Source organism: Zingiber officinale, chromosome 7A (assembly GCF_018446385.1).
Source record: "Zingiber officinale cultivar Zhangliang chromosome 7A, Zo_v1.1, whole genome shotgun sequence".
Taxonomy (NCBI): domain Eukaryota; kingdom Viridiplantae; phylum Streptophyta; class Magnoliopsida; order Zingiberales; family Zingiberaceae; genus Zingiber; species Zingiber officinale.
This window is the reverse complement of record NC_055998.1, coordinates 12,238,918-12,311,006: the sequence shown is the minus strand read 5'-3', so window position 1 is coordinate 12,311,006 and position 72,089 is coordinate 12,238,918. Positions and strand designations below refer to the sequence as shown.

At 38.6% G+C, this 72,089-nt stretch overlaps 1 protein-coding gene, 1 long non-coding RNA gene and 1 pseudogene across 2 annotated transcripts; all 3 read left to right on the top strand.

Moving 5' to 3' along the window:
- The first annotated feature begins 39,476 nt into the window (after positions 1 to 39,476).
- Positions 39,477 to 39,911, top strand: LOC121999213 (tropinone reductase homolog At2g29170-like). Its single transcript, XM_042553919.1, has one exon. The coding sequence runs from the start codon at positions 39,477 to 39,479 to the stop codon at positions 39,909 to 39,911; it is 435 nt and encodes a 144-aa protein (XP_042409853.1).
- Positions 39,912 to 40,997: 1,086 nt separating this feature from the next.
- LOC122003339 lies at positions 40,998 to 41,144 on the top strand (annotated as a pseudogene).
- A 16,829-nt stretch (positions 41,145 to 57,973) lies between these two features.
- LOC122000980 lies at positions 57,974 to 61,346 on the top strand. Its single transcript, XR_006117250.1, has 3 exons — positions 57,974 to 59,016; positions 59,887 to 59,947; positions 61,118 to 61,346. It is a non-coding gene; the product is annotated as an uncharacterized LOC122000980 (long non-coding RNA).
- Positions 61,347 to 72,089: the final 10,743 nt, after the last annotated feature.

Here is a 72,089-nt window from a genome sequence, read left to right as displayed (position 1 = left end):
TAAGTCGAGATCGTGACTAGATTCCGGTCTCGGAAAGACGGAATCTAAGTCATATTTTTACTGTTAATTCTATTGTCATAAACTGTGCTAACAATCTATGTTGCAGAATATATATTTGCCTCGGACTAACTCTGTTTGCAGGAAAGGAAGTTTCTGGAAACAGGAGGTCCGGGCGCCCGGAGGTCCAGGCGCCTGGAAGGGATCCGGGCGCCCGGAGGTGAATTTTATCCAGGCCGAGTCGTCGCCACATGGAGTTCGTTGATTAGACCTGCCACGTCGCACCAGGGCGCCCGGAAGGGATCCAGGCGCCCGAAGCAGCATATAAAAGAAGCCCCAGAGATGGAGCTTCATCAATCATCAATCTGAGAACTCTTCTACTGCTGGTCCTGCTGCTCTACGTTCCTGCGACGCCAACAAAGCTCCGACAAAGTGCTCCTTCGGTTTTTTAGTTAATTTCTTTGTTGGTATTACTTTGTTTCACTAGCATTTCCTGTATTCATTTTGTAATTATATTCGAATTGCTAGTAATTGCCCAACGAAAGTGGTCAAGGACCACGGGCCTTCGAGTAGGAGTCGTCACAGGCTCCGAACGAAGTAAAAACAACTGTGTTCATTTACTTTTCTGCTGCGTATTTTACTCGACTTTTCGAATCGATATTCCCCCCCCCTCTATCGAATGATCACGGTCCTACAAGTGGTATCAGAGCAGGTACCGCTCTGATTTGGTGCAACCACCAATCAGACTGGGGGTGAAATTTTTTTTGGTTTTTCAGTTCCACGCTTAATTCTAAAACTAGTGTATTAGTACTTTTCTTCAATTAATCTAAATTGGTGCAACACGAATCTAGATTTTTTTTCTACTAATTTTTTCTCTCTTCCCGCACTACTAATCAAAGACCAAGTCTTGGGATTTTTTTGTTTCTTCTCTTTCGTCTGTGCGCAGGACTAAAATGTCTCAGACAGAAGGATTCAGCGCAGTACGACCTCCACTCTTCAACGGGGACGATTTTCCGTACTGGAAAAAGCGGATGGAGGTTTACCTCAAAACAGACTTCGACCAGTGGATGAGCATTACGAGACCCTACAAAATTCCAGTGGACAACTCCGGGAATCTACTGGATCCTGAAGACTGGATAGCTGATTTGAAGAAAAAGGCGTCAACAGAGAATAAAGCAATCAACACTCTACAGTGTGGATTAACAAGAGAAGAACTAAACAGAGTCGGTCCACACAAAAACGCTAAAGAACTATGGGACAAATTGATCGAGCTGCACGAGGGAACGAGCGACGCCAAGGTAACAAAACGAGACCTGCTTTTAAATAAAATTTTTAATATAAAAATGCAGGAAGGTGAAACGGCGAATCAACTCCACGCGAGGATCAAGGACATCCTCAACGGGCTTCATGCGATAGGCCACCAGATGGAAAATAGAGACTTAATAAGGTACGCATTAAATGCTTTTCCACGTAATAGTTTGTGGGCATCAATAGTGGATGCCTATAAAATTTCTAAAAATCTTTCTAAGTTAAAGTTAGATGAGCTTTTACGAATTAGAATTACATGAACAAACTAACGGAGCCGAGAAAGGTATAGCTTTATTTGCGGGTTCCACCAAAGAAAAGAAAAGTAAGCTGAATTTGAAGAAGACTCACCAAGACTCAAGGCGAAGAACACCGGTGAACTTAGTAAGAAAATGTTCACCAGGAGAAAAAGGAGCTTCAGCAAAAAGGACCTTCAAAGATCAGTTCTCCCTCGAACAAAAGAACGTGACTTGCTACGGCTGCAACAAAAGGGACAACGAATGCCCAAAACTGAAGTTCGACAAATCTAAGCCAACTAAAGAAGGCCCTCAAAGCAACGTGGGACGACTCCTCGGATGAATCGGAGGAAGAAGAGCGAAACATCGAGCCACCTGATGGCCCTGGTGAAAGCAGAAGGCAGTCGGAAGATGAAGGCAGTGCAGACCCGAAACAAGCCACGTCAGTACTCGTTTCGAAGGCCCGAATGAGGTATATTTTAATTTAAACAAAAAATTTTTTAGAATTATTTCCTGTTTAAATAGTAAATTAATTAAAATAGAAAATGAAAACAAATCACTTCTTGAGGAAAATCAAAACCTCAAGGAACAAATCAAAAATTCAAATCCAACTCAAGATCTAACACTTGAGGAGGAGAATTTATCATTAAAAAATGAGATTAACAATTTAAAAGAAATGTTAGAAAAATTCACAACAAGATCAAAAAATCTAGACTTAATCCTAAATAATCAAAAAGCATGCTATAATAAAACCGGACTAGGATATAAGTCGAATTCAAATAAAACCTTCAAATCATTAATAACTCAATACAAATCAACCAATCTAGCTTGGGTTTCAAAAGCGTGCTTAACCACGCAAATAGGACTTAATCAATATTATATACCTAAAGAAAAATTACATTATATAAAATCGAATAAACCAAACCAAAATCCAAAATACAAACCTAAATCAAAATCAAAATCTAAACACTTTAAAAATCAACAAAATTATCACCAAGTTAACCATAACTATGAAAAGAATCGACACAAACCTAAAACCAAAATTTAAATTAATAGCCAATAATTCAGGGGGAGGCTCCAGAATAGCTGGCACCTCCAAAACTAACTTACCCGACAGGGTAACCCAAAACAAACTAACCCGGCAGGGTAATTAGGATTAGAGACCATGTTTAACTTGAATCATGGTACTGGTGAAGTTTTTGGATGATAGTACGTTAGGGAAACTTGGGCATCACATGTCTAGAAAGATATGACTTCGATCTGGTGCATTTGGCCAAGTGGAACTGACCGAAGCTACCCTTAAATGAATCCTAACCAGTTAGACCAAGATTTAGTACTGAGCTCAATGGATAGGACTATTCGGAAAACCTCGAAAGGTTGGTTACTACTAATGACGTCCATGTGACTCACCAAGCTTAGAAGTTTATCCGAAGAATGCCTATTTGTGGAGACCAAAGATAAATCTGAATCTAACACAAGTTAAACCAAAACTCCATAATTAATCCAATTTCATCTCGCAAAATCATAGGATTCCCTGATTGATAATATAGATCGGGTGAGATGAATAAGGCTTACAAAATTAATTTCAAAATTTTAATTTTAAACTTAAAAATTAATTTCAAAATTTTAATTTTAAACTTAAAAATTAATTTCACAATTAATTTCAAAATTTTAATTTTAAACTTAAAAATAAATTTCAAAATTTTAATTTTTTTCTTAACTTAAAAATTATTTTCAAAATTTTAATTTTAAAATTAATTTCAAAACATTAATTTTAAACTTCAAAATTAATTTCAAAACTTTAATTTTAAACTTAAAAATTAATTTCAAAACTTTAATTTTAAACTTCAAAATTAATTTCAAAACTTTAATTTTAAACTTAAAAATTAATTTCAAAACTTTAATTTTAAACTTAAAAATTAATTTCAAAATTTTAATTATAAACATAAAAATAAATTTGAAAATTTTAATTTTTTTTAAACTTAAAAACTATTTTCAAAATTTTAATTTTAAACTTAATTTCAAAATTTTAATTTTTTTAAACTTAAAAATTATTTTCAAAATTTTAATTTTAAACTTAATTTCAAAATTTTAATTTTAAACTTAAAATTAATTTCAAAATTTAATTTTAAACTTAAAAATTATTTTCAAAAATTTAATCTTAAACTTAATTTCAAAATTTTAATTTTAAACTTAAAAATTAATTTCAAAATTTTAATTTTAAACTTAAAATTTTTTTTCAAAATTTAATTTCAAAAAATATTTAATTTCAAATTTTTTTTAAAACTTAACTCTAAACCTAATCTCAAAAAAAAAAAAAAAAAAAAAAAAGGTCAAAAACCAGGGGTGGGCGCCCCTGGTATTCCCCTCCGGGGCGCCCGGAAGGGGATCCGGGCGCCCTGCCCTAAATCAACCCCGGGCGCCCGGAAGGGATCCGGGCGCCCGGAGTCCCCTATAAATAAGGGGCAGCAGGCGCCCCCAACCCTTGCCCCACAAACTTTACTTTTGCCAAAGGTTCACTCCAAACCTTAGTGCGAGAGTATTTTAAATCAAATTTTTCTTGCGGTGAAGACGCTGTTGCGATTCAACCGAGGTCGCCAGATCTATATTTGTCGATGGTTTCTCGGTAAAAATTCTTCCCCTCTCTAAAACTTTATTAGAATTTGTCCTCTCATTTTTTTAGAATATTTTCTTATATATACAGTAGGAAATGAACAAATACTGGTGCTGGACCCTCTAATGCTAGCTCTGACCCTAGGTTTCCCACAGATGAACTAAGGATTAAGTTTGAGTCAACCATTTATAAGGCCATTAGAACTACCTGCATAGATAGATCGTTCTTTCTAGGGTCTTGTCCCTCCGTTTTAGAGGTTATAGACCACTATAACTTAAGGAACCTTGTCGAATGTACCAGTCCAATAAACATAAGTCTGTGTGCCGAATTTTGCAATAACCTAGTGAAAGTAGACGATCTCACCTATGCCACTAGGGCAACGGGCACTGATATCACATTTTCCCCTACGACTATCCGAGAGTTTTTAGAGTTGCGTCCATCTACTTGTTCCTTTTTGTGCTATCCTCCCAGGGATCTACCATTCGGAGATCCCTACTCACATATTACTCTCAATACAATTTATTCGTATTTTTTTTGGAGGAGAGCGAGATCCCACTGTGACACAGTTTAGGTCGGTAGAACTTTGGGTCCAGGACTACGCTCTTTATAGGGTTTTAGTCCTTTGCATTTTACTACTGACTACTCGGGACATCGCTGTGATGCGCCCATTCCATTCGTTCTTACTCTATGCCCTGAGTCATAGATTAGATATTGACATCAGCCTACATATCTTCTCCACCATTATCTACTCGGCTGGATTCGTGACTGATAGACGAGTCCACATGCCATTTTGTCACATTCTGACAGCCTATATGTCCTCGTTGCACATTGATGTCACTAGAGGAGACATTGCCCATATGACCGAGTTCGATGTTATAACAGCTCGGAACTTCTCCCTAGCTGGTGTCCAGATAGATAGGGATGACGGGACTATGTCTTGGCGGAGGGGGGCACAACACCAGCCCGATCCAGACGCACAGGTGGACGAGTTCATGCTCGCACTATTTCCAAAGGAAGCCGCACCGGCTCCACCACCGCCCCCAGCTCGAGCACTACGTTACGCTCCCCGCACTCTAGCCGACCGTATGGCCGGACTAGAGAGAGCTATGGCGAGTCTCCAGCAGGAGAACTCTGATTTTCATCGGGACATACGGCGAGAGGTTGCCGAGTTACGAGCTGCCGGGGACACCCGACACACTGAGCTGATGGCACTTCTCCGATCCTTGGGATCTGGACCACCCCCTTCATCATCTCAGTAGCTCTAGTTATGACTCACTTCTGTAGCTACACTACCTGTAAAATACTTTGGATTTATCTAGTGATATTTCAGACCTGCATTGATTATGTTCTATCTTGGTAGCCTAGGAATTTTAAATTTCAAATTTTTTCAAATTTTTTTTTTTCAAATTAGAAGTTAAAATTGTGTGTTTTTCAAAACTTTCCATTTTTAGATTTTCAAAAACAGTTTTGGCGTTAGACTAGTTTTGAATCCTTAGAAACATGTACCCATAGGACTAGTTTTTGAGCATCTCACCAACACCTTAGGTTTACCTTGCTTGTGTTTGACAAACATAGAAAGGGGTGAGATGCATAGGCCAACTGTCTGGACTTAAGATGCTTATTTCAGTGCATCAGCATAAGTCTGGACGTTAAATACAAATCAGACAGTAATCAGATTAAGATCATCAGTCAAGTCAAACACTGACTGTTTATAATCACCTTAATCTGACTAACCAAGTGAAAGCTACTATCTTCTGATAGTTAGTTAGTACCTAATTGGTTAGACAGCTGTTTAAATTTAAGTATCAAGTTCAGGGGGTGAAATTAATTAAAATTCTGTGTGTTTGAAAAACGCTTTTTAAAACTAACTTATGTTTGAACATTAGCTTACAAAAAGTTAAATTTAACTAAGTGCTTGAAAAACTTGGAAGTTTAATCCCACCTAATTTTTAAACCTGATTTAAAAAGTTGATTATTGCAAATTTAAACTTATTTAGCTTTGTAACATATGCTTGAAAATTAAACTTTCCAAATTTAGCTTTTATCAAATTAGCATTAAAAATTTATTTTGGCAAATTTAATCTTACTTGTTTAATTTTTGCTTTGTTTTGAAAAATTGAAGTTGAAAATTTGTTTTTTTTAAGTAAATGTTACTTAAACTTGAAAAGAAGATTTGAAAAACCTGATTTACAAATTTTACACGCTTGAAAAGTTAAACTTGATTAACTTTAAATTTATACTTTTCAAAATTCAACTTGTCTCCCCCAAGTCAACTTGATTTTCTTTACTTGGATTTAAAAATTGTACTTTTATCTTTGAATTTTGAACCAAACTCAGATATTTTTTCAAGATTAGCTGTGCTTATTTTTACAGTAACTCTACACTATGATTGCTTACCCTCGTTTTTTTTGTGATGAATGCCAAAGGGGGAGGGTTAGGTGGTTAAGTTAGATAAACCAAAATTGAAAACACTAAAACTAACTTTAAAACCGATGTACCTGTTTTTGCGTTCTTTCACTAACTTAACCAAGTTGTCATTCCATCAAAAAGGGGGAGATTGTTGGTGCGGGTAGCACTAACAGTCTAACCTAGGTTTTGATGAATGAAAAATAGGTTAAGTTAGTTTTGTTGTTGTCTGACACTTTGATCGAGTGTGCAGGGGAAGTCCAGACAGGTCGACGGGCTGACCGGATGTCCGGCTAGGTCGACGGGCTGACCGGATAGCTGGCGAGAAGTCCAAGTGGCTCGACGGGCTGACCGGACGCTTGGCGAGAAGTCCAGCTAAGTCGACGGGCTGACCGGATAGCTGGCGAGAAGTCCAGACGGGTCGAAGGGCTGACCGGACGTCTGGCAGGTGAGTAAAGGTAAGTCACTGGAAGGGAGTGACTGTGAGGACGCGTTCCCGGGAAGGGAACATTAGGCGTCGATCCGTCTTAGATCCATTTCGGATATCTAAGTCGAGATCGTGACTAGATTCCGGTCTCGGAAAGACGGAATCTAAGTCATATTCTTTATATTGATTATAAACTGTGCTAACAATCTATGTTGCGTATATATTTGCCTCGGACTAACTTGTTTTGCAGGAAAGAAGTTTCCGGAGAAAGGAGGTCCAGGCGCCCGGAGGTGAATTTTATACAGGCCGAGTCGTCGCCATGTGGAGTTCGCTGATTAGACCTGCCACATCGCACCAGGGCGCCCGGAAGGGATCCAGGCGCCCGGAGCAGCATATAAAAGAAGCCCCAGAGATGGAGCTTCATCAATCATCAATCTGAGAACTCTTCTACTGCTGGTCCTGCTGCTCTACATTCCTGCGACGCCAACAAAGCTCTGACAAAGTGCTCCTTCGGTTTTTTAGTTAATTTCTTTGTCGGTATTACTTTGTTTCACTAGCATTTCCTGTATTCATTTTGTAATTATATTCGAATTGCTAGTAATTGCCCAACGAAAGTGGTCAAGGACCACGGGCCTTCGAGTAGGAGTCGTCACAGGCTCCGAACGAAGTAAAAACAACTGTGTTCATTTACTTTTCCGCTGCGTATTTTTACTCGACTTTTCGAATCGATATTCACCCCCCCTCTATCGAACGATCACGGTCCTACAGGGTTAACCTAACTTGATTATGGTTTTTGTCAAACATCAAAAAGGAGGAGATTGTTGGTGCAACCTTAGGTCAAGGTTGACCTAGGTGACCCGACTCGAGTTGACCTGACTCGAGGTATATTTTGATGTTTGACAAGAATAGAGAAGTTGTATTTTGATGTTTGACAAGAATAGGAACTTGTGGGATTGTGGGTGCAACCTTTGGTCAAGGTTGACCTGGTTGACCCAACTTGTGTTGACCTGATTTGGGAAAAGTCCAAGTATGGAGACTTGGCATGGAAAGGTCCAAGTAGGGAGCTTGGCACGGGAAAAGTCCAAGCAGGGTGCTTGGCACGGGGAAAAGTCCAAGTATGGAAGCTTGGCATGGGAAGTCGGAGAGGGCTCGGTAGCTCGTTCTCCGGACTAGGTCAGAGAAGGCTCGGTAGCTCGTTCTCTGGACCGGACGAAGTCGGAGAGGGCTCGGTAGCTCGTTCTCCGGACTAGGTTAGAGAGGGCTCGGTAGCTCGTTCTTTGGACCAGACGTGGAAGTTGGAGAGGGCTCGGTAGCTCGTTCTCCGGACTAGGTCAGAGAGGGCTCGGTAGCTCGTTCTCTAGATTATGAAAGCTTTAGGTTTAAGGCTGGGAAATTGGATCGGTCTGCTGACCGATCCAGTGATACACTGAGTCATCTGATCGATCTGGTGACCGATCAGAAACCAAACAGATTGGGAGAAGGAATGGCCTGATCGGTCCACACACCGATCAGGGCTCTGGCAACCAACTCTCTGTGAGAGTTGGGATTAGTCTGGGGACCGTTCAGCCTAGGGCCTGATCGGTCCACAGACCGATCAGGGATCGCAACCAACTCTCTGTGAGAGTTGGGATCAGTCTGGGGACCGATCAGCCTAGGGCCTGATTGGTCCCCTGACCGATCAGAGCCATCCTGGACTGATCAGGGTGGAGCCTGATCGGTCCAGGTCCAGCCGTTGAGTCACAACGGCTAGATTTCTGTCTGTGTCTTCTTCTTCGCTGGTTCATATAAGAGGGCCACTACAGGGAAGAGCAGATTTCTTCTTCCTCTTTGCGATCTGAGCTTTGTTGAGCTCTCCACTGCTGAAGCTTCGTGTGAGCTTCCCTCGGCTGGACTCCAACTGATCAGTTGCTGCTGTTGTTGGCGTGAAGTGGTTGCTTCATCACCAATCGACGAGAAGGCAAGCAAACTAGTGTTTTTACATTTATATTGTTCTTGGCTTCTTGCTTTATCTTTGTACTCCGATCTTGCTGTTGCAAGAGAGACTGTGGCGAGGTTTCTCCACCCAGAAGGAGTTTTTATTAGCCGGTTCTCCGGGGTCTCATCCACCGACGGATTGATAGGATTCGTCCACCTTACGGACACGCCGAGGAGTAGGAGTATCATCTCCGATCCTCGTTATATCGTCGCGTTTGAGGTTTGATCTTCTCCATTTTCGTTTCTATCTTTTATTTCCGCTGCGCTAACTAAAATTGTAGGAAGAAACGTGAATTTGGGGTCGGCTATTCACACCCTCCCCTCTCTAGCCGCGTCCGAAGGTCCTAACAATTTTACCTTCCAAACAAGATTCACAGGTTGGAAAGTTTTCCAACTCTAATGAACCCAAGAGTCCATTGGCTACAAGCCTTTGAATCCTGCTTAAGTTAATATGACCAAGCCTTAGATGCCAAAGATATATTTGGTTCATTTCTGAATGTTCTTTTCTCTTATTAGAGTTAGAATATGTGTTATTAATTTTCATTTGTTGTTTTTTGGGAGAAATTGGATTTAAAGTATATAAATTGCCAACCAATGCACCAGAACAGATAATAACCCTATTTCTCTTTATAACCACATTGTTATTAAAAGAAACAGAATATCCATCCAAATACAGTTTAAAACTGAAATTAAATTCTTTCTAAAACTAGGTACATAAAGACAATTTCTTAAAACCAAACTCCTATTCCTATCAAAAGATAAGTAGACATCTCCCACTGCAACATCCGCCACCTTAGTAGCTTTGCCCATATAGACAGTTATCTCTCCTTCAAATAGTCGTCGGGTTTCTTGGAAACCCAGCAAAGAGTTGCAGACATGATCAGTGGCTCCCGTATCTACACACTAGGTGCTGGTAGATAACACCGCTAAATATGTTTCAACTACTAGAGAATGAGATATACCTATATATTTTTCTTTCCTACGAGGACAGTCAGCCTTCCAATGTCCAGCCTGCTTGCAGATAAAGCACTTGCCCCTCGGCTTCTTCATTCCAGCTTTTGGTCTTGTACCCAGAGGTTTATTCACCTTCTTTGCTGAAACAACCCGTTTCTTCTTCTTCTTGCCTTTTAACTTAGATGAAGAACCATTTTCAGCATAGTGAATCTGAAAATTTTGACGAAATAGCCCTTCTTCCGCTTGAAGTTCTGTCAGTAGTTCCGCCAATGAATACATCCTTTTATTCATATTATAATTCAGGTGGAAATGCTCAAAATTTCTGGGTAGCGTTTGGAGAATAATATCAGTCTGGGTTTCCCCATCAATTTCACCTCCAAGGATTTGTATTTCATTCAAATAAGCCATCATCTTTAGGATATGATCCCTTACGGGAGTACCTTCTGACATGGTGACTGTCATTAACTTTCTCATAGCTTCTTGCCTAGCGGCCCGATCCTGGTGACCAAAGAGATCCTTGAGATTGTTCATTATATCATAAGCTATTGGTAAATCCTGATGCTGATGTTGCAGCACATTTGACATTGAAGCCAAAATGTAATACCGCGCCATCTCATCTACTTTTACCCATTTCCTATGATTCTCAATCTCGTCTTGAGTAGATTCATCATTAGGCACATTAGGGCACTCCTCTGATAGTACAAACTTATAACCCTCCACAGTTAGGACAATGCCTAAGTTTCTTTTCCAATCAATATAGTTTGGACCAGTAAGTTTATTCTCTTTTAGTATAATGGCCAGTGGGTTGAAAGTCATCCTAAGAATCACAAAATAAACTTTGGTCAGGACTCTAAATTTAAAATAATATTGATTCCTCAAACAATACTATTTAAATTTACCAACACCTCAAAACACCGTGAATTTTGCATGCCACGTTAGTGTTGACATATACAAATTCAACATTTGTAAGAGGAGGGTATTACCCATTAATTTTATTCTCTTGTCATCCTAACTTTATGACAAATAAAATTAATAGTTGGTTTTCCTTTGGTCACACAAAACAATAGCAGTGACTCCGTTGGGGAGAATACTATTGAATGCGTCTAAGTGTATACCATTACTTGATACTTAGTCCATTAAATAGGATTGTGCCCCTTCAGTTGGAGAAGATCACATGCTCCTAAATAATTTCCTATAACCATCCATAAAGGAAGTTTGATCTAGTGATCCACAACAAACCCATCCGTTGTGGAGGGAGACACTCAGAGCCAACACGCAAGCTTGTTGCATCACTTATAAACCAGTAATGGAGACCGTGGAATTTATTTAAAAATTCCTCTCCCACTTAATTATTTAAGGTGAGGAATTTTAACCTAGTTTGCACACATCACACACATTACAGTAAATAAAAGCAATAAATATGGAAATTAATTTTCCAACTATTACGACCTTTTTCCATCACTGTTCTTCGTGTGCTGCCAGCCCTAGGGTTCATGCCGTCGGGTTCATCAAGTTTCCTTTTTCGCTGCGCTTCTGGTCCTCCAATAGTACCACGCCTTGCAAGGATACGATCTGCAACAAAAATAGAATTTTACATATATCAATCCTATATTCCACAAAGAAATGTACATGTAATCTAGATCGAAACAAAAATGTAAAATCCTAATAACTAATATAGCTCCTGTTGTATTTAATATTACAATCATGCATACACAATAAAATGCCCTTGACATGTCCAAGGGTCCAATCACACACAATATTTGTAAGTCATAATAGTTGGAGCCTGCAACTACAGAGTTAGCACATCCTACTATTATCCTGCCTAAATTATGTATGACATGTGCATAATTAATTTTGAAAACCAAACACACAGAGGCAAACCCTAGCTCTGATACCAATTGTTGGTTGGTCCTAGGAAGATCATACCGGTTCCACTGTACAAAAATTTTGTACAAGTGTCGAACTTTTCCTAAACAACCTATTGTGTTATTTAGAAATTAAATTAGGAATCGCAAACGGAACTTAACATTATTGACTCCAAATTTAACTTATCTATTCTTAATGGTTTAGATTAGGATCGCAAACGATGCTTAATATTATTGATCCAAATTCACCTATGTTATAAATTCAATTAAATATTAATTTTTAAAATTGGCATCCAGGTTAAACATGGTGAGGCATTAGGCCTTCTTGGATATGAGAGCAACCACCACTTACTAGACAAAGTCTTTTAAAGAAATTTAATATTTAATTTCCTTATATAACTCTAGGTTTAACCAAAAGAAACAATCAAATCACAAATTCGAAAAATAAAAATAAAAAACACAAACTCGAATCACAAATTCGAAACTCTAGAATCATATGCCTCTTGTGTTTGGAATTCATACAAAGAAAAACTAGTATGATGCGGAATACAATTACTAGTTATACCTTCCTTTGTAAGCAAATAACCTCTTCATCTTCTACCGTATTTCTCTTTTAATCTCGGACGTTGTGTGGGCAACAATCTTCCGAGACGAGAACCACCAAGCTCCTTCTTCTCTAAGCTAGATTATGCCACCACCAATTCTCCAAGAGAAGTAGAGGTCTGACCACCACCACCAAGCTCCAAGGGATGCAAGAGCAAAGCCTCCTTTCTCTCCTTCTTCTCCTAGCTAGAACCGGCCACCAACAAGTGCTCCAAGGGAAGGATAATCCGACCACTAAAGAAGAAGAGCAAAGGAAGGAATAGGGCCAGCCACACACCAAAGAAAAGAAGAGGAACTATAGAATAGATGCTCTTTTTGAAGGCACCTCCACCCCCTCTTTTATATTCCTTGGTCTTGGCAAATAAGAAAATTTAATTGTTATTAAAATTCCCTTATATTCCTTGCCTTTGGTTATTAAGGAAAAATTAATTAAATTTTCCTTTTAACCATGCTATGGCCGACCACATCCCCATGCTCCAAATAAGGGAAGTTTTAAACACAAAACTAAAACTTCCTTATTTGTTTCTAGAAATTTTAAAATTAAAATTTCTCTAATAATTTATCCCTTCATGGTTGGTTATAAAAGGAAATTTTAAAAATTAAAATATTTCTTTTAAATATGTGGTTGATTTCCAAAAAGGAAAGTTATCTCTAAAATTAAAATCTCCTTTCAATCTACAAATAAGGAAAGATATCTAATCTTTCTCTTAATCTTGTGTAGAAGACTATAAAAAGAAATATTTAATTTTTTAAACTCTCTTTTTAAATCATGAAGATTGTTACAAAAAGGAAAGTTTTATCAAAACTAAAATCTTCCTCTCAATCTACAAATAAGGAAAGATATCAAATCTTTTCTTAATCTTTTGTAGAAGGAAAGATTTAAATTTTAAACTCTCTTTTAAAACCATGGAATCCACATAAGAAAAATTTTAAAATAAAAATCCTTTTATTTTTCTTAGGGCCGGCCACACCATGCTTGGGCTCTAAGCATTGGCCGACCCCTACTTGGCTCAATCTTTGGGTCTTGGCCGACCCTAGCTTGGGCTCCAAGCTAGCTTGGCCGGCCACCAAAGAGTGGGTAAGAAGGTGAGTATAGGTGGGTATAATTATCTATATACAAGAGGCTACGATAGGGACCGAGAGGAGGAATTGGTTTTGGTCTCCCGATGAAATTAAGCTTCCCATGTTCGCCCCAAACACCCAACTTAATTTCATCAATAACAATTCATACCACTAAAGAATTATTATTGAATTACCGCACCAATCCCAAATTACATTTTGGGCTCCTTCTTATTATGAGTGTGCTAATCTCCCTGTGTTTAAGATGTCGAATGTCCACTAATTAATTAAGTTACTGACAACTCATTTTAATTAATATCTTAGTCTAAGAGTAGTACCACTCAACCTTATCGTCACGTCGGACTAAGTCTACCTACAGGGTTTAACATGACAATCCTTATGAGCTCCACTTGGGGACATTATCAACCTAGATTTCTAGGACACAGTTTCCTTCTATAATCAACAACACACACTATAAGTAATATCATTTCCCAACTTATCAGGCATTTTGATTTATCGAGCTAAATCTCACCCTTTGATAAGTCAAAGAAATAAATTCTAAATATATGTGCTTGTTATTATATTAGGATTAAGAGCACACACTTCCATAATAACTAAGGTCTTGTTCTTTTATTAAGTCAATATAAAAAGAACTTACCTTAAATAGTCATACTCAATACACTCAGAGTGTACTAGTGTAATTTATTAGTCAAGATAAACTAATACCTAATTACACTACGACTATTCCAATAGTTTGTTCCTTTCATCTTAGTCGTGAGCAACTGTTTATAATTTATAAAGAACTGATAACATGATCTTCTGTGTGTGACACCACACACCATGTTATTTACAATATAAATTAATTGAATAACTACATTTAACAAATAAATGTAGACATTTGACCAATGTGATTCGATTATTTCAAAAATAGATGTTTATAAAAAGCTAGACTTTTAGTATACATTCTAATACACACGACCGTGGCCTTCTTCGCCTCTAGAAAGTTGTCACGGTCATGCCATTTGGCATGGTTGTGTGCTGCTTGGCGACGGGGATAATGGCATAGCTGTGTGTCTCACACGGTCGTGACCCTCTTCACATCTGGATTGCAGGCACGGTCGTGCCATTTGGCACGACCGGAACATGCTAATGGTCACACGACCATATGGCCTACATGGCCCAAGGTCTTGTGTGTGTTTTACTCCATTTTCGCTCTAAATAGCGTCTTGTCAATAAAAATAAGCAAAGAGCATATCCTCGAACAAAATATAATGGAAGTATGATATTATAAAGAAATATGGTGCAATAAATATAGATTATGCTCATGAAATATAAGTAGATGTGCATCCAAACATGTATAAAAGTGTATATAATTTACGCACATTATCATCGAAGTTGCTTTTGGGCATAGTAGAGGTTTTTTTGGAATAACACGCAGAAGTAGAAGTTGTTTGTGTTGATGCCTTGAAGTTTCTTGGTCGAAGCCTCCTTTAATAGCCTGTTTCAGGCACCCAGATCCCCTCCCGGGCGCTTGAACTGTGTTGACATAGTGAGCTCTTGCCAACTTTTTGTCAGTCTCTTCTTCCTACAAAATTAAGTTAGTCCAAGCAATAACATATGAAGCATAATCAGTTTTGACAACCTTCAGACTGTCCGGTCCTGGCTTTGAGTTTCGTTGAAACTCTAGGTCGGACCGACACCTACTGTTCTCTCTTCAAAGAACACGTCCTCACCTATTCTTCTCAAGAGAGATTATCTTTTGCTAGACTAGTCCTCCAGACTATCTGGACTTTTGCTCAGCGTCTGAGACATCAGGACTTCATGCTGAACATCCGATCCCCGATCCATCCAGTTTTCCACTTAGTGCTTGCGACCCCTAGGATTTTCACCTAGCATCCTCGACTCTAGAATTTTACCCAACATCCTCAACTCACCAAGACTTTGCCCAGTCACCTAGACTAGGACTTCGTTGCCTAACTGTTTCCACCTGCCTAGCCTGAACTAAGACTTTCCTTTGCCTAAGATCACTTAGGACTTTTTTGTACACTTATTTCAACTTATTAGACAATAAGAAACTTTAAATTTGAACCCTTTGCCATAATCAAAACTTAAGTTCAATCATCAGGTGCTTCCTACACCAATATCTTAGAGTAAGAGTCACTAAAAGCTCCGAACCAAATAAAACCGCTTGCGTTCTTGTGCTTTCTTATTTCTATTTTTTCCACTGCGCGAACTTTGTTTTTAAAAGAAGAAAAAGGTAAGTTTTTTAAAACTACGTGATTCATCGCCCTCTCACGTGCGTAACGATCCAACAATTCATTCTCTACTCCTGCGAGAGTAGCCTTCGCCTTGTTGCGACCAGATTCCAACTCACACAGCAAAATTTTGTTGGATCTAGCCTCCTCCTAATGGTCACTAACTCCACCTTCTAAAGGTTAAGTCTCTTTTTGCAGGTGATCCTATCTGAAACTAAAGAGATGATGCGTTGGTGATGGTGGCTTGATTGTTGATCAAAGCAATACTTTTTTTACTCTATAGGGGATTTTTCTTTTTGATCCTGCGCACACCTAGACAAGAAAACAGGATGTCAATGCCAAAAAACTAGGGTGGGGGTCCTTGATAAAGGCCCTCTGACGCTCAAGTCAGTACATATCTTGATGAGTGAATGAAGAACAATAGAGAAAATGCTCGTGTGAGAATAAGGCTCAGATGTTGTGTAAATCCTACCTTTCCAACAAAAATGGCCCTTTTATATACCACCTCTCGTAACCTTCATAATCATTAGGTGGCCTAGAATGTCAGGATGTAAAGGCGTATCACCTAGGCAATATGTAATGATTATCCAAGGAATCTTCCATTTACCTATATATACCTCTTTTGTTGTTTATAACTTATGCCCCTGTCAAGATCAATGAAGGAATATACTGTCATAAATGGTCGGTTGATGAGAGACACACTATCCTTCAAAGAAGGTTCCAGAAGAATATTCTCTGACATGTGGTTGTTATTCTGACAAGTTGTTAGCATGCTATTTGTTGAGTATATCTCATCGAGACTATAAGGCCGGTCATTTTTCTGCTTGTCCTTGCATTAAGCTGCTTAGTTGTGCACTGCATGCAAGAAGTCTGTTCAGAGATTGTGAGTACATCCAGGTTGACCAATAAGGTCGGTCATCTTTGTGCCTGTTTTGCATTAAGTTGCAATGGTATACGTTGAATAGTAGAAGTTCATCAGGGGAATAATAAATACATCGGGCGTATTGGAAATCCGTTCGGGAAGTAATATGAGACCAAGTGTCTTAAACACGTCTGCCCTTTTTATCTAGATGGGTATGTATAAAGAGGCGTGTGAGGCTAAGTGCTTTAGGCCCGACCAGCCCTTTATCTGACCAAGCATGTATAAAGAGATTTATGAACATTTGAGAGTTGGTCCTTATTCTGCCCCTCATATAGCTGGTCTGCTATGAGGTAGGTCTAACCTTCCGGCCAAACCTATAAGGCCGACCACTTTTAAACCCAGTTCGTCGGACCCCTCTTGCCCGAACCATAACCCGACTGGGTTGGAGCTGAGAGCCTTAGTGCGGGGAGAGAGTCAAAGCCAGGTGGGGAATGTTCTCTTCGCTTGACTTTAACCTCCGTATCACATGACCTTGACTGCCATGTCATCTTGACTTTGACTATTATGTCACCTTGACCTCGACTGTTATGTCATCTCTTGGATCCGCTCATTATAACCCGTATCACTAACCCATCCAACCTTTTTATGTGGATGTGTCACGCCCTAGAGGAGTCCCTGTCCGAGAAAAAATTCGGCAGCATCTCCCCTGTACGGTGGACAATCTGAAACTTTTCTACATCCTCACATACCTCAGCCACAGGCGGCTGGAATAATAACAATAAATAAAAACAATCACCACGCAGTTTATATAGATATTCAGCCTCTGGCTGTCACAACCACGCAGTTAATAATAGTAATCCCAAACTATAGTGCTCTGACTCGAAATCCACCCTACTCAACTACACTCGTAAAGCTTAAATCCGACGAAACTCACCTCTTCTGCCGTCCAGGCAGGCATGTAGTAAAAACATATCGGATAGAACATCCATCAATATCAAAAGAAAAACATACGATGTCCAAGTATCCAAATAACCAAGTACACACCTAAGCAAATAAAAACCAAACCAAATGGTAAATAAATCCTCGAGGTCTGCAGGGATCTAGCACTACATGCAGTGAGGACTAGCGACTGGAACTCCCTCCGGACAGCATCAACCTGAAAATAACAACAATGGAGGCGGGGTGAGTCCAACACTCAGCAGGTACAATTGATATGCAAAGTAAAGAAATAACACCTAGCACTAATCATGCGTACAGTCTCCTGATAAAAGAAAGATAAAAATATGCATCTGAAGTAAACAGGAGAGGAACTGTACTAACCAGGACCTGAATATAAGGACAAACAGTCCGAGTGGTATAGGAATCCTGTATGCATGTCAAACATAGGTATCCAAATAATATGCAGCATATAAATGCAGCAACCACAAACACAAGCAATAAATGCATCATGCATATGATGCCAATGATCCGTCCTGGTACGCCAGTCGATCATCTCACACACATAGTGAGGCCGAGTGGGTAGGGCACCGTGCACTCTGTCGTCACTACTCACGATGAGTGACCGAGTGGACGGGATGCTTTGTCGAGTACACCTATCCTCCTACCCCAAATCATAAATGGGGAGCGCAATGCTCTCATCTCCGGACTCAAAGACGGGAGGAATCCTGCCGGATAACACGTTGTGTCACACTACCCATGAGCGGACCAACGGTGCCTAACAGAGTCCCTGCTGCAACACACTCAGCCTGAATCGACCACTAACCCATGAGTGGTGGTGTGTGCAGATCCATGTAACTGGCGATGTGCTCAACAATAATGGAGCGGACTATCGCACAGCATGCAATCATGCAAATGGTGCATGGCACTAACCACAAGAATATCCTGACCTAATCCACATATATATAAAAATGCATCATAGGTCAACGAATCCAAAACAATCCAAAGGTATACAGAAGGTATAAAACCTAGGTCCTGAACATGGTCAAGCATGGCATATCACTACCCCTATATGCATGTATAGACAGGTAAAGTATACATGGGATGCAAAACAAATCAATCAATCAAACATGTACCAAGATTTGGGTAGTGATTAACCGGAATAGATAAGAAACATAATTAATGAAACATGTTAATTCCATTACTAAGCATATCAAAGACAATAAGTCAAAAGTACCCACCTCCAAAAATAGAAAGGTCCAATCTGACTCCAAGATACCCGTCTCGCGTCAAAGTCCTGTATTCAATAGATATACAATTATTTAGCTAAAAATATAAATAGCTAAATAAATTCTTTAACCCTAAATTAGGGCAAAACCCTAATTTCAAAAACACATAAACCTAATCAACATACACATGATCGTCCAACTACAAAACATATCAAATTCCTATGTACGCTACTACAACTGGAAAAATCCTCTATTCCTTACCTCAACACATTACCTTTAAAATTCCAATTTCCTCATAATACTCATAACCAGCTAATGATACCATTCAAAACCATCATTAAACTACATGTTGATCTCTAGCTTACCTTAAATCTCAATTTTGTTCTAGAATAAGAAGCTGCTGGAATTAGTGATTGAAAATCACCACTGTTGTCGGATCCAAGAACAACCCACAGCACACTATACCCACTGGAAAACTTCACTACTAAACATTAGATTAAAATTACTAATGTATAATCCTCTAAACCAACTACTTACCCTCCAAATCGATACTCTTCTTCTAGCCGGATCAAGCTTGTTTGGCCGGTACAACTTGTTTGGAAACTCTTGGCCGAAACAAAGGAAAAGATCTAACACCAGGTGGCAGCACTGCTCCCTGTGGCGGCTGCGACAGAAGGAAGGTCGGCGGTATCTCGTCGGACCAAAGGAAGGAAGGGAAAGTCGTCGGTCGGCCGGGCTAAGACAAAGGAAACCGCGGCACTGGGACCTCCACGGCGAGACAGGGAAGAATAAGAAGAAGGGACCTCGGCTGTGATGTCGGCAGTATGGTGCAGAAGCCGATCTAGGGCAAGGTGAGGAGTGTCTGGCGACCGACGCCTTCGCTAGGTGAGGAGGAAGAGAAAGGGGGTCACAGAGGGCGTCGGCGGCGTCGGCACCTAGGGCTCGGCGCTGCTCGGCGTCGGGAGAAGGAGAAGATGTAAGAGGAGAGGAGGAAACCGAGAAGAGGAAGTGGAGGAAACCGCCGTGAGCGCCGGTTAGGGCTCGGCGTCGGGAATGGCTCGGGCGTGCAGGGGTTTTCGGCGAGGAGAGGAAGTAAAGAAAATAATGAAAAAGCAAAATAAATAAAGAAAAGGAATTTAGAAATTCAACTTTTCCTCATTTAAATGGGGTAGCCTAAACAGGCTTTCCCGGAACCCAAATTTTATCCCCCGTTAACTCGCCCATACAAGCTCCGAAAAATTCCCGAAAAATTTCCTAAAATTCTGTAAAATTCCCTTATTAATATTTGCCTATTTTTGGTATTTTACATTCTCCCCCACTAATAAAAATTTGGTCCCCAAATTTCGTTATCTACCATCAGCAAATACTAACAACAGGTAAAGAGTATAAATGCTGAACGGTAAACTAAATCACATACCTTAAGTGAAAAGATGGGGATATCGAGCTCGGATAGTATCCTCGAGCTCCCAAGTAGCCTCCTCGTCCGAAAGATACTACCATCCGACCTTAACAAGCCGGATAGTCTTGTTCCGCAACTGACGCTTCTTCCGGTCGAGAATCCGTACCGGAACCTCCTCATAAGTAATGTCAGGCTGAACTGGAACTGGAATATCTGTCAGCACATGTGTCGGTTCGGGTACGTATCTCCTCAGCATAGATACGTGGAATACATCGTGCACTCCTGCCAAGGACGGTGGTAGTGCCAATCGGTAAGCTACCGCTCCAATCCTTTCCGAGATCTAGAAAGGTCCAATGTATCGTGGAGCTAGCTTACATCTGAAGCCAAATCTCTTCACCCCTTTCGCGGGTGAAACTCGCAGAAATACATGGTCGCAAATAGAGAACTCTAAGAGTCTCTGACTCCGGTCAGCATAACTCTTCTGACAGTCTTATCCCTCTGACATCCTCTGTCTGATAGTACAGACCAACTCTGCCTCATGCTGAGCTCTATGAGGTCCCAACAACTGGGCCTCCCCAACCTCATCCCAGAGGATGGGTGTCCGACAAGGCCTACCATATAACACTTCAAACAGTGTCATCTGGATAGCCAAATGCAAATCGTTGTTGTAGGCGAACACTACCAATGGCAAATGGTCCTCCCAACTGCCTCTAACATGACCTCAACAAATCCTCTAGAATCTGTATGGTCCGCACTGACTGTCCATCTGTCTGCGGATGGAAAGTTGTACTGAAACAGAGCTGCGTTCGCAAGGCCTGCTGCAGACTCTGCCAGACACGAAACGTGAACCGGGGTCTCTATCTGAAATACTAGTCAAAGGGACACATGTAATCTGATAATCTCCCGGCAATACAGATCTGTCAATTGATCCAGGAAATCAGTCTTCCGGATCGCGAACGAGTGCGTGGATTTGATTAATCGATCAATGATTACCCAAATCGCGTCATGGCCTTGTCGTGTCCTCGGCAAACCCACCACCAAGTCCATAGTAATATGTTCCCATTTCCACTCGGAAATAGGAATCCGCTAAAGTAATCCAGTAGGTCTTTGGTGTTCAGCCTTCACCTGCTGACAGATAAGACATCTAGCTACGAACTCCGCGACGTCTTTCCTCATGCCGTTCCACCAGTAGGAACGCCTCAAGTCTCGATATATATGGGTCCCGCCTGTATGGATCGCAAATCGAGAGCGATGAGCCTCTTGAAGTAGCTCCTGTAAGACCGGATGAGACTGAAGTACGCATAATCTGCCTCGGAAGTGAATAACACCCTCCTCGTCTCGTGTAAATTCGGTCTGCTGCCCGGAAGCTATCTGGCTGCAAATAAATTGCAAATACTGATCAACAGCCTAGGGCTATCGTATCCTCGTCCTGATCAACGACTGAGCAACCATGATAACCAGAGTACCCTGCTCTATCTGTCCTTACCCCTCAAGGACTAAATCGGAGGAACCTTAAATCAAGTCTGTGACCACAACTCGGTGGCAAGCTAAAGTCCCTCCAGACTTCCTGCTAAGCGCATCGGCAACCACATTAGCTCTCCCCGGGTGATAGCTAATGGTACAATCATAATCCTTCAGGAACTCCATCCATCTCCTCCGTCGGAGATTAAGTTCCTTCTAAGTAAACAGATATTTGAGACTCTTATGGTCAGTGAGAATCTCAAATGTAACGCCATATAAATAATATCGTCAAATCTTCATGGCAAAAATAATGACGACTTGCTCCAGATCATGTACAGGGTAGTTCTTCTCATGTTCCTTCAATCGACGAGAAGCATAGGAGACTACCATACCGTGCTGCATCAGAACAGCGCTCAAACCTGAATAGATGCGTCAGTATAGAGCTCGAATCCGTCCTCTTCATAAGGTAAAACCAAAATCGGAATCGACACTAATCTCCGCTTCAGCTCCTGGAAGTTGATCTCATAATCCTCAGTCCAAGTGAATTTCATGCCTTTCCTGGTCAAGCGTGTCAGTGACATAGCTATCCGAGAGAAACCCTCAACGTATCTCCGGAAATATCGAGCTAAACAAAGAAAGTTGCGAGCCTCTTCTATAGACTCCGTCTACTCCCAACGGTAACAACCTCGATCTCCTGTGGAACCACGGTATACTCCTACTGGTGACCGTGTGTCTCAAACATCCCACAGAAGACAACCAAAATACGCACTACTGATCTTCACATATAGATGTTTCAGTCGAAACATCTCTAGAACTATGCGAAGATAGTGTACGTGATACACCTCAGATCAGGAATAAAACACCACGTCGTCAATAACAATAACGAATTCTGATCCAATATCCTAGGGATACCCAAATCATCGAGTCCATGAAAACATCTAAGGCTCCGCAAGCCCAAATGGTAAAATCATGACACATAATGTCCATATCACAGACATTTCTAACCATAAGATCCCTGACAACAAGTCTGAAATATGATCATCAACGATATAAATCATCTAAGCATAGATCCTCCAGTGTGAGAGCAACGCTCCATCACAGAAAATACCACATATGTGGGAGCAACGCTCTACCACAAGAAATCCTCAATATGTAGGGTAACACTCCACTACAAATAATCTATAACATGTATCTGCAATAGATATGAGAGCAATGCTCCGCTACAAGCAATCCAAAATATGTATATGTGGGAACTCCGCTCCACCACAAACGATCCATAAGTGTCCAAGGCACCTAACTATCCAACTAGAGGCTGCACGAGATCACTCAACCACATATCACTGTGGGCAGCCAAAGGTATAAACAACCTAGTAAACAAATCAAATTCATAGTCAACTCTATCATCATCCTAGTGGGTTGGTCACCCACTAATAGGAGAATTAGTTGACAGGGTTATACAACCAATAACATAATGTAGACACTCAGCATTCTACATTCAACATAGGTAGAATCATCATGATGCTACCCACCATACACTTGGTACACATGCACACACAACATATGTATGATAGACATAATCCTCCAATTTGTACACACCAAACACACTCATAGCACAGGTATAAATCAGTGTGATACCTCCAACAATACCTATCAAACCCGTGTGCATATATCAACATAGGTATAATCAACAATACACCTCAACAACACTCACATGACATATGTACACCTATGCCAAGAGTATAATCAATGTAGTACTTCCAACAAATCATACTCGACACGAGTATACTCTCAAAACAATCATATAATAAACAAGATTCCTCAAATATTACACCCAACACATCTGCACATATCACAACTCAGATTAGATCGATAAGATACATCCAATAAAACACTCAAACATATGTGCACATTCCACAACATAGTTTTTAATTGACAAATACCTCCAATAAACAATCAGACATGTATGTCTAACCACTCGGTATAATCTACTAGAAACCCATAATAATCATATGTATAAATGTGTATGACCCAAAAGATAAAGTCAGAAATCAAGAACATCAAGACACTCTCATTTTTTTTTAATCCTCAAAAAGATCAGCCCACATAATATCAGATGAATAAGTCTCTACTCCCCATGAGAGCAAATTAATATTCCAAACATCAAATCATTATTTATCCACATAGTCCAATATCAGAGGAAGCAAATATCAATTTTATCATTCTGTTAACTAACCACAACTAACCAGATTTATTAAAATTCATAGGCACACTCAACCGTAAACTCTCTAGCACCCGATCTATATCTGATCACCAACTATAATCATCAAACCTGTGAATACCATACATGACACTCACTATGTCACTATCAACGTCAACCAAATAATAGATCATCAAAACAAATATCTAATAATAGATCATCAGACAACCACATAACATTTACTCTCATAAATCATTAGAAATCAACACCTCACAATATCTGATCTCCCAATATCCCTCAACCTCAAATCATTCTCAACAATGATCATACATGATAACTCTCCAATGACTAATTTTCATCGTATCGGATACCCTAATATCCAAAAGGTACGAGTATAAAAACTCTACTGGCTAAGTCAACAGGAATATGTAGGTATCATCCATTAGCCAGCTAACAATAGCAAAGGCTGGTATGTGCCTCCATCTCCTATTAGTAGTAACAGAAGTTAAAACTACTGATGGTATAATATGAAAAATCACCAGAGACTATAACCCTTGATCTCTATTAGGGTCGACCAAGATCAGTGGCTAACCCATCACATGTAATATAGCTACAACAACCAGACAGTTAATAAAGATAAAGTGCTAATAGATGTCCTAACTATCATAAAATAAACATCATACCTATTTGCCGTCTGGAGATGTTCCATCGCTGTCCAGTCCCCAACTTCTGACCTCAAAATTCCGAACGAGAAAATCACCGGAAATCCATATAATCCGAAACGGAAATCCGAAACATAACCATATCGAAAATCCAAAAATGCCCAGTTTGACTCGCAAACCTGGCTAACCAAATACCCAGAATACCAACAACAGGTATCCGATAAATCTCCAGAACACCAAAAGCAGGTATCATAACGCGCTCTGATACCAATAAATTGGTATCAGATAAATCTCGAAAATCCATAATACAAAAATCCAACAAGTATCGCCAAACTTGACGCTCTGATACCAAATAAATAAATTGGTATCAGGTTATCCCAAACATCCAAAATACGAAAACAAAAGATCGTATAACCTATGCTCTGATACCACTAAATTCTCACGCCCCAGAGGAGTCCCTGTCCGAGAAAAAATTCGGCAGCATCTCCCCTGTACGGTGGACAATCTGAAACTTTTCTACATCCTCACATACCTCAGCCACAGGCGGCTGGAATAATAACAATAAATAAAAACAATCACCACGCAGTTTATATAGATATTCAGCCTCTGGCTGTCACAACCACGCAGTTAATAATAGTAATCCCAAACTATAGTGCTCTGACTCAAAATCCACCCTACTCAACTACACTCGTAAAGCTCAAATCCGACGAAACTCACCTCTTCTGCCGTCCAGGCAGGCATGTAGTAAAAACATAGAACATCCATCAATATCAAAAGAAAAACATACGATGTCCAAGTATCCAAATAACCAAGTACACACCTAAGCAAATAAAAACCAAACCAAATGGTAAATAAATCCTCGAGGTCTGCAGGGATCTAGCACTACGTGCAGTGAGGACTAGCGACTGGAACTCCCTCCGGACAGCATCAACCTGAAAATAACAACAATGGAGGCGGGGTGAGTCCAACACTCAGCAGGTACAATTGATATGCAAAGTAAAGAAATAACACCTAGCACTAATCATGCGTACAGTCTCCTGATAAAAGAAAGATACAAATATACATCTGAAGTAAACAGAAGAGGAACTGTACTAACCAGGACCTGAGTATAAGGACAAACAGTCCGAGTGGTATAGGAATCCTGTATGCATGTCAAACATAGGTATCCAAACAATATGCAGCATATAAATGCAGCAACCACAAACACAAGCAATAAATGCATCATGCATATGATGCCAATGATGCGTCCTGGTCACCCCTGACGCCAGTCGATCATCTCACACACATAGTGAGGCCGAGTGGGTAGGGCTGTGACAACCGTGCACTCTGTCGTCACTACTCCTGATGAGTGACCGAGTGGACGGGATGCTGTCGGAGTACACCTATCCTCCTACCCCAAATCATAAATGGGGGAGCGCAATGCTCTCATCTCCCGGTACTCAAAGACGGGGAGGAATCCCTGCCGGATAACACGTTGTGTCACACTACCCATGAGCGGACCAACGGTGCCTAACAGAGTCCCTGCTGCAACACACTCAGCCTGAATCGACCACTAACCCATGAGTGGTGGTGTGTGCAGATCCATGTAACTGGCGATGTGCTCAACAATAATGGAGCGGACTATCACTCAACATGCAATCATGCAAATGGTGCATGGCACTAACCACAAGAATATCCTGACCTATTCCACATATATATAAAAATGCATCATAGGTCAACGAATCCAAAACAATCCAAAGGTATACAGAAGGTATAAACCTAAGTCCTGAACATGGTCAAGCATGACATATCACTACCCCTATATGCATGTATAGACAGGTAAAGTATACATGGGATGCAAAACAAATCAATCAATCAAACATGTACCAAGATTTGGGTAGTGATTAACCGGAATAGATAAGAAACATAATTAATGAAATATGTTAATTCCATTACTAAGCATATCAAAGACAATAAGTCAAAAGTACCCGCCTCCAAAAATAGAAAGGTCCAATCTGACTCCGAGATACCCGTCTCGCGTCAAAGTCCTGTATTCAATAGATATACAATTATTTAGCTAAAAATATAAATAGCTAAATAAATTCTTTAACCCTAAATTAGGGCAAAACCCTAATTTCAAAAACACATAAACCTAATCAACATACACATGATCGTCCAACTACAAAACATATCAAATTCCTGTGTACGCTACTACAACTGGAAAAATCCTCTATTCCTTACCTCAACACATTACCTTTAAAATTCCAATTTCCTCATAATACTCATAACCAGCTAATGATACCATTCAAAACCATCATTAAACTACATGTTGATCTCTAGCTTACCTTAAATCACAATTTTGTTCTAGAATAAGAAGCTGCTGGAATTAGTGATTGAAAATCACCACTGTTGTCGGATCCAAGAACAACCCACAGCACACTATACCCACTGGAAAACTTCACTACGAAACATTAGATTAAAATTACTAATGTATAATCCTCTAAACCAACTACTTACCCTCCAAATCGATAGTCTTCTTCTAGCCGGATCAAGCTTGTTTGGCCGGTACAACTTGTCTGGAAACTCTTGGCCGAAACAAAGGAAAAGATCTAACACCAGGTGGCAGCACTGCTCCCTGTGGTGGCTGCGGCAGAAGGAAGGTCGGCGGTATCTCGTCGGACCAAAGGAAGGAAGGGAAAGTCGTCGGTCGGCCGGGCTAAGACAATGGAAACCGCGGCACTGGGACCTCCACGGCGAGACAGGGAAGAAGAAGAAGAAGAAGGGACCTTGGTTGTGATGTCGGCAGTATGGTGCAGAAGCCGATCTAGGGCAAGGTGAGGAGTGTCTGGCGACCGACGCCTTCGCTAGGTGAGGAGGAAGAGAAAGGGGGTCACAGAGGGCGTTGGCGGCGTCGGCACCTAGGGCTCGGCGCTGCTCGACGTCGGGAGAAGGAGAAGATGTAAGAGGAGAGGAGGAAACCGAGAAGAGGAAGTGGAGGAAACCGCCGTGAGCGCCGGTTAGGGCTCAGCGTCGAGAATGGCTCGGGCGTGCAGGGGTTTTCGGCGAGGAGAGGAAGTAAAGAAAATAAAGAAAAAGCAAAATAAATAAAGAAAAGGAATTTAGAAATTCAACTTTTCCTCATTTAAATGGGGTAGCCTAAACAGGCTTTCCCGGAACCCAAATTTTATCCCCCGTTAACTCGCCCATACAAGCTCCGAAAAATTCCCGAAAATTTTCCTAAAATTTCGTAAAATTCCCTTATTAATATTTGCCTATTTTCGATATTTTATAGGATGGGTATGTATAAAGAGGTGTGTGAGGCTAAGTGCTTTACACCCGACCAACCCTTTATCTGGCGGAGCATGTAAAAAGAAATTTATGAACATTCAGGAGCTGACCCTTATTCTGCCCCCTCATATGGTTGGTCTACATGAGGTAGGTCTAACCTTTCGACCGACCTATATGGTCAATCGTTTTTAAACTATCAAGACATGGTCGGCCAGAATCCTATAAGTGGACTTTATTCAATCTAACGAAGCATTACTAAACATAGATTCTACAAACCAGTACCAAGAAGTAAATGATGACCCCACTGCCATCGCAAGATCAACATTGGGATGCAGGCGATGGCAAGGAAAAGGGAAGGTAAAAGAATGGTTTGTAAACCTTCAACAGTGTGAATGCAAGGAACTTACTCAAGGAATGAAATGCAGAGGACGTGAAGTGACGACGGAGAAGATTAGCGTGCACATGAACAAGGGTTTCACAAAGTGAAAACAGTCATCATAATCTTATTTATATAGTTGGGTGTTTGATCAGAACTCTTGGATTTGGACCATCTTGAAAAGTGAGAGAGATCGTCAACCTCTCGATCAAACACATACTACGACATTTCCTAATAATCATTACATTGAGATAGGCGAGCAGTCTTCCCTGCTAAAAGGTCACCTCACATTAATGTGATGTAACCTCAAAGGTAATGTCATCTTCTATGCTTAACATTGTGGTAAAAGGCAAATACGCTCGCCCCTAGCGCCCCGCCAACCCGTCCCAGGGCCAACACGGAGGAGGTAAATCACGAGCGGCTACTAGCCTTTGAAATACTGACTATCACATAAGGGAGGTATTTACCTCGGCTTTGCCACATTTAATGGGCGTGGTGGCAATTAAAACATAGATCTTGTTAAAAATGTGCCCCAGATTTGCTCTTAGCCACATGACAAAAGAATCAAAAATGAAAGATGTCCTGCCACATCAACGAAGGTAACGTGACTAAAAAGGTCAAAAGTCTGGCCATGAGGGTAGTCAAAGTTAAGGAAGTTAAGCTACTAACTCCCGACTCTAGACTACCAACTCTCAGGTCTTGACTTCCGACTCTAGGCTACTGACTCTTGGCTCCAAGCTATTGACTCCTGGCTTTAGGCTATTGACTCCTAGCTCTAGGCTATTGACTCCTTGCTCCATGCTACTGACTCCCGACTTCAGGCTATCGGCTATCGATTCTCGGCTCCAGGCTACCGACTCTCAACTCCTGGCTCCTGGCTCCAAACTTCCGACTCCAAGCTACTAGCTCCAGGAAATCGACTACCGACTTCCGACTCTCGACTCCTGTTGGTTGGTCCTAGGAAGATTGTGTTGGTGCAACCTTAGGTCAAGGTTGACCTGGTTGACCAGACTCGAGTTGACTTGACTCGAGTTGTGTTTTGATGTTTGACGAGTTATGTTTGACAATGTTTGACGTGAACAGAAAAGTTGTATCTTGATGTTTTACAAGGATACAAGCTTGGGAGATTGGGGGTGCAACCCGTGGTCAAGGTTGACCTGGTTGACCCGAGGTGAGTTGACCTGACTCGGAAAAGTCCAAGCAGGGAGCTTGGCACGGGAAAAGTCCAAGCAGGGAGCTTGGCATGGGAAAAGTCCAAGCAGGGAGTTTGGCATGGTGAAAAGTCCAAGCAGGGAGCTTGGCACGGGAAAAGTCCAAGTGTGGAGACTTGGCACGGAGAAGTCCAAGTATGGAAGCTTGGCACATGGGAAGTCGGAGAGGGCTCGGTAGCTCGTTCCCCAAACTGTGGTCAGAGAAGGGCTCGGTAGCTCGTTCTTTGGACCGGATGTGGAAAGTCCTGGTGAGTGAAGCCAGGTAGTTGTGAAAACCCTAGTGAGTGAAGCTAGGTGAAAGTCCTGGTGAGTGAAGCCAGGCAGTGAGAAAGTCCTGGTGAGTGAAGCCAGGCAGTGAGAAAGTCCTGGTGAGTGAAGCCAGGCAGTTGGAAAGTCCTGGTGAGTGAAGCCGGGCAGATTGGAAATCCTGGTGAGTGAAGCCAGGTGAAAATCCTAGTGAGTGAAGCTAGGTGAAAGTCCTGGTGAGTGAAGCCAGGTGAAAATCCTAGTGAGTGAAGCTAGGTGAAAGTCCTGGTGAGTGAAGCCGGGCAAGGGAAAGTCCAAGTGGGTCAAAGGGATTGACCGGACACTTGGTGGGGAGTCTTAGCAGGTCAAGGGAGTGACCGGATGTTAAGCATGATGTACCAAGAGGTCAAGGTTGACCGGATGTTGGTTTGGAAGGCTTGGGACTTGGTTTGGCCAAAAAGCAAGCTCTGGATCGATCAGTGGATCGATCCAGTGATACATTGGGTATCTGGATCGGTCTGGTGACCGATCAGTAACCAAACAGTAGCCTACTGAGTGTTATCTGATCGGTCTGCAGACCGATCAGGAAACAACGATCAGAAGGCAAGAAGTTTGGGAGAAAAAGGAAGGGACATGCATGCTGATCGGTCCCTGGACCGATCAGAGGAAGCTCTGATCGGTCTCCAGGACCGATCAGGGTTCGCACCGAGAGTGGACATAGCCGATCGGTCAGGTTCAACAGCTGTTCGGCAAGCCCGTTGGCATGGGCGATCCGATCCTCTGGATCGACCACCAGCCGTTGCGACACAACGGTTAGTTTATGTGTCTTCTTCTTCGCAGGTTATATATCGAGATCAAGGGCCTCTACAAAAACGCTTCTTGCTCTTCCTCCTTACTGCGATTTGAGCTTTGCTGAGCTCTCTGTTTGCTGAAGCTTCGCGTGAGCTTCGTGCTGGTTTTCTAGCTGCTGGAGCCGTGAAGCTGCTGCTTCATCAACGGACTCCGACGAGAAGGCAAGCAAGTGTGTTTACAATTTCTATTGTTCTTGTTTGTTTCCTCTATTGTTGTACTCCTCTGTTTTGCTGTTGCAAAGACTTTGTGGTGAGGTTTCTCCACCCAGAAGGAGTTCATATTAGCCGGTTATCCGGGGTTTCATCCACCGACGGATTGATAGGCTTCGTCCACCTTACGGACACGCCGAGGAGTAGGAGTTTCATCTCCGAACCTCGTTACATCGCTGCGTCTAAGGTTTGATCTTCTCGTTCTCGTTTCTATTATTGTATTTCCGCTGCGCTAACATGATTTGTAGAAAGAAACGCGAAGAATTTGGGGCGGCTATTCACACCCCCCCTCTCTAGCCGCAACCGTCGATCCTAACAAGTGGTATCAGAGCGAGGTCGCATCCTCGCCGGATTAACACCCGAGGGAGCACAAGCTAGAGATGGATCAACTCGGAGAAGACATCACCATTCCACCTTTCTATGACCGAGATGACTTCGCGTATTGGAAGGTAAGAATGAGGTATTTTCTTATGACTAACCTTGAAAATTGGAGTTGTGTTCAATTAGGTTTCAAGCCTCCAATGGATTAGGAAGGAAAACCACTCGAGAAGAAGAAGTGGACAAGGGAACAAATCCACCATTCCACAATCAACGATGAGGTAATGAAAGTATTTGAATTCTCATTACCTAATGACATTCTATGTAAGATAGGTGGATACAACAATGCCAAGGAGTTGTGGAACAACTTGGCTAAGTTCCATGAGGGGAACTCCACTTCAAGCCATGAAGAGGAGTCAAGTGAGCCAAGGAGTTCACATCATGGAGGGATGGATTTAGAAGTTGAGGGCTACTCAACATCTAAAGAAGAAGAGGAGGAGAGTTCTTCTTCAAGTTCGGAGCAAGAAGAAGAAGCTTCTACCTCCGGAAGGGATGAAGGAGAGAGCGTTCATCCATCCTCAACTCTAGGTAACTCAAGCCATTTAGTTTCTAGCAAATTACACATAATGTGCTTTGAGTGTAGGGAATTTGGACATTACAAGAGTAAATGTCCAAAGAGGGTTAGAAAGACTCCACCGGCGCCAAAGGTCAAGGAAGTTAGAGTCCCAACACGCAAGGGCAAGGAGCACGTGGTGTGCTTCCAATGCAAGCGAAGGGGACACTATAGGAGTCAATGTCCGAGGGGGAGGCAACCTCACAAGGACAAGAGACCGAGCACATCGATAGGGGGAGCTAAGGCAAACCCTAAGGTAACATTTAAGTCTCATTCTTGCAATAAGACACATGCTAGTAATTTTATTGCAATTGCTAATAATGATAAGCATGTTAATTTTAGGAACCAATACATGAGCTTAGGAGCCAAACATGTTAACCTAGATAAGGATAATACTAGAAATGTCAACCCTAGAATTAACCCATCTAAGGCTAAGGAAAATCTAGGTAGAAATCCCAAATCATCTAGACATATGCCTAGGAATACCTCAAAGAAAAATGATAAATTAAAGCTTGAGGTATTAGAGAAAGAAAATCAAGTCTTGAGGTCAAGACTTGACTCTCTAGAAAAGGCTCTTAAGGATTTGACTCTAGGGTCTAGGGGTCAAAAACCCAAGTCCAAGGACAAGAAAGGTTTGGGTCACAAACCTAAGTCCCAAGTGGTCAAGCCCACTTATCACAATGTTCCATTAGATTATGGAACAAAATCTAGGGCAAGGAAGACCATCACCAAGGTCACAAGGGGAGTCACCCCTAGAGTTGATCTTGATGAGTCCCAAATGACCAAGGCTTCAAAGCCTAGGAGGGTCATTAGAAGGGTTGCTAGGGAAGTCATCCCTAGTGAATACTTAGTGAACCCAATGAGCTCCAATAGGTTTTGGGTTCCTAGGAACGTGATTCCATCACACTAGATGGTTTAGGGTGTGCCAACCTTACTTGAATAGGTAGTTAACCTAATCATGGCAAAAGGTGGCACCTTAGGAATTTTCAAGGTCTAATCAAGCCTTGAAAATGAAAGTGAAAATTATTCCTAAGATAATTAGGATGTGCCAACCACATTTGAGGAATTTTTCTAGAGTCAATCTAGTTGGCACATAGTGATCTAAAAGTCTTGAGGATATGATTTTAGGTCTATTACACTTAGGAATATAGAATTTATGGCAAAATGATCAAAACTATCAAAAATGGCAATTAAGGCTAGAATTAGGTATCTTCTATACCTTTACATGTTATTTGCCATATATTGTTTGTCATATGTCATGTCATGACATCATATTTAATTTAGTATCATTTGAAATGTCATGATAATGCTTAGGTTATTTATATGTCATGCTTTAGTTAGAGTTTCACACTTTATGCCATGACATCATGACATTGGCACATGTTTTTACTTATGATATCATTATACACCATGTCATCATCTTTTGCATTTATAATCAATTAATTTGATTTAAGGACAAAAACACAATTTGATATGGAGATCAAATTGTTGTTTAGAAAATGCATGAGAACTTAGCCTAAGATGACCTAAACCCATATCTCACATCAAAATTGACTTGGATGTGTTTGATACACCTTAGATGTGTGTGAGATATTAGGATCATGAGTTAGGATCAAGGTGCATAGTTCTTGTACCTAGATGAGCCTAATTCGAAATTGAGGATCATAGGGAAAGCTTGTGTACAAGTCATTTACATTTAGCCCTAAGATTGTGGTCCTAAATTAAATGGTTTAAAATCATTTTAAAATTGATTTGAAAAACCTTGATGAAGCTTTTCTAGTGATAGCATTCATCATTGAACAAGGTGATACAAAGATGAGTTAACCTTGAGCTATTTCAAAGACTTGTGAACTTTGTATCAAGATTGAAAAATGGAATCTATTTTCATAGAAAACTATTTTTCCATGATAGTATATGTTATGAGGAATGTATCCTCAAAATTTTACAATTTTTGAAATTTTCTGTGATTTTCTAGAAGTTTCTGAATTTCGGGAGAAGAAAAATTCAGAAATCAGAAATCAAAGGTCGTGGACCGATCAGGAGGTTCCCTGATCGGTCCAGGTCTGTGTGGATCGGTCACTGGACCGATCCAGAGGGAGCCTGATCGGTCTGGTGACCGATCAGGGCGTGCCAAATTGCTGAAATTCGACTGGTTGTCTGAAATTTCAGCTCGGGAGTTGGTATTTTGAAGGTTTAAAACTCTCCAAGACATTGTTGGTGCAATGGTCAAGGGGGAGTTGACCTTTAGGGGGAATTTTACCTATTAGTCAAGGGGAGTTGACTCTTAGGGGGAGTTTTTTTTTTACTCCTAAAGACTTGAGTGATATGAGATTATCACTAAGTTAATTGTTGACCTTAGTATCAAGGGGGAAATTAAGGGTTTCAATGAAAGGTATGAGACCTTCATTAGAAAGAAACTCTTGACCTTGATTCATTCTTTTCGATGTGTGTCAAAAAGGGGGAGAGTATAAGTTTGGGGAGAATGTTCAAGGAAGAACATTAGAAAACCTAAGTTTGATTATGAGTTTTGTCAAACATCTAAAAGGGAGAGATTGTTGGTGTAACCTTAGGTCAAGGTTGACCTGGTTGACCAGACTCGAGTTGACTTGACTCGAGTTGTGTTTTGATGTTTGACGAGTTATGTTTGACAATGTTTGACGTGAACAGAAAAGTTGTATCTTGATGTTTTACAAGGATACAAGCTTGGGAGATTGTGGGTGCAACCCGTGGTCAAGGTTGACCTGGTTGACCCGAGGTGAGTTGACCTGACTCGGAAAAATCCAAGCAGGGAGCTTGGCATGGGAAAAGTCCAAGCAGGGAGCTTGGCATGGGAAAAGTCCAAGCAGGGAGTTTGGCATGGTGAAAAGTCCAAGCAGGGAGCTTGGCACGGGAAAAGTCCAAGTGTGGAGACTTGGCACAGAGAAGTCCAAGTATGGAAGCTTGGCACATGGGAAGTCGGAGAGGGCTTGGTAGCTCGTTCCCCAAACTGTGGTCAGAGAAGGGCTCGGTAGCTCGTTCTTTGGACCGGATGTGGAAAGTCCTGGTGAGTGAAGCCAGGTAGTTGTGAAAACCCTAGTGAATGAAGCTAGGTGAAAGTCCTGGTGAGTGAAGCCAGGCAGTGAGAAAGTCCTGGTGAGTGAAGCCAGGCAGTGGGAAAGTCCTGGTGAGTGAAGCCAGGCAGTGAGAAAGTCCTGGTGAGTGAAGCCAGACAGTGAGAAAGTCCTGGTGAGTGAAGCCAGGCAGTGGGAAAGTCCTGGTGAGTGAAGCCAGGCAGTTGGAAAGTCCTGGTGAGTGAAGCCAGGTGAAAATCCTAGTGAGTGAAGCTAGGTGAAAGTCCTGGTGAGTGAAGCCAGGTGAAAATCCTAGTGAGTGAAGCTAGGTGAAAGTCCTGGTGAGTGAAGCCGGGCAAGGGAAAGTCCAAGTGGGTCAAAGGGATTGACCGGACACTTGGTGGGGAGTCTTAGCAGGTCAAGGGAGTGACCGAATGCTAAGCATGATGTACCAAGAGGTCAAGGTTGACCGGATGTTGGTTTGGAAGGCTTGGGACTTGGTTTGGGCAAAAATCAAGCTCTGGATCGATCAGTGGATCGATCCAGTGAGACATTGGGTATCTGGATCGGTCTGGTGACCGATCAGTAACCAAATAGCTCTTCGAGTGTTATCTGATCGGTGCTGCACCGATCGAGAACAACGATCGAAGGCAAGAAGTTCGGGAGAAAAGGAAGGATGCATGCTGATCGGTCCTGGACCGATCGAGAAGCTGATCGGTCTCCGGGACCGATCAGAGTCTTCTGACCGATCAGACATAGCCCGATCGGTCCAGTTAGCTCGATCGGTCCCAAGACCGATCGAACACTCTGGACCGATCAGAGTGCCTGATCGGTCAGCCCTAGCCGCTATGCACAACGCTGGTTTATGTATCTTCTTCTTCGCAGTTATATATCGAGATCAAGGGCCTCTACAAAACGCTTGCTCTTCCTCCCTACTGCGATTTGAGCTTTGCTAAGCTCTCTTTGCTGAAGCTTCGCGTGAGCTTAGTCTGCTGTTTTTGGAGTCGTGAAGTCTTCATCAACGGACTCCGACGAGAAGGCAAGCAAGTGTGTTTACAATTTCTATTGTTCTTGTTTGTTTCCTCTATTGTTGTACTCCTCTGTTTTGCTGTTGCAAAGACTTTGTGGTGAGGTTTCTCCACCCAGAAGGAGTTCATATTAGCCGGTTATCCGGGGTTTCATCCACCGACGGATTGATAGGCTTCGTCCACCTTACGGACACGCCGAGGAGTAGGAGTTTCATCTCCGAACCTCGTTACATCGCTGCGTCTAAGGTTTGATCTTCTCGTTCTCGTTTCTATTATTGTATTTCCGCTGCGCTAACTAGATTTGTAGAAAGAAACGCGAAGAATTTGGGGCGGCTATTCACACCCCCCCTCTCTAGCCGCGACCATCGATCCTAACAGATTGTACCGGTTCCACTGTACAAAAATTGTGTACAAGTGTCGAACTTTTCCTAACAACCTATTGTGTTCTTTAGAAATTAAATTCAGAATCGCAAACGGAACTTAACATTATTGATTCCAAATTTAACTTATCTGTTCTTAATGGTTTAGACTTGGATCGCAAATGATGCTTAACATTATTGATCCAAATCCACCTATGTTATAAATTCAATTAAATATTAATTTCTAAAATTGGCTTCTAGGTTAAACATGGTGAGGCACTAGGCCTTCTTAGATATGGGAGCAACCACCACTTCCTAGTCAAAGCCTTTTAAAGAAATTTAATATTTAATTTCCTTATATAACTCTAGGTTTAACCAAAAGGAACAATCGAATCACAAGATCGAAAAACAAAACAAAAGAAACACAACATCGAATATCTAATCCGAAAATCTAGAATCACTAGCCTCTTGTGTTTGGAATTCATACAAAGAAAAACTAGTATGATGCGGAAAACGATCATACTACCGTATATCTTTCTTTGCAAGTAAACAACCTCTTGATCTTCTACCGTATTCCTCTTCTAATCTCGGACGTTGTGTGGACAACGATCTTCTGAGATGAGAACTACCCAAGCCCTTCTTTCTTCTTCACCAAGTTTCGGCCACCAAAGCTCCTCCAAGGATGTAGAGGTCCAGCCACCAATCTTCAAGCTCCAAGGGATGCAAGAGCAAAACCTCCTTTCTCTCCTTCTTCTCCTATCTAGAACCGGCCACCAACAAGAGCTCCAAGAGATGGATGAACCGACCACTAAAGAAGAATAGAAGAGGAGGATATGGTCGGCCACACCAAGGAAGAAGAGAGGAGAGGAAAATAGAATAGAGTGGTTAGCCATGAAGGCACCCCTATCCTCTCTTTTATAATCCTTGGTCTTGGCAAATAAGGAAAATTTAAATAAAACCTTCCTTAATTTCTTTGCCATGAAAAGAAAATTTTAATTAATTAAAATCAAATTCCTTTTCTTAAATCATATGATCGGCCACCTTATAGCTCCAAACAAGGAAAGTTTTAACAACACAAGAATTAAAACTTCCTAATTTGTTTCCGAAAATTTTAATAAAAATTTCTCTAACAATTTTTCCCTTCATGGTTGGTTATAAAAGGAAATTTTATAAATTAAAATATCTCTTATTAAATATGTGGATGATTTCCAAAAAGGAAAGTTTTCTCTAAAATTAAAATCTCCTTTCAATTTACAAATAAGGAAAGATATCTAATATTTCTCTTAATCTTTTGTAGAAAACTATAAAAGGAAATATTTAATTTTTAAACTCTTCTTTTAAATCATTTCTTCCACATATGGAAAGATTTTAAACAAATAAAAAAAATCCTTTTAATATGATGTGGCCGGCCACACCAAGCTTGGGTTTAAGCTAGGGCCGACCACACCATCTTACTCATCCTAATTGCTTTGGCCGACCCAAGCTTGGGTTCCAACCTTGCTTGACCAGCCCCATTAGGATGGGTATAAGGTGGGTAAGAAGTGGGTATGTGGTGGGTATAATTCTCTATATACAAGAGGCTACGATAGGGGCTGAGAGGAGGAATTGGTTTTGCTCTCTCGATGAAATTAAGCTTCCCGTGTTCGCCCCGAACACCCAACTTAATTTCATCAATAATAATTCATTCCACTAAAGAATTTTTATTGAACTACCACACCAATCCCAAATTATATTTTGGACTCCTTTTTATTATGAGTGTGTTAGTGTCCCTGTGTTTAAAATGTCGAATGCCCACTAATTAAATGAGTTACTGACAATTTACTTAATTAATATCTCAATCCAAGAGTAGTACCACTCATCCTTATCGTCATGTCGGACTAAGTCCACCTGTAGGGTTTAACATGACAATCCTTATGAGCTCCTCTTGGGGACATTATCAACCTAGATTACTAGGACACAGTTTCCTTCTATAATCAACAACACACACTATAAGTAATATCATTTCCCAACTTATCGGGCTTATTGATTTATCGAGCTAAATCTCACCCTTTATAAGTCAAAAAAATAAATACTAAATATATGTGCTTGTTATTATATTAGGATTAAAAGCATACACTTCCATAATAACTAAGATCTTGTTCTTTTATTAAGTCAGTATAAAAAGAACTTACCTTAAATGGTCCTGCTCAATACACTTAAAGTATACTAGTGTAATTTATCAGTCAAGATAAACTTATACTTAATTACACTACGACTATTCCAATGGTTTGTTCCATTCTATCTTAGTTGCGAGCTACTGTTTATAATTTATAAAGAACTGATAACATGATCTTCTGTGTGTGACACTACACACCATGTTATCTACAATATAAATTAATTGAACAACTACACTTAGCATAAATGTAGATATTTTTTTACCAATGTGATTCTTTATTTCAAAATAAATGTTTACAAAAGCTAGGCTTTTAGTATACACTCCAACAACTCCAAGAAGCTACCAACTCCCGACTTCCGGCTATCGACTACCGACTCCCGTTACAGGCTACTGACTCCCGACTCTTGACTCCTGGCTCTAAACTTCCGACTCCAGGCTACCGACTTCAGACTCCTGGCTCCAGGCTATCGCCTACCAACTCCTAACTCTAGGCTATCGACTCCTGACTCCAAACTTTAGACTCCTGGCTACTGACTCCCGACTAGCGTTTCAGGCTCCCTCAGACTAAACTGAAACAATCCCAGATATTAAGAATTAAAGTAATGAACCATTACTCTTTGATGACATGGATAATGTTGTCGGTATCACGAGAAAGGCGAAAAATACAGCTATTTACCCTGACACAAATGAACTGTAATGGGCATTTATTTCGGGGAGCGTGGTCACAATCACGGAAACGAGAGAGCATGGAGAGAACATAACATAGAGTCATAATCCAACAAAAGGTAGCCGACGCTTTATGAGGAAAGATATGTACATATAATACATCAAATACTAATTTATTGAACAACTTCACCCTCTTCAAAGTCTTACTTCATCGTCAAAGTGGGTGTGCTGAAACTCCTTGTCATTATTCTAACCTGTTCCTCTGGGCGTGTTTTTCATATCAGATGCTTTGTAAAAGTTTGTCGAGATTACATGGCCTAGTGATTCTCTAGACAATCAACATCAACGGCACCTTACCAGCTAGTTGACCATCGACACCATCTAAACACCAACCATGGAGAACGGCAACGGGAACAACCTGGCCATCAACGGCGCCCAGTGGTATTTGGCAGGGAAAACACTGGTCAACGGTGGCACCAAGGGAATTGGGTACAATTCTATAAACTGCACCAATTAAATGTAACCGATATACATTGCTCTGTTTTGGCTACGTTCCTCCGTCGAGTGTAGTCTTAATCTATCTGCTACGTGAACGAAGCTACGTCATCGTCGAAGAATTATGCAAATTCGGGGCGACCGTCCAGTCCACACCTGCGCACGCAAAGAGGCTGATCTCCACGAGTGAATGCGCGAATGGCAGGCGAAGGGGTTCAGGGTAACAGGTTCGACTTGCGACGTGTCTTCCCCCGGAGGACCGAGAGAAGTTCATGGCGGAAGTGAGCTCGTTGTTTGGTGGAAAACTAGATATCCTTGTGAGTTGGCTATCTCTATCAAATCGCAGATGCATGCGATCGCTCATCTTATAGAATGGCTCCTTTTTGATCAAGTAAACAACGCAGGCACGGGGTTCGTGAAACCCATGGCGCTCATAACCCCTGAGGAGTACAAGTTCATCATGAGCACCAATGTGGACTCTACCTTCCACATGTCTCAGCTCGCCTACCCTCTTCTCAAGGATTCCGGCGGCGGCGCCGTCGTCGATAACTCCTCTCTCGCCGGCATACTCGGAATCGACAACTTCTCCATCTATGGCACCACCAACGGTGATAATCATGATTAAAATATACGTAGATAACTTGCGACGAGCAATTAACTTGGCTAAATTTTTTTATTGTGCGGCTTAATTAGCAGCTAGCGGTGAAACAGATGACGAGGAACATGGCCTGCGAGTGGGCGAATGATAATATCCGAACCAACTGCGTCGCGCCTGGTTCGATTAGGACGCCACTCCTCGAACCGGTAATCGATCCTTGCCTCCCTGCTTCTGGCTACATCACCGGTCAAGTCATCAGCATTGATGGAGGAAAAAGTGTCAATGTCAACCTCCGAGTCCCGAACGAAAACCATTCGCCATTAATGCAGATCGTATCTAATAAATCCTTAATTAATTAAAAAGATGTGTCGATCTTAATCTACGTTTTCATTTTCTTCTGTTTTGGTATAAATGGTTAATTGCAAGCTGTGATACAGAAAATTCATTCGCTGAAGTTGATTTCGAATGACATGTTCGATTGCTTCCCCTTCTCTCTGCCTTGTATTAAAACTTATTTGAGTGTTAATTTTTTTTTATAAAAATAATATATTTTATGATTATTTAAGTTAAAGGATGTGATTATACGTATATGACATTCAATTAAGTTTTAATTAAAAGTTAGTTGATGCTAAAACAATGTTAGTAGAACAGTTACTAATAATTAACTTGTTTGAAACTTCAAATTTCATTTGACCATGCTAAATCTAAATCCGATCACGGTTCAGAATAAATGGTTTCACCATTTCTAAAACATATATCTTTAATTTTAATTGTCAAAGATAGTTAGGATTCGGAACTCTCAGTCAACGATTTAGGATGGTCTAAAATTATTATTATTTTAAAAACAAATTATAAAAAAAAGTCAATGATCGTAACTATCCCATTGACCGATTACAATTCTGGATCAAGTTTATATATCTTCTTAAGATATATATAATAATTAATTTTGATGAAACTTAAAATTAAATTATGTTACTATTAATTTTTCTTTTCACACTGAAAATAATTTTAAGACTTATTAATAATTTTTTCTGATTATTTTTTATATAAAAAAATATAAATTGTTATGATTCTCTTTAGTTTTACATCTTATGATTGACAATATTAGAAAGTATACATTTCTCGATCGTTTGACTAAGTGTAGTATCTGTTTTTATCCGTTTAATATCTGATATAAAAAATTAAATTAGTAACTTGCTGTTGGGATTCTCGAACGTCGCTCTTGCATTGCACTATTGCATTGGGCCTGATGCACCCTTACTAAGTCCAATTTATGGGTCTCATTTATAAGTCAGATATATATATATATATATATATATATATATAGGGTTGTCCCCAGGGCGTAACGTAGATGGTGGCCGCATGTCATCTCTTGCGTAATAGCCAAGGGTCGAGTTTCAGGAACTGACGACCTAGGATTTACCCCACCATGCGCCTATGACATGTGTACCTGTATGTACCTCCCTCCATATCCATGGGTCCTGTACTAGGGGGCCACTAAAGTAGCGAATCTACCTTTTTTTAGAGCTTAGGGTTCAGAATTTAGGATTTAGGTTATAGTATTTAAGTTACATAAATTTAAAAATAAAAAAATTATACATAGTGCTCATAAGGTGAGCATTATAAAGTAAGTAGGGTAACAACTTTCTACATATATCCAATATTTATCAATTTCTTTATATATTGAAGTTGTATTAAAGTTGAAGATGGTTCAATGTGTTGGAGTTGTATTGAAGTTGAAGATATTTTATGAAATTACTAGTTTTTTTTTTATGATTTTTTACTATACCAGAGGATTTGGGATGAATCTAGGGGTTTTGAAAGGGTATTTTCCTTAGATTTACTTCTCAAGAGTCAGCTTCACCTATTGGAAAGTAATAAGAACCATATGTCTTTTTGTTCTAATTTTACCTCGACTTTTCATGTCTTACAATAAGCTTTTAGTAGTTTTTCTTACCCAACTTAGCTCACACAGGTTTTACCAGCTCAGAACAAATATATAGTTCCATCCTCTTTCTTAGATAACCATCCTTCTATAGATTGTATACTTGGATAAGGTATGAGAATTCTTGAAGACATAGGAGAGGAACATTGCATTTTTTTAGGCCTAGAAAATTTTATTAAGCCGCCATAAGAATTTTATAGGAAATTGCTAACATACAAAATAGAAAATTACAAGCATCCAATCTAGGAAATTACTTAGGAAATTATAAACATACGAACTCACTTGCAAATACATTCTAAGAAGAAATTAAAAGCATATTTTATTAGACTATTACAGCTAGGGATGCAAATACAAGTCTAGATATAAGGGGAAAAAAATGGAATTAGAGACTTAAAACAAGTCTAACTTTTTAGTTGAAATCGGATCAAACCATTTTACAATGACTTCTTTGCCTTGACGGCAATATCAGAAAATTACTATAATCCAACCTTAGGAGAGAAGCTATTGAGTAAGCTATCTGGAGACTTAAGAAAAGAAATTCATAAGTCTTGGGCTAATATGCATATGCCAGAACTCTATCATAACATAGGAGTAAGGATTCAACATATTATTTCCAAACTTAAAAAAAAAATGTACTTATATTCAAATATATAAATAATTAAAAATCAACAATATAATTTCTGTAGTCGGATTTACACTCCACAATAATATGAGTCTCTCAATCAAAAGCAAAGGCAATAGAAGAAAAGACCAATGATTACTTCTATACATAAGACTCGGCCAAAGAAAACCTATTATCTCAAGAAAAGTAAAGAAAATGAGCCTTATTTAAATAAGTAAAAATATATTAGGAGATTCAAACCAAAAAAAACTTATCCAAATCCTATAACATGTTTTGCATGTAATAAATCAAGGCATTTATCCTCTACCTATTTAGACAGGAAAAATTTCGATAGTAGAGAAGCCAGGCTAGTAGGATGTACAAACCTTGACTTAATAGAAGTACAACAAGATGTATCTAATACACCTTGCATTTACTCTATAATTTTGGTAGAAGATATGGAAGAAGTACCTTCTTCTTTAGACTATAGTTAAATCATTCCTCCAACATCCTTACCAATTTGTTAAAAAAATATGGAATAACTAATCCTCCTTTCCAAGATGAGTTCATCGACTTAGAAGACCAACTATTCCAAACCACATAGGACTATGATTTAATGTATCATCAATTTATCTCATAAAATTTAATAGACTTACGATCAGCCAGAAAGTGTGCCCCATGACTAGACACTTAAAGAGGCACAAATAATATTCCTTATTTTATTTATGATTTTTACCCCTCTATTACAAAAGAGGAACTTGTAGAATGTGCAAGAAGCAATGTTGTAATCTTTGCTTAGAACAAGTTTTCCAAGTCACAATTCCGATAGTTCATACTATCCATAGAAGTACAAGAATGTACACCTGGAAACTTGAGTCTCAATACTTGAAACTTGAATGAACTTATTAGAAGTTGACCTAACTACTCTTAGAGACAACACAAGTCTCCCTTTCAATAAAGGAAAATGTATTATAATTTTTGAGGATACTAAAGATATAGACATAGTATTTATCAAAATGCTAAGTATCTATAATTTGGGACTATTTGTAGATATCAAAGTTTAATGTACCTTAAATATTCATAGTCATAAATTTACTCTACATACTTTCCTCGATAGTGGTGCTATAAACTATACTATTGATGAGACCCTTTTACTTCCTTTTCTTCCTGCTCATCTCATCAAAACTACCAAGACCCCACTGATCAACACATAATTTGATGACCAAAAACTTTCTTGTCATCAATTTATTAAGAACATTCACCTTTGTTTTTACACAAATTATGGGGCGTTTAGTATTCCAATTCTTCTTAATCAATTATGGGTTAGACCGTTACCCATAAAAAAATATCCACTTCATTCTTAGTCTCAAATTTCTACTTACTCCATAAAGAGCATTATTACTTACCAACTACTATGTCGTTTTTCTTTCTACTCCCATAATTGCGCCTATCCTTTCTGAATATCCCTTCGAGATTATCACTAGTAAGTGTGGTGCTGCCCCTTCTACCAATGAAGCTGAAGCCAAAAATACAACAACAATATTAGAGTGTTCCTATAAAAATAAAGGATTTTGTAAACAATGCTCTTATCAACAAGAAAACTAGAGTTAGTTGGTTGTACTAGCCCTGATGCTTTTCTTGATTTTCAGACTAGGAAAGTGAAGTGCCCTAGGATTTCATAAATCCTACTTATTTACTAACCTTGATTAACACACAAGGAGACTTAAATTCCTTAATTTCTAAATTAGAAAAACTGAAAGGTATATTATAGGAGAAACCCCCACTAAATATTGGGAAGGAGATCGGATATATTGTAAATTAAACATCATTGATCATGATGTTACCATTAAATCATAAGACTTAAAATACACCAATTGAAAAAAAAAAAAAAAGAGGAATGAAAAATGCATATTACCCAATTAATAACTCTTAGTGTAATATAAAGGTCTGAATCGAGACATAGAAGTCTTGTTTTTATTGTAAATAAAGGAGCTGAATGGAAAAGAGGACAATCTAGAATGATGTTTAATTATAAATATTTCAATGACAATTGTCATAAAGATGGTTTTAAAATACCAAACAAAGACCAACTTCTTAACAAAACTAAGAATTCAAAATGGTATTTTAAATTTGATATGAAATCTGAATTTTGGCAAGTCATGATGCATCCAGACTCCATAGAATGACTGTATTCCCTTGTCTTGAAAGACACTTTGAATATCTAGTAATATCATTTTGGCTTAAAGTAGCTCCTAAAATCTTTCAAAGAAAGATGAATGATATATTTAGAGGTGTATCCTCTTTCACTTGTATCTATACAGATAATGTACCAGCCTTCTCCAAAACCAAGGAAGAATACTATGCACATCTTCATATGGTATTTAACTTATTTTATAAACATGATTAATAGTTTTCAGAAAGAAGATGAAACTAGCTACTGACCATATAGACTTTCTTGGAACTAAAATTGAACAAGAAAAATTTTTCCTCCAAGCTCATATCTCGCCCAAAATACTTGATTTCCCAAACAAAATGGAAGATATAAAGACTTAGATTTTTTTTCTAGGACTTTTGAATTATGCAAGATTTTACCTTAAGAACTTTGAAAAAATAAGTGATTTGCTATATAATAAAACTTGACTACCGGACAAAGATACTTCAACCAACAAGATATTGATATAGTAAACCAGATAAAAACTATGGTAAAACAACTTCAATCCTTACTTTACCCCTTGATTCTAATTATTTTGTCCTAGAAAGAAATGGTTGTGAATCAGGATGAGGTAGAGCATTATTTAGAAAAAGATTTAAATTTGATCCTAAAACATCTAAATCCCAATATAGATATGCATCAGGAAAATACAAAGAAAAAAAAGGATATCTCACTTCATTGAATTATGAAATCTTAGTAACTATTTACTATCTTGACTCTTTTATGTTATTTATCTATAGTAAGACCTAAATTACTATAAGAACAAATTGTGAAGCAATTGTCCAATATAGTACGCAAACTAAGGGTACTAGAAAAGGATTAAGATCTAAAAGATGGATTAAGTTTGATGATATAATCATCAATAGAGGATTAAAAATAAATTGGGAGCATATAAAAGGCGCCAATAATTCTCTAGCCAATATAGTATCTAGACTTTTACACTAATTATTTATGTTTTGCATATGGGTACTACTTACTTATCCACCAACAATGGATAGATGAAAGAAAGTAAAAACTTATGGTTTAGGTTTGGCAACCAGAAACTTCGGTAATTTACTAAAAAAGAAGATACTTTCCAATTTGATCTCAAATCAAAGTTAAATCACATTCAATAATACCTGATAGAAAATGTTTAGAACATTCCTACAACTCTAGGAATTTCTAACCATAAAATTTAAATTATTAATGCACTATCTAACCACTTTTTTATGCTACTCTATTTTCTCAAGTCCTTAGGTTGGAGTCTATTCTAACGGGGAAGAAGTCAAAATAGTCATTATAGACTATAAAAAAAACCTTATTATAGAGGTTTTTACTCTTTAGATGAAGCTTTTAAAGTTGCCAGGGCAAAACTTGGCTCTAACTTCTTCATTAGTACTTCACTAACAACTACTTAAAAATTCTAGTTAGAAAGAACTTACTATATGACAACCATTGACTTTGAATTTTGTGGCAACTACTCACAAACTCTCCCTAATAGGAATTATAATCCTATGATAGACAACTTTGATGAATTATTTCTTACACTCACCACAAAGTGTAGGTCTTGTGCGGCCAGTAAGAAAGGGGGGGGGGGGGTAAATTATCCTAAAAAATAACAATACCCTTCTAAAAACTTACAACTTTGATTAAGATAAATACTTTAATAAAATAAACTAAAATGTGTGAAATAAGTATGAGACACAAACTGTTTACTTGGGTTGCAAACGGGGAGGTTGCTAATCTAAGGCAAATGTAGCTCAACTAGAAAGATCCTTCTTCGACACAAGTTAGAGGTGGAGAAGCCCCATACAGGATATTGACAACTCATAAACTTGAAAATAGAATAAGAACTTTGAGTACAGAAAGTGTTATAAGAAACTATTGAGATCAGGGCTCTATTTATAGCCTGCTGGTGAATCTGACCATTTGCTGACATAGCACGATCCGGGTGCCCAGACCCTATCCGAGTGCCCCTAGCTTGGCAAACTCTATCTCCAAGCAATGGCCTTCACAACGGTTCGAATATAACTTTTTATCCACTCCCGAGCGCTCGGATCGTTGCTGACATGGACCCAAAGTCGATCCAATTCGTTCAGGCACCCTTTTGGTACCAAAATGGTCCTAGCGTCTGGACCATCTTGTTCGAGCGCTCGGATCAATCAGCCTTGCACTGATTGTTCAGCACCTTCTCTGATCGCTTGGATGATCTCGGCCATCCAGAATTAGGCTCACCTGAATCCATCTTCCGGCCTTCTTCTCGAGCAATTTTTTGCTCTAGTTTCTCATGTTGGTGCGGGAAGCACCAAACGATCGAACATGTGTTTTGATTATGTTAAAGGGTTCAAAGTTAAGGTTATTTGTTGTCTGATAAGTTTGAATGAGATTGCAGGAAAAGTCCTCAATGTTCTTAGGCAAAAGTCCTAGTAGATTCTAGGCAGGTGGAAAACCCTAGGGGGTGGTAACCCTAGGTCTTAGGGGGTGATAATCCTAGTGATGAAAAGTCCTAGCTGTATTTAGGCAGGTGGAAAATCCTAGGGGGCAATAACCCTAGGTCTTAGGGGGAGGTATGTAACGCCCGAAATTTCTCGAAACTGCATTATGAATATTCTATGATTTTTCTGGAATTTTTAGATATTTTTCCGGAATTTTCCGAATAGCGGAAATAGCAAAAATAAATAGAACCGCAAAATAGCTTAGGCGGGAATCGAACCCGAGACCTATGGCTTAGGGATAATGTTGGGAACCAGTTGAACCCAGCAGAGCCGTGCTGAAAGAGAAGGGAAACATTTATATTTAAGTTTAAGTTGGGTTTAATTATCCACTTAATATAAATAGAGGAGTTAAGTTGGGTTTGGGTTTATTTTTAGAATTTGGTTCGGCAGCCCTCTCCTCACAAAACCTCACGCCACCTTCTCTTCTCAAACCCTCACCGCCGCCTCTCCCTCTCCTCCTTCTCACGGTACACCAAGCCCCAAGGGCCAAGGGAACTTCTTCCGGCGAGATCTTCGATACGAGGACGTTCCCCTTCGCGAGAAGAACACGTAGACGCGAGCGGATCGTCGAGAAGATCATCTCCACCGGAGTTCTAGCGAATAGAATCGTAAGAAATTACGAATAGGAGGTAAGAAACCCCTCACCTGCAGTATAATAGCTATCGTTTGATTTTCTGTGCATTAGTTTAGTTATATGGGTAGTTTTTCGACACAAAGGGTGTATTTAACCCTCCTCGCAGGTTTAGGGATTTAGTGAGTACCTTTAGATGGGCCGGACACGTCTTTTCTCCTTCAGTTGGAGGTTTAGATGCTGTTGGGTGCCTAAAGGTAGTCTCCCTAATAGAGAGGGGAGTTAGAGCACACTAGGTGTTCGATTAAATACCTAGCTTAGAAAAATGCAACTTAGGCATTTTTATTAGTACAGTTGAATGCAATCTAGAAGCATCTACATTAGTAAACCAGTTATTCTAGCTTATATGGGACTACGGTCCAATGGGTGGGCTCCCACAGTCGCCTCTAGGTTCAGACAACCTAGCTCTAGGTTCAGATAACCTAGAAACAGCAATTTAGAACAGTTTAGCTATACTCAGTATTTTACTTTTCAGTTGGCGCTGTACTGGATTAGATATCCATTGGGCTGGGCTCCCATAGTCGGTCCCTAGGTTTAGATAACCTAGTAGCTCTGCTAAATTCGGGACTTGCAACCCCAGGTCTAGTTAGAGATGCGCGCATAGCACGTACAGTTGCCGGGCCCATCAGCAGCATGTTTAGTATTTTCACTTACTATATGTATATGATTTTCAACCCTTCACAAATTAGTTCATGAATTCAGTACAGTTCTAGCAGTAGCTCAGTATTAGAGTAGCTCAGTTCTTAGTATCAGCTTAGTTCTTTATTTATATCATGTTCAGCTTTAGATATGCCATGATTGTATGCTTATATGCCATGCCATGCTTAGTTTATTCAGTATATCCAGCATATGTTTTAAACAGCATGATTTAAAATCATATTTGCATCGTTGTATGTTTTTGTGAGGTAGATGGTTTCTTACTAAGCTTTTTAGCTTATAGATACTACTTTTCTTATACTGCAGATAAAGGTAAAGGAAAAGTGGACCAGTAGCGGAGGCTGGAGGTCAATGCAGATCAAGATGTGTGTGGAAGGAACTGGAATAAAGATCCTAGGGATCTAGTTTTATTTTACTACGCATTAGAACTTGTAGCAAGTCTAGTTATTAAAGTTTTGTTCTATCTTCCCTTATGCTTCGCATTCTAGTATGGTTAATGGTATGAACTAGTGAACATGCATTATATTATGTCTTGAATGTTACCCAATGCATGATAGAATAGTTATTAGCATTTGTAGAGTTGTTTCACTAACTTTGGCACGAAATCTGCTGTAATCAGAATTTCAGCTCGAAATCAGAAACCTTGGATCGATCCATGGATCGATCGGGGGGTCCCCAATCGATCCCTGGATTGATTGAGGGTTGATTTCCGTGAACATAATGCAGCTGGATCGATCAGCCGATCGATCCAGACGCATTCTGTCGCGAACAGAAAGGAATTGGATCGATCCGCCGATCAGTCCAATCCTGGATCGATCCGCCGATCAGTCCAATCCTGGATCGATCAGCCGATCGATCCAGTGACTTTCTGTCGCGAACAGTAAGTAATTGGATCGATCAGCCGATCGATCCAATGATCTGGATCGATCAGCCGATCGATCCAGGCATTGCCCCGTGCCCAGCATCAAGTTGGATCGATCCGTGGATCGATTGAAGTGCTTGAACTCAGCTAGGAAGGTATACTTTCAGCATTATGACCATCCGAGAGGTACAGGTTACCTTCTCTAGCATGCACGCAGCTTCCAGTACATGTAGCATATTTAGTTCCAGTTTTTCCAGCAATTAGATTAGTAGCAAAAGTAAATTTAAATTAGCCCATCTTTCCGCATAGTATAGCACAGCATAACTGTAGCGATCGGCCTTACAGCTTAGTAGTAGAAGGCCGGTCGTTACAAGGTATCCCTAGGTAGAAAGTCTTGGTGGGTCGAGCGCTTCGGGCAAAATCCTAGAGTCAGGGACTTTAGGTTGAAATCCTAGTGGTTGCGGACCGGGTGGAAGACTGGACAGGTCATGGAGCGGACGCCCAGCATGAAGACCAGAAGCCTCGGGCGCTGAGCAAAAGTCCGTTCTCTAGAGGACCGGTTTGATAACAGGTAACTTCTCTTGAGATGATTAGGTGAGGACATGTTCTCCGAAGAGGGAACAATATGTGTCGATTTGACCTAGAGTTTCGACGGAACTCAAAGTCAGAACTGAATAGTCAGAGGCTGTCAAATTTTAGTTTAGATATATTGTTTTTGCCTGGACTAACTTTATTTTGCAGAAAATAAGGGGTTGGAAAAAGTTGATCCGGGTGCCCAAAGCTGGTCCAGGTGCTCGGAGTCAGTCTGGGTGCCTGGAACTCAAAAGTTATCGCCAAGTTGATGTAGAGCTCGCAGAGTGACCAAGCCACGTGGTCCAGGCGCCCGGAGGGGTTCCGAGCACCCGGAAAAGCATATAAAAGCAACTTCGACCAAGAGCTTGAGTATAACACAATAAATGGCTTCCGCTTCTTCAAGCTGCTCAGAAAATGCTTCTACGACGCCCGAAAGCTCTGATGACAGTTCTATTGAAGATTTTTTTATACAAAGTTATCGGTAGTCTTTAAATTTCTAATTACTTGTAAAATTTTATTTGTAATCTTTCCGATTAATTAGTGATTGCTCATCGAAAGCACTCTCACGTGCGGGTCTTGGAGTAGGAGTCACCACAGGCTTCGAACCAAGTAAATTTTTGGTGTTTGTGTTGTCTATCTTTGTTTTCCACTACGTATTTACTCAAAACGAACGAATTAGCCACAAGTGCTATTCACCCCTCTAGTGCTTTTTGATCCTATAATTGGTATCAGAGCGAGGCTACTCTAATTTGGTGAAACCACCAATCGAGCAGGGGGATTCTTTTTTCAAATGGAAAATTACATATTGTTTTTGCTTAAAAAATATTCTTACGCCTCTCATTTTTTCCCTCCAAAACTATTTTTGAAAAATTCATTTTCATCTCTTCACCATTTATTAGTATTGACAAAATATTGCATTTAACAAAATTTGAAATAATATTTTTTATTAATATTTTATTATTTTTTCTAAAATTAGTAAATTACTATTTTTATTTTTCTCCCGTACTACTAATCCAAGACCAAGTCTTGGAACATTTGTTATTATTTTTTTGTGTGTGAGATTCCTATTTAATGGCCCACCAAGAAGGGTATAGCACTGCATGCCCTCCCCTCTTCTCCGATGAAGACTTCAGCTACTGGAAGAGCCGAATGAAGTACCACCTCAAGACGCAAGTTGAGATGTAGATAATCATCCAAACTAGTCTCGAACTCCCACTCGACAGCGCTAGAAAGCCAATATCATGCCAGAACTGGGACACAACCTTGATAAAGAAAATTGAGGCCGATGCCAAAGTAACATGCACTCTTCAATGCGGCCTAACCAAAGAAGAATTGAACCGGGCCGACCCCTTTAAAAGTGTGAAAGAACTATGGGAGAAGTTGATCGAGTTGCATGAGGGAACCTCAGACACCAAGGTAAGTAAACATGATTTGATATTAAATAAACTTTACAATATAAAAATGCAGGAGGATGAATCGGCAAGCCAACTTCATGCGCGGATTCAAGACCTCCTCAATGGCCTTCATGCAATTCGACAAAAGGTGGAGAACCGCAATATAATCAGGTATGCACTCAGTGCATTTTCGAGGAACACTTTGTGAGCATCAATGGTAGATGCTTACAAAGTATCTAAGGACCTCTCCTTAATAAAATTAGATGAATTATTTTCTCAATTCGAGCTTCATAAACAAACTAATACTACTCGGGTCGAGAAAGGTATTGCTTTGATTGCAGGAATGAGCAGAATGCGGGAATCAAAAGCAAAGCACAGAACTGAACCCGAGTCCGAAGATGAACCGGACTCAGAAGATGACGACGACGAGATTACAGCTGAACTCGTCAACCATGTATGAAAACTCTATAAAAAGAAGAAAGGGTTCACCAAGAAAGTGATTCAGTCCAAGACAATGCAATCAAGTCCAAAAGTGAAGTCCAAAGTAACCTGCTACGACAGCAACAAAAAGGGACACATCAAAGCCAACTGTTCGAACCAAAGGGAAATGAAGAAGCAAAGGAAGAAGAAAGCACTGCAGCTGACATGGGATGAGTCTTCTTCAAAAGACTCTGACGAAGAGTGCATGTCACATGACACATCAAATTAATAAAGATTAGGAACTCATTAAAATTAAGACAAGTGTTGTAGCAATGAGTCCCAAGTCATATTTTTCCAAGGATAACTAGTGACTATGTATAAATTCTAGAATTGATTCAAATTGAATTCTCTCGTAAACAAGGTCAATCAGGTACTTCCTTTTGATTCATGTTGCAATGGAATTCATCTAGGTTTCAGTAGCGCACTAATTCAATCAAGAATATAATAAAAGAAAGACTAATCTTATCTAAACATGATCCACTTCCTTCTCATCAAATGAGCAACAATTAAATTCAGATTCCAATGTATCATTAAATCAAACCAATCAATTACCACATCTTCAACTTACCATACCAGTAAAATCTAAATTCTTCTACCCAAACACACTTGTAGAAACTGAGTAGCATCCATTTCATAATCATAACCAACTACAATAATCAAGCTCAAACAAAGTAATGCTGAATAGAGATAATAATCGAAAGCTCAAGTAAGCATTTAACATTCAAGCAAGATAACAGTCACAAGATCGGTGGTATTGAACAAAGAATTACTAACTAAATAACCACACTAACAAGTTAGTAGTAAACTAAACTACAAATTTAAATTAAACTTAGATCTCAAACTAATAAGTAGCTACAATAAGATTGGGATTATAGAAACTCAAACAAAATGAGATTGCAATAAAATGAATCAGATCTAAAGATCTGAGCAGATTCAAGAAGGATCAAAACAAAACAAAACATTCTACAATCCAAACCCGAATCCACCATCCTTCCTCTCTGTCATGAAGCAGAGACTGAATCTAGGAACACCCGTAAACAACCAGCGGTGAAGATCTGAAGTCCAGCTCATTCAGGTGATGTTCATAGCTTTCAGGGAACGCCCATCTAGCTCTCAACAACCTGAGCTTACCAACAAATCAAAGAATAGAGGAAATCTACAGAATCGTCTGAATCAAGAATCACAAGGGAAATCGGAGATGGAATAGAATCAGAACTGCTGGGGAACGCCCTCTGACACCTCTGTTGGATGATGGCAAAACCAGATCGAGGAACACCCTCAAATCTTGGCTCGGATGAAATCGCTGGAATCAGAACCATGAACAGGGAATGCCCTCAATTCGCGCCTTGCTTCTTGCTTGCTGGACGTCAGTCGGTTCAAAGCTTGCTGCCAATGAAGAGATTAGGGTTTCCGATTTGGAAGTGGAATGGGAGCGTCGACCGGAAGATGAAGCACAGTGGCGTTGTTGCAAGGAGAAAACCGAGCTCGGGGAAGCACTGTAGTTTCTCAAAGCTTTTAAATCCTCTCCCAATCTGATCGGACGGCTGAGAATGCTCGTAGCTCAATTAACGGTGGAAGATCGCCTAAAATCCGATCCAAAGGTATTGATCTTCATCTACGGTCCAGATCTACTCCTCATTAGGTTGGATGAGTTGGATCTTCAATGGATGGCATAGATCTGCTCCAATCTTGAATGAACGACTACGATTGTTCTGGAGCTTGATCGCCTCGTTTCGCCCTAGATTGGTACCCAAGTATAGTCTGATCTGATCGGGTCCATGACCCTTTTGATGCCTACAAAATAATAATCAAATATTAGCATCAAATACCATGATAATTGGCTAATTTGAAATTAAGTCCAAGATCAAATGTAATTATGAAATACGATGTATATATGCATTCAATCTATGAAAAGATAATTAAAAACATGCATTATGAATCAAGATAATACAGTCAAAATCATGGTTATCAAATCCTCCACGCTTAGTCATGGACGTCCCGTGCAAGTAAAGAAAACTAAAAATCATCTCCACAAAAAAATTCCCTAGCAATACTTAGAAAATAGTAAAAGGAATTTAACTAAGACCATCTAAAAATCAGTAATAATCATGAATACAATCCATTAAGTATGGTAGTTTCAATCCAATTGAAAAATTAAACAAGATGCAATCTCACAAGGGATTTACCTATTTTAACTCTCACACTCAAGTATGCATACAAGTAGAGTTCAACTCAATGTCACTCACAACATTTCACTACCATAAGCTTGCTTATTTTCTAATTCTCCACCACCATAGAACATAACATACATGAATCAAAAGGATTTTATCAACAAGAATTGAAATGTAATAAGAAGAACAATTAAAGTGGATGAAATAGGCAAAAGAAAAAAATTTAGTGAAGAAAATGGGATGATGAGAGTATTGGAAGAATATATTTGATGAGTTGACCATTTTGATGTGTAAAAAGATGAATACCATTTGTTGTTACCAATTCAATAGATCAAGCTAGCGACTCCTTCAATTTGATGGCAATCCAAAATTCTTGATACTCTATCTTCATATTTGATACACTCTTGATTTGCCATTTTTTTCTTCACTGTTCTTCCACTTAAATTCCATCTCTTGAAAACTCAAATAATTTCAAATCAACTTATGGAGAAGAATTCCCTCCCCCACACTTAAAACACTGACCGTCTCGGACAATGCAACAAATCTTGAATTACAAATACTTGATACAATTCCAGGCACATTTCTTGTTTTCAATCTGCATATTTTTCCTTTCTTTCTGTTTTTCTGTGGTTTTTCTGGTAAAGAGAAACAATTAGCAATTGATAAACTAATAAATTCTGTTCTTTTCTATTAATGCAGACTTCTATTTCCATATTCAGATTTTCCAACTTTTCCAAAAATACAAACATCATTCATCATTCAGATTTTATACCTTATCCCTTACATGATTAAAGAAGTAAACAATACTTGATGTCATAGCATAACACAATTCTGAATTCTCCATTTCAAATTTTCAAATTCATCATTTAACATTAATTTCAAATCCCCAACTTTTCTCTTATACTCTTCAACTTGAAACATACTCTGTGTATCATTATTCTTCATCATGAATTGAAACAAACCAAGCTTCCTGTATCTACAAATAACATTAATTGCCACTGCTATGCTTCTCCTTCACTTAATTCTTGTTTTGAATTTTTGATGGCAAAGTTTTGTTTCAAATTGCTGCACGCTGATGCAATTATTGTCTATTTGCTTCTTGTACCAGAATTCCAGAACAGTTGCAGAATTCAGGATTCCTGGTTCAGCAGCAGATTTCACAGATCAACTTTTATGAATTTAGTATCAGAATTTAGATTCTTCAATTTGATTCGTTTTGCAGCACCAGTAACTTGGTAGTCGAAGATTCTTTTGGATTTAATTTCTGATTAGCAACCTGCAAACAAGTTTATATGCCACAATTTCTTCAACTGATTTCCTTTTAACACCATTTGCCAGCCTTCTTCCAATTCTTCCTCAATCCTTTGTAGCTATCAACTGAAACTTGTCATTCTAAAGCTCCATTTGATACTTAACATTTATGCTACTGAACTCAGCTCCATAGATCAGTTTTCAGAATTCAGATTCCAGATTATGGTCATAAGAAGCTTGAAAAGAATAACATCTTACTTGTCACTAATCAAGCAAGAACTTACTTAAGCCCTTTCACTAACCAAGAAGATATATAAAATATTTAGCACATGATAATCAAAGCACTGAATTAACATTCCAGCAGGTTTCAGAATTTCTGTCAATAATTGGAGTTTAAGAAAATCTTCACTTGACCCATGATGAATACAATTTGTAAGAGGATACACTCAGTACTAGTTTAGCAAGAATTAAACCCATGATCTCCAAGTTTTTACTAATAAGAATTGGCACATGGATTTCTCACAATAATTTGCATCAAAATAAACTTCACAACTGATAAAAATTAGCAACTTCTTAGCTTAATTCCTAAATCTAAATTCTAAACTGAATTCAAAACAGTAGCTTAAAGAAGTTGTTGGCCTTGAGCTATGAGAAAGTTGGGCTTGTATCACTTATGAACCTAAGAAAAGTTCTAGAACATAAACAACTCCTTTATTTCTTGATAGTTTTACAACACAGTACAATTCTGAATTATGCACTTTAAAGTTCAAAAACAATTTCAGCAAAACCAGTGAATTAAATCTTCACAAGTTCCAGAATCTGGAAAAGGTAATCATATTCACAGAAATTCAAAAAGTTAACTCCAGAGATTCAAACTTAAAGGAACTCAAACTACATTTGAAATGCAAAAGAAATAATAACAATTGCTAATGAAAAGATAAGGGTGCCCCTTAAAGCTATCATTAGTTAAAGCTCACAATAGAATTAGGCACATAACAATTTTAATTTCATCCACAGCTCAACTTACAACAGCACAATAAATTCATCCATAGATTAGTTCCAGAAATCTTAATGTATTTCTGCCATTTTAAACTTTAGAACTCAGAACTCAAAATTAGACTATTCAGCATTAAGGCCTAATTTTCAGCATTGAGATTCTGAGGTTGCTTCATCTTAAATCAAATAGAATCCATCTAGGATGATGGTATCATTTGGCTCTGGAATGTTAGAAGTTCAAATTCAAATTGTTTCTATCCAAAAATTATCATAAGCATGTTGGCACCAAACAGGGTTGATCTTTTATCTAATTTCCTCATTGCTGCAACTTATTCAATTCATCAAATTTAGTCAGCATTAGCAAACTAAGCTGATTTTGAATTCAGCCAATCTATACCTTCACTCTTCATCTTCATACTGAACCAAAATTTATAAATTCAGAATTGTTGCATAAGTTTCAGAATTGGAAACCTAAGGTAACTTAAGTTCAACCCATATAGAATTCATCTAGGCTAAGGGTATCAATTGATGTTGGAATGAAAAGATTTGGCACTAAACATGTACTTATTGGTATGGTTTCATATCTGCAATTCTACAAAATTCCAGCTCGTCTACAATTCGTTAACAAGTTTCAAAGAATTCAGTTTCAGAACTCTAGTTCTAGGAATTAGATTCAAAGCAGTCATATGCCTCAAGCTCTAAAAAAAACTTCAAAAGAGTAAGAACTATAATGCAATAGCTACTGGTCTACAATTTTTACCAGAATCAGAGTTTTCTGATTTTTACAATTACATGGATCCACATTAGATTCTGCCAACCCTTTTTAAATTCCGGATTCCTGAATCCTTAGTTTCAAAATCTTGAAATCAAGGAGATCATAGTTGGATTCAAGAAGAATCTGTACACTATGTTTTCAGCTTCAGAATTATACTTTTAGCAAGATGTTTTCTAGGTTAAGTATCAACATTTTGATTTCTTGCAGCCTTAACGTTTTGCACACTTTTATCCACTCTTATTTAATCCTTTCTTTGAAAGTAAATCCATTTGAATCCCTTGCTAAGTATTACAACTCACTGATTTAAGAACTGAAATACAGCTAGCCAATTCCAGAATCAGCAGCTGTTGCATTTTCATCTCTTCTCTTTCTCCATGTATTGTATCAGTATGAAAATCAGAAATGAAAACAAAACTGAGGATGGTTCTGAATTTTTTATTTTTCTTCACCATGTATTAGTGATCTTGCTTGCTGTACAGAATTAGCATGAAGAATTTGCACCAAGAAATCAATAGATGAAGGATCAAACTGAATTCTGCTATAGAACCATCAACTTAAATTCATAACTTCAGAATTTTCCAAACAATTTGAAGTAGGAAACCTCAAGAATCTCAAGCATATACAATCCTCCCCCATACTTAATTATTTATTCATCTAGTTAAGCTAACTCATCAAGCAATTAATCCAAAACTCTCAACGAAATAAAAGAAAGATGACAAACAATGAGAATTAAGAATTAGAATGCTAGATGAGAATGTTTCAAGAAAATTGTGGAGAAAGAAATGGAAAATATGATGGAACAAAAATGACAAATATCCTTCATTTCATGAATACATATGCTATTGTGCCTTTAAAAAGAAGCAAAGTAAGTTCTAGAGTTCAATTGTTATGAGTGCATGTCACACAAAAATATAATAATGATTAGGCTTAAAGTGGTCCTCTCTAGGTAGTTTCATGCAATCAAGCTCAATTAATCAAAATAGAATCCACCACCAAACTAACCAATATCATGTAAGTAGAGCATCCAATCATGTCATATGACCTAAAATTGATGATCAAATTTAAGAGACTTTACCATCTTAAAAATATTACTAGAAAAATTCATGGAGGCTTTTATTCAAATGACATGCTATGAAAACTAAGCAAAACGCAAAGTGTAAAAGCAAAATGCAAATTTAAGAAAGTGTAACTAACGAAATGTATAAAGCAAAAAGAATTTATTAAAGAAAATACTAAACACAAAGCATGAATTAAAATACAAAAGTAAGTGAAATTGGAACCAACTCCCCTTTAATTCCCGGTGGTTGAAGAAGATTCAAAAGAAGAAGTCACCCCGGAAGTGGAGTAATCGTGGATACAGACAAATCCTTTTTATTCTTCACTTTTCCATTGCACATTCTTTCCGAAGGCCGAAGGCGGTTCAATTTGTAAAATATGGTACCCAAATAAGCACTAAATAATAGGATTATTGAGAAATAATTTTATTGAAATTTTTAAAAATTTTTTGGGATTTATTCGGAGTTCGTGTAGCTTTATTTAGAAAGGATACACTTATAAGCTCGAGAAAAAGATTGTTTGGAATACCCAGAGGTGGGAGTTGATTAATTTGATTAACGTATAGTTGAATTAATCAAAGCCTAAGTTATAAAATTACACCTAACCCCTAATCCCCTAATTCCCGATCCCTTCTCTCCTCACCCCTCTCGTGCCAAATCCTCATCCCAAGCCCTCGCGATGCCGCCTCCCCATCGCCGAACCTCTTCTCCCCAAATCCACCACCGGCTCTCCTCTCTTCTGGTGAGCCATAGCCGCTGGTCTCCTCTCTTCCTCGCGCACGAGCACCACAGCCAGGCTCCCTCTCCCTCTCGTGGTTTTCCTCACCAAAACCGCTGGACCTTTTCTGCGCATGAGCATCCCAGCAGCCGGCGACCTCTCCTCCTCACGCCAGTACCAGAGATGCCGCAACAAGCCAATGACCAACGCGACGCCTCTCCATCACTGGCTGTCGTGCCCTAATACCGAGTTCCTTGGCGATTTTCTCTTTCGTTGGTCACTAGGTTTCGTGGAGGTGGGTGTCGATTGGAGAGGAAGCTGTGGACGTTAAGTTTTGGTAAGTGCATCTTGTTGACCTAAGGTATGCAAAGTATCATACCTTCCATTAACCTTCTCCATTGTGTAGCTTCGGTTATGGGATCTGTGAGGTGATGATTAGGTTGTTAGGAGTCTAATTGCTTGTTGGTGATGCCCAATTTGTGGATTTAGTCGCGATTGGATCTTCTGTCGTGATGCTCTAGCCTTCCTATGCAGTGTTCTGGTTTCTTTTGATCGGATTTGGGGGTCGTAAGGATAGTTTAGGGTATTGGTCAAGAATGCTTTTGTTCTTTTCCCTTTTTTCTTTCGAATTTGTGGAAGTAGGTCGTTGGATTTTGATTTGGTGAATTGATGATTGGCCTTTTGTTCGGAGGATTGGGATGTAGTTTTGTGTTGCTGGTTTTTCTGTGTTTACAGATTTGGACAGGTGTAGTGGATGTTGATTGATTCCGAGATTATTCTTACGTTTACTGATACTTATGGAATTTTGTATGGAACTAGTTTGGTTTTCTGCTACATTCTGCGATGTTGCTGTGGAATTTTAGTGTCGAATAGGGTATCAGGAGTTCAATAGGATTCAAGCTTTCCAAACTAGAGTTCAGTATTGTGCTCTATTCCTTATTTCAGAATGCATGAATTAGGTGCTTGACCACTAATATTCCTATGATTATGCGTGGAAATGGATTAGGAAAAGGTTATAATAAATCATTATGTTTACAAAATGAGTGGAATATGCTATTGATTTAGGTATAATATAGATAGATTATGTTGTCTTAAATTAGGGTTTTCCTTAATCAGATTCAGTTATAGGTTAGCTACCTAATTCATGATGGGTTTAGTTAACTGGTTCATGTTTGACATAGCTATAATTTGCATCATATGTTTGCAGGATTTTGATTCGATACGGGTGATTTGACGTTGGGTTGGTTTGGCACGATTTACGTATAAAGGTGGGTACTTCTTACTTGATTCTGTAGTTCTGTGAACTTGATGCATGAACTATTTTTGATAAGAAACTGTTTTTACCTTGACTCCACTCTTGTTTTTCCTGCGCTTGATACTTCCACTCGATCTTTGAGATATTCGATTCCATATCTATACAGTCTCTCATTATTATCCATGATACGTAGCAGATACTAGATACCATGTTTGCATGTTTTGATTGTTGTTTATTTATATTCCGTATCGAGCATACTGGTTTCCTGTAGCATACCTAATTTTTTTGCTTATATTGGTATAATGTCTGTTGTTTATTTATGTACCGTATTGAGCATACTGGATTCATGTAACATACCTAATTTCTGCTTATATTTGTATGATGACTGTTGTATGTTGTACACCATATCATTGCATACGTGTTAACGATAAATTCTCCCTTGCGGTCGAGAGAGTCGTTAACTAGGGCTGCATCCTCGGCCACTCGAGAGAGTGGTAGCTGGAGTTGATGTCGCTTGTCCTATCGTGCCGCACTCGGCCATTTATGGATAGTGGTAGCTGGAGTTGCGAGCAGCAGGGACCCCCTTCACTGTGTAGCTAGTTAGCTACTCAGCGCCTGTCCACTCGGTCACTTGGTAGTAGTGGCGGCCTTTGAGTGGTACAGTTATCATTGATCCGGCCTCTCGACCATACAAGAGTCGTGGTGCAGAGAGGTGGGCGGGGTGACCATCCGTGCATATGCTGTTATTATACTTGCTTTAGCTGTTGTTGTTTACATATGCGGTTATTACTTACTTATGCTGCTATGGTATATTTATGCTGCCATTGCTTACTGCTGTTGTTCACTTATGCTGTTAGGCTTACGTATGTTGAGATATACACTCATTGTAGGCGTTCAGACCTTGGTTTATTTATTGGAAATGTTTATATACCTTACACATTACCTCTGTAGTTATGAACAATACTGTAGCAGATTAGTTCTACTCCTGACCTTCTATTACCTAGCCTAGGATATGGTTTCAGGTATGAGCATTGATTATGATTTTATTTTGTATCTGCTACTTCCCTTATGAGGCTATATTCCTTTTGACATTCTCAATTTGTTTATTTTGTTCATGCACTATCTTTCCTTACCCGCTGAGTCCCTATACACACCACCTCGCAAACTGGTTTTCTTTCGCCAGGTAGCAGTAGATGATTCATGGATGCTTGGAGAGATGTCGGCTGCCATTCCTGAGTCTTGCATTATATTAGTTTTATTTCTACTTTACTTGTATTTTTAGTATAGAGCGATTTTAGTATTGTATGAATTGGTCTATGTTTGGAGTTTGATTCGTGGTGTTTTACTTTCGTGATCTTATGGTTGTGTAAGCCTAATTGGTTAGTAAACTTTGGTTGTGGATTGTGGGTTTTCTCTTCGTTTTTTTTCCGCTGTGTTTTTGATACAGTCGTGTAGGCTAAGATTATTAACTGTGTGGTTGTGTAATATATTCTAGCCGCATGTGGCTGATGTATATTTTGTATGTATGTATGCTTTGGATTGTCACTGATACAGGGGAGATGCTGCCGAAATTTTTGTCTGGTAGGGACTCCTCTAGGGGCGTGACACAATTCAAGCATCCACTCTGGAAGCTTATGTTCTCCTACAACATCAATAAAAGAAAGCACCTCCCATATGCATGTGGAATAAGAAAAAAATAGGAGAATATTAGTGTGGGTATAAAATTTATCAAGCAATGAATCACATCTAATAAAGTCAATAATTAATACCTCTATTAAATTTTCTGATGTATCACAAGAAATACTGACCTTATTCTGTTTAAAGGTACCTGGAGTGGTGATTGTTACCTCTTTCTCATCAAGTAAATGCTCAAGCTCTGGTTCTGATGAATGTTCAACTTAATATAGTGATTCTTGGATGCTTGGCTCCATAGCACAAGTCCCTACACTTACATCCTCAATTCTTGGTGATTCTTGAGGTAATGCTTCCAATAAGCATTCCCCTACACTTAAATCATCTTTTGCATCAATACCTGCATCATTTCCAACATCTAAAGCAACCATATCAGTAGAATCAAAAGTATGATCAACTACATCATCACAATAATAAAAAGTACTTAAAGAATCTAGTGAAGTAGTAGATGCAGTGTCAGGCCTGACTAGAGCTCCACAATCCACCTCCTCACTGGTGCTTTGTGTTTGTAACTGGTTAATGGATGATGTGATTTGATCCAATTGATTCTGTATATTCTGTATCCTTGAGAATTGCTGCTCTTGATGCTCACTCATTTGTTGTATAATTTCCTTGACTTTCCATGTTGACTCTTCAATTTGAGGATAGTTCTGTTAATAAGGATGTTGCAAAGATGATGTTGAAACCTCTTGAAACCCATATGAATTCTGGTAGGTTGTATATGGCTCAATAAATGGTCCTTGTGTACTTTCATACCTAAAACATGAATGATCCACCCAATTAGCATGAAAACCATTAGAAAATGACTCATACATATTTTGTTGTTCCATTGTTGGGTAATTTTGATACTCAGGCGGAAAGTACTGATTTTTCATTCCACCTCCAAAATTCTGAAAATATAGATTCATGCTACTAAAATCTCCTGTTCTTACACTACACACTAACAATCAATGTTAGAAGATTCAAGAGCATAAAGTTTCAAACACATGAAAATATGAACATTTGAAGCACTTAACAATTCAAGAATAAGCCAACATGAAAGTAAAAAAAGAATAGCAATCAAATCAATCAAGATACTAACAATAAAATCAATCAAATCCAATCTAAAATAAACACACACTACTAGTTAATTCCCCGGCAACGGTGCCAAAATTTGGTGTTGCCCTTTTTGCATGTCACGTGGCACATCAAATTAATAAAGATTAGGAACTCATTAAAATTAAGACAAGTGTTGTAGCAATGAGTCCCAAGTCATATTTTTCCAAGGATAACTAGTGACTATGTATAAATTCTAAAATTGATTCAAATTGAATTCTCTCGTAAACAAGGTCGATCAGGTACTTCCTTTTGATTCATGTTGCAATGGAATTCATCTAGGTTTCAGTAGCACACTAATTCAATCAAGAATATAATAAAAGAAAGACTAATCTTATCTAAACATGATCCACTTCCTTCTCATCAAATGAGCAACAATTAAATTCAGATTCCAATGTATCATTAAATCAAACCAATCAATTACCACATCTTCAACTTACCATACAAGTAAAATCTAAATTCTTCTACCCAAACACACTTGTAGAAACTGAGTAGCATCCATTTCATAATCATAACCAACTACAATAATCAAGCTCAAACAAAGTAATGCTGAATAGAGATAACAATCGAAAGCTCAAGTAAACATTTAACATTCAAGCAAGATAACAGTCACAAGATCAGTGGTATTGAACAAAGAATTACTAACTAAATAACCATACTAACAAGTTAGCAGTAAACTAAACTACAAATTTAAATTGAACTTATATCTCAAACTAATAAGTAGCTACAACAAGATTGGGATTATAGAAACTCAAACAAAATGAGATTGTAATAAAATGAATCAGATCTAAAGATCTGAGCAGATTCAAGAAGGATCAAAAGAAAACAAAACAAAATATTCTACAATCCAAACCCGAATCCACCATCCTTCCTCTCTGTCGCGAAGCAGAGACTGAATCTGGGAACGCCCGTAAACAACCGACGGTGAAGATCTGAAGTCCAGCTCATTCAGTTGATGTTCATAGCTTTCAGGGAATGCCCATCTAGCTCTCAACAACCTGAGCTTACCAACAATCAAAGAACAGAGGAAATCTACAGAATCGTCTGAATCAAGAATCGCAAGGGGAAATCGGAGATGAAATAGAATCGGAACTGTTGGGGAACGCCCTCTAGCACCTTCATTGGATGATGGCAAAACCAGATCGGGGAACACCCTCAAATCTTGGCTCGGATGAAATCGCCGGAATCAGAACCACGAATGGGGAACACCCTCAATTCACGCCTCGCTTTTTGCTTGCTGGATGTCGGTCGGTTCAAAGCTTGCCGCCGATGAAGAGATTAGGTTTTTATATTTGGAAGTGGAATGGGAGGGTCGACCGGAAGATGAAGCATAGTGGCATTGTCGCGAGGAGAAAACCGAGCTCGAGGAAGCACTGTAGCTTCTCAAAGCTTTTAAATCCTCTCCCAATCTGATCGAACGGCTGAGAATGCTCGGAGCTCAATCAATGGTGGAAGATCACCTAAAATCCGATCCAAAGGTACTGATCTTCATCTATGGTCTAGATCTACTCCTTATTAGGTTGGATGAGCCAGATCTTCAATGGATGGCATAGATCTGCTCTAATCTTGAATGAACGACTACAATTGTTCTGGAGCTTGATCACCTCATTTAACCCTAGATTGGAACCCAAGTATGGTCTGATCTGATCGGGTCCATGACCCTTTTGATGCCTACAAAATAATAATAAAATATTAGAATCAAATACCATGATAATTGGCTAATTTGCAATTAAGTCTAAGATCAACTGCAATTATGAAATACGATGTATATATGCATTCAATCTATGAAAAGATAATTAAAAACATGCATTATAAATCAAGATAATACAGCCAAAATCATGGTTATCAAAGAGCTCGAACAAACGAGCTTCCTCGTGCTTAAGGCCCGGGAACAAGTCGACGAATCTGAAACTGAGAGCGAGTCGGAAATAGAATCCAAGAGAAACCATGGATCCATATCTGTTTTCGAAGGGCCTAACCCCACTGTAAGAACTTCTCAGATAGATAAATTGCATAACTTAGTTAACTATCTCATGCGTAAGTTAGCCAAATTCAACCTTCGAGTCAAGTCACTCTAAAAGGATATAACAATCCTTAAGGAGGAGACTAACCTAAGTCCTTTGACTGAGCCAATTCAAAATGGAAGTTCAACTCAAGTCCAACAACTTGAGGCAGAAAATTCTAATTTGAAAACTCAAGTTAAAGAACTTAAGGACACGTTAGAACGGTTCACCTTGAGTTCCAAGAATCTGTTGGAGCAATCTGGGTACCCTAGGTTTTGATATTTGGGTAAAGGTTTAAATTAGGTTTATTGTTGTATTTGATATGCATTGTGAGTGTGCAAGATATAGGTACAACAAGGAAAGTCCGAGTGTGATCTTGGCAAAGGAGAAAAGTCCAAGGATGAGTCTTGGCGGTGTAAGTCCAAGTATGCAGTCTTGGCAACGTAAGTCCAAGTGTGACTTGACAATGGATGAAGTCCTAGAGGTGCAACCTCTTGGCAAAGAAAGACCCGACAACAATGACAAGGCCGATAGAAGCTCCGGAAGGCAAGATGTGAAGGATGGGGAGGCATCCGAGGGACGCAAGGCTGATGGAGGAGGCTAGAAGGCTAGGTCTAAGTTGGTCAGGGCGAGGACGAGTGTTGAGTGAATGTACTCGGGGGTTAAATCCTAGGACTAGGGTTTTACTGTAGTGTTACTGTAGCAGTATTGTAGCATTATTGTAGCAGTACTATAGCGTTATTACAGCAACACTGTAGTAGTACTATAGCAATCGACTGATGTGATCGACCGGGCAGTCAACTGGGAGCGAACAGAATGCTTCTGTTCATTCAGTTAGTGTGGAGCAGTCGACTGATGGAAGTATCAATCGACTAGTATCGAGCCGTTGGGTTGTAACAGTCAAATCTCCACAGAGGGCAGCTGACTAATGGTTTTGGCAGTCGACTAGTAGGCGGAGTTTTCCAACTCATGGCATATATAACCAAGCATTGGAAGCTTGGTTAAGGTTGACGAAATTAAAGGTGGTTAACCCCTATTAGAGTCTCCAAGGTCTTCTTGAGTGATCAAGAGTTTGTGCGAGTTTGTGGTGAGGTTTCTCCATCCATAAGGAGCTACTCGAGCTAGCCGGAGGTTTTCCGAGGAGTCATCCACTGACGGATCGATATCGTCCACCTTAAGGGCAGCCATGGAGTAGGAGCTTTATCTCCGAACCATGTTAAATCAACGTGTTAGGCTTGCTTTCTCTTGTTAGTATTTGTTTTTGTATTCCGCTATGCATACTAACCATTGTAGGAAGTAAACGTTGGGTGAGTCGCTATTCACCCCCCCTTTCTAGCGGACGTCAAGTTCCTAACAGAATCTTGATCTGATTCTTGGAAAACTAATAGCCATTTACAACCGATCCGGACTTCGATTTAAGGCTAAACAAAAATATAAATCTTACTTATCACTTGTAAATAGAACAAATAGAAAATTAGTCCAAGCATGGGTCCCCAAGACAAACTTGATTAATCAAGTTGGACTTGGTCAATATTGGGTCCTCAAGGATCAAATCCACTACCTTTATAGACCCTATCGAGGCTATGATCTAGGGGAGCCGATAGAAAGACCATTTTTATCGATAAATAGATTTGTTTGCTGCTTGTTTTACTGCTTTCACTATACATGCTTAGACTAGGATAGATAAGGACTTAGGCTTGATTCGCACTTGACTAGTTAGATCGAGGAGTTTCAGAAAGGAAATTAAATATCCAATTTCTTTGAAAGGCTTTGTCTAGAAGTGGTGGATGATCTCATACCCAAGAAGACCTAGTGCTTCGCCATAACCTAGAAGTCAATCATTGAAATTAATATTTAATTGACTAACTATAAAACCTTAGTCTAACTCAATTGCAAATCAATTCTTAGATTAGAATTTAAATTGAACATTAAATTAACCATCCCACAAAACAATTAAGGTTCCCTGATTAATAATCTTGAAAATGGTGAGATGAACCTAGGTTTAAAGTAATTAACCAAACCCAAATTAATTAAAATTAATTTAATTAAGTTAACTTAATTAATTTCAAAATCTTAATTTTAAATTCTAATTAATTTCAAAATCTTAATTAATTAATTTCAAAATCATAATTATTTACAAAATCATAATTAATTTCAAAATCATAATTATTTACAAAATCATAATTAATTTCGAAATTATCTACTTAATTTCATAATTATTTACAAAATCATAATTAATTTCAAAATCTTACTTAATTCCATAATTAATTTCAAAATCATAATTAATTATAAAATCATAATTAATTTCAAAATCTTACTTGATTTCATAATTAATTTCAAAATCATAATTAATCTCAAAATTAATTTTAAAATCATAATGAATTTTTAAAATCTTAATTATTTTATTATTAATTTTTAAATCATAATTAAATTTCAAATTATTAATTCTTAGATTTTCAAAATCTTAATTATTTTTAAAAGATAATTAATTTTCAAAATCTTAATTATTTTTAAAAGATAATTAATTTTCAAATCATAATTAATATGTATGTTTATAATTTCAAACTTAATGAATTTTTAATATATTTTCAAAATCTTCAAAATTTTAGTTATTGTCAAATGTTTAAATCTAATTAAATTTATATTTTAAAATTTGAAATTCAAACTCATTGAAAATAAAACTTATATTTTAAAATCTCAATTTCAATATTTTTAAATATTGATAAAATTAAAATAAACTTAACTCCGTCTCACACAAACTCATGAGTTTTTCATGTTTGAAAACTTAGAAAGAGTTAGATGGAAAAACATGAAAATAGAAAACTACCTTGGAAAATTAGAAAAATAGATAATTTTTTTATCTTATACATGCTTGGACTCTAGGATCCTTAAAATATTTTTAAGGTATTAATCTAGGGGGAGTGAAGGGAGTCAAGTTAAGTTAATTTTTTGTTTTGAAAAGTCAAAGTATTATTTTTCAAAATTTCAAAGTTAAATTTTTCTTTTTGCTCTTTGAAAATTTAAAATTTTTTTAAAAGGAAATTTAATTTTCCTATTTAACTATTTTTTAAAAAATAATCCTTAAATATTTTTTGAAAAAGTAAGTTTAAATATTTTTGTATCTAGAAAAATAAGTTTTTTTTTAAAAAAAAAAGGTACTTAACTAAGCTTCTTATCAAAATCATTTTTAAGCTAAGTACTTAACTAAGCTTTTTATCAACTTTTTTTTAACTAAGTAATTAACTAAACTTTTTATGTAAATCCTTTTTAATCTAAGTATTTAACTGAACTTTTATCAACATCTTTTTAAAGCTAAGTACTTAACTAGGTTTTGATCAAATTTTTTGAAACTAAGCTTTTATCAAAAAAAAATTTTAAGCTAAGTACTTATCAAAATCTTTTTTTAAAAAAAAACTAAGTACTTAACTAAGTTTTGATAAAGCTAAGTATTTGATAAAGTTTCTTTTTAAAAGAATTCATCTTCTTAGCTAAGTATTTTTTTTTACAAAGAATTCTTTTTAAACATGACGAGGCACACGACTTTCTTAGATATGGGATCATCCATCACTTCCTAGACAAAACCTTTCAAAGAAATTGGATATTTAAACTTCTTATAGTAATCCTAGGTTTAACTACAGAGACTTCAATAGAATCACAAGATCAAAACACTAAATCGAAACACAAAAAATGAAACATGAAATCGCTAGCCTCTTGTGTTGGTATTTCAAGATCCATACAAAGAAAAACTAGTTTCGCTGCGAATTAAGAACTAGTTATACCTTTCTTTGTAAACAAAGACCTCTTGATCTTCTGCTGTATTTCTCTCCTCCTCTTAGACGTCGTGTGGGTGACGATCTACCAAGATGAAATCCACCCAAACCTTCTTCTTTGCCTACAAGTTTCGGTCACCCAAAGAATGCCAAAATAGGAAACTTCCTTCTCTTCTCCTTCTTCTCCAAGCAACCGCCGCCAAGTGCTTTTTCTTTTCTTTCAAGTTTCGGCCACCAAGAAGAGATGAGTACTGACCTTAGAAAGAAGAAAGGGAGGGGAAAAGATGTGTGTCACCGACCTTAGGAAGAAAACAAGGTGAAGGGGAAGAGAGAAGGGTCGGCCACCACGGAATCAAAGAACCACCGGCCACCAAGGATATATAAGGTAGAGTCCCTCCTTCTCTTCTTCTTCTCCTTTAAGCAACCGGCCACCAATGGAATCAAAAGTGTGCCGCCAGCCCTAAGCTTTAGACGAAAAGAGAGGAGCCGGCCACCAAGGATAGAACAAGAGAGGAAACATGTAGATCATTATTATTCCTCTAAGGCACCATCTATCCTCTTTTATAATCCTTGGTAATGGCTAAAAAAGGAAGTTTTAAACATAATTAATACTTCTTTTTAATTCCAATCATGGCAAAAAAATAAAATTTTAATAATAATTAAAATCTCTCTCTTTTAAATTTCCTATTGTGATGGCTAAAGTTTTAAAATTAATCTCTCTCTTTTAAACAATGTAGAAGGCTACAAAAAAGGAAAAATTAAAATTAAAAATTCTCTTTTAAATCATGGTTACAAAAAATAAAAGTTTTGTCAAAATTAATGTAACGCCCCAAATTTCCTCAATTAGAGTCCTAAAAGTAATTTAAAAATATTTAAAAATGCTATAGAAATATTCTAGGGATTTTTAGAAATTTTTAGAGTATTTTTATGTAATTTTTGGAGGTCGTTTGGTATTTTTACAAAACGAAGGAAGTTTCGACAAAAAAATGTCCAAGCCGAGAATTGAACCCATAACCTTTGACTCGGTCAAAACCCGGTTGACCAGGTGTGCAAATGGATTTTTCTGTTTAGAAAAGGTAGCGAATTTATTTAAGATAGTTAATAGAATATTGGATTATAAAAGGGATAAGTTGTCTTGGATTTGTTTGTTTAGAAAAGGTAGCGAATTTATTTAAGATAGTTAACAGAATATTATAAAAGGGATAAGTCGATGTTGGATTTGTTTGTTTAGAAAAAGTAGCGAATTTATTTAAGATAATTAACAGAATATTGGATTATAAAAGGGATAAGTTGATGTTGGATTTATTTGTTTAGAAAAAGTAGCGAATTTATTTAAGATAATTAATAGAATATTGGATTATAAAAGGGATAAGTTGATGTTGGATTTGTCTGTTTAGAAAAGATAGCGAATTTATTTAAGGAGTTAACAGAAAAATTAAGTTATAAAAAGGGATAAGTTGATGCTCTGTTTTCCCGTGACTTAAACCATTCTCTCCTTCTCTTCTACGTACGATGGCGGAGCTCGGGCAGAAAATGAAAGGGAGTTAGGGCATCATCTCCGGCGGTCGGCCAAGGTCCTAGAAGCCCTTTTTGCTCTGTTGTGAGTCCAAGAAGCAAGGTAAGTCGCTACTCACTTGCAGTAAGATAGCTCCGAATTCTTTTTCCTTTTGTTTTCGAATTTTCTGTGAAGTTTGTGGGTTGAGTTTGCTGCCGTGAGGTTTAAGGAGGAACATGAATGGTAAAGTTCAAGTATGCAAGCGTTTTACCTCCAAACTTTGTAGCTGGATTTTGGGTTTTGTTGTTCTAGACAAAGAGCATAGAGAACAATTAAGATTTTTAGGTTTCAGTAGCAAATTTGCTGGATTCTTTTGGTTGCCGTGGATTTCATCAGGAAAATGAGAAGAGGATTAATTATTTGAGCACGTAGTTCAGTTTGTTAATGTGTTGAATATATCTGTACCTTCTTCTTGGGTTGCAATTAATGTTGTATAATTTAGTTTTAAGATTGTGTTGGATTCTTGCTTTTGGGTTGCTGCCGTGGGTTGATAAAGAAGAGGAGAAGGGATTTGAATGGTTTTAGATCTGTTCTAGTTTAAAGCATGCAGTGTTAGCTTTAGATACTTGCTGTTTAGACTTCCTTTGTTAATGATTCGGTAAGCTTGAGCAGCCTTGCATTTAGCACTGCAGATTTTAGTTCTTTGCCACCTCATTGATTATGAACAACCTTATTTCTGGGTTTCGGATCTAGTTCTTTTGTGCCATTCAGTTTTGAACAGCCTATAAATATCATGAGCAGCAAGTTTTATTTCCTGTGTTATACGGTTTTGCTTGTATTAACATCATGAGCATTCGATTTAGGGAGTGTTTAAGTTAGCAGTTCTCTTTTGAAGCATGTTATTAAGGAGGTTAAGAAATGATTGAGTACAGTTTATATGTATTAAAATCTTTAGGTTTGGGAGATATCCTTGTAGTGCAGAATTTAGTGCAGGTGTAATACCATTGTATTGTGCTAAGGAGTGTATATGGATAACATCTGTGCTTGGCTGATTCTGGAATTTTAAATGGATTATGAGTTATAATATCTTTATTGAGTGAATTCCAGATAAGCTGTGTATTAGTCATATTATGGAAAGGAAGTTTGAGAGACGATGAAAATCTGTACTAGCCAGAATATGTTTCTTTTGTTAAGTTTCTTTGCAGAATTTCTGTTAAGCAAGTGCAAATTTTGTTAAGCTAGTATGCAGATTTCTGTTAAGCTATTATGCAGATTTTTATTAAGTTAGTATGCAGATTTCTGTTAAGCATTAGTGCAGATTTTTGATAAGTATTGTATGTGCAGATTTCTTTTGTATTCTATGCATGATTATGTGTTACATAGTTAGTTTCATTCATAGATGCATACGAAAGATACCCTAACAGTATTTTGGGTTTAAGAGAAGTATAAGAAAGATAAAGAAAAGAAAGAAAAGGCCGAGGCCTTAAGTAGATTCCAAAGTCAAGACTTTAGGGATTTTGGCACACAAAGTGTCTATTAAAATGCCAAGGCATTTAAAGAAGAAGTAATTAAGATTATAAGTATTTTACTTTTAAGAAGAGGCTAGTACCCGACTTCCGAGGCTGTCGTTAAACAAATCCAGGTGTCCAATTCCGAGGTCTTGGCCCTGGTAGACCGAGGTCTGCTCTTTTAGGATTGGCGGCTCGCTACCCCAACCTATTAGGGAACGCGCATAAGATGGTACTACGCCTGGGCCCAAGAAGAAGTTGATTATTATTTTCAAGTATTATAAGTATAAGTTTTTGAACAAGTAAAACGAGTTTTACATAAACATAAAGTATTAAAGATTAAGTTTGAACAAGTAAAATAAGTTTTCACATAGTTTTGAAAATCAGTAAGTTTAGTTCCCTATTCTACCATGTTTATCTAGTAGATGAGTAGTTTTCATGTTTACCTATTAGATGAGCAGCATGATTAACTATTAGAATTACATGAGTAGATTCCTTAGCTTTTCTTTGCTATTAGTTTGACATGAGCAGTTATGTTTATGCTTTATTTCTTTTTAGAGCATATAGTTTCTAGTTCTTTTCGTATACATGC

Coding starts and splice junctions, on each gene's coding strand:
- LOC121999213 (XM_042553919.1), top strand. CDS start 39,477: ATGCGCGAATGGCAGGCGAAGGGGTTCAGGGTAACAGGTTCGACTTGC.